Source organism: Pongo abelii, chromosome 21 (genome assembly GCF_028885655.2).
Source record: "Pongo abelii isolate AG06213 chromosome 21, NHGRI_mPonAbe1-v2.0_pri, whole genome shotgun sequence".
NCBI lineage: Eukaryota > Metazoa > Chordata > Mammalia > Primates > Hominidae > Pongo > Pongo abelii.
Genome location: NC_072006.2, coordinates 49,425,569 through 49,497,657, shown reverse-complemented (window position 1 = coordinate 49,497,657; position 72,089 = coordinate 49,425,569). Strand labels below are relative to the sequence as shown.

The following is a 72,089-nucleotide window of genomic DNA, read 5'->3' as shown; positions in this document are numbered from 1 at the left end:
GATCCTAAACCTTTGGCACCAGGGACTGATTTCGTGGAAGACAATTTTTTCCATGGATAGGGGCGGGGAGGGAGGGGGTGGTGGGGTGGGGCAGTGGGGGCCATAGGGAGCATGCAACCTAGATCCCTCGCATGCACAGTTCACAATAAGGTTCCTGCTCCTATGAGAATCTAATGCCACCCCTGATCTGACAGGAGGCAGAGCTCAGGTGGTAATGCTCACTCACCCTCTGCTCACCTCCTGCTATGTGGGCTGAGTGAGGGGGCAGATGGGGACCCCTCTCTTACAAGAAAAGCTAAAGAAAGTTCTAAGATGAAAGAAAGAGCACTCATGTGTAGCAACAAAAAAAATTAAAAGTATAGAACTCGTTAGTAGAAGTAATTACGTAAATTCAGAATGCTCTAATACTATAATGGTGGTATGCAAATCATATCTTTAGTATGAAGGTTAAGAATAAAAATTATTAAAAAAAATGACTCCAATAATTCAGGATGGGATATGCAGTATAAAGAAATTTAGGTCAGTGATGTCACCAAGATGGCTGACTAGAGAAGACAGGCACTCATTCTCCCCACAAGAAAGGACCAAAGCAATGAATAAACTAATCAAACTCGACTAGTCCAAGGAAGAGTATTCGAATATAGCAGGGGAGTGGAGATGCACCTGTGGGGATTGGAAGTCTAGGAGGGCAGCATGGATGCATCCAGCATCTGCCGCCCTGTCTTCCACACCTGGATCCGATCTATCTGGAGTTAGGAGGACATCCTATTGTGGGGAAAAGGTAAGCAAAAGACCGCAGTAGTCTCCACTACCACCACAAACACCTAAAATCCTTACTACGGAGAATCCTGCAGTACTCACACACAAGCCCTGAGCCGTTTGAAACGCTGCTATGAATTCATGCAGGTGCATTGCTTTGAACTGAAAGCACAAGGGGTGCACTCCTCACAGTCCACCTACCCACTGTCAGCCAAGATGCTGCAGCAGGGTGCCATCTTGAGACCAGTGCCACCTGTGGAGTGCGCCCTCCTGTGGAGCCCAGTAGCCACTGCACTTCTCCCTCAATGGGGCTTGGTCTTCATTCCACCAGGTCCACACCAGTGGCTGAATGCCATAATCCCAGCAGCATCAAGTGTGGATACAGGACTGGCTGTGACTCTGGTCCTGCAGAACAAACAACCCCCGTTGCCCTCACTTCTGCCTGGAGGAATGGCGTGACAGTCCCTCACAGGGTAAACCTGCCCTTGAACCAGTCAAACTGCTGCACACCCTCCTCTGAGTGAAGGTGGTGCTCAGGCCTCTGAGAAGTTGACACATTCCAAGGCCTGAGAAGCAGGCACACATCCATGTCTAGGGATTAGAAACATTTCCATGGTGCCCCACCCACTCAGACAAGCCCCTGGCCTACCCAGTGGCCCTGCACCCACAATCAGGGCCTGAGATACAGACCTGTGGGCTGCCCCTGGCAGACATGCCCTAGGCTGCATGAGCAGCTGTGCAGCCATGCCCTGGGACTGAGAAACAACACCACAGGCTTCCCCACCAGGGGAAGCCTCCAGGCTGGCTGAGCAGCCATTAATTCACATCCTGGGGCTGAGAAACAGAAAGCCCCAGCAGACATGCACTCAGTCCAGCCAAGCAGCCTTGTACCTGTAATCCAGGCTTGAGAAGCAGCCCTGTGGTCAACCCCTGGCAGACATGCCCCCAGGAGGGTCAAGCAGCTGTGTACCCTGCATCCTAGACCTAAGAAGCACCCCTGTGGGGCCACCTCCAGCAGACAGACCCCCAAGTCCAGCTGGGCAGCCTTGTGCTTGCATTCCAGGACAGAGGAGCAGTCTTTCAGGTTGCCCCCAGCCAACATACACCCGGGTCAGCCAAGCAGCTGTGTGACCACATCCTGGGCCTGAAAAACAGCCTCATAGGCTAGCCCTGGCAGGAACACTCCCAGGCTGGCCACGCAGCTGTGTACCAAACAAAAATTCTAGAGTTGAAGAATTCAATGAATAAAATAAAAAAATACAACTATGAACTTTAACAACACAGTAGAAATAATTTTTACACTAGAGGACAGGATACTTGAAATAATATCAGCAGACAAAAAGAGAAAAAAGACTAAAAATAAATGAAGAAAGCCTGCAGGATTCTGGGGACACCATTTGTTCAAAATTAAGTGCACAAGTATTCACATTGTGGGCATTCCAGAAGAAAAGAGAATGGAAAATGTATAAATAACATGTTAAGAATAGCTGAAAACTTCCCAAGTATTGGCAGTGAGATGGACATACAGGTCCAGGATGCTCAAAACACCCCATTTAGGTTCAACCCAAACAGGTCCTTTCTGAGGCACGCTATTGTCAAATTGTCAAAAGTCAAAGACAAAGAAAGAATTCTTAAAACAACAAGAGAAAAGCATCATGTCACATATAATGAAATCCCCATCAGACTAACAGAGGATTTCTTAGCAGAAACCTTATAGTCCAGAAGAGAATGGAAAAATATATTCAAATTACTGAAAGAAAAAAAAAAACTAGTGGACAAGAATACCCAGCAAAATTATCTTTCAGAAATGAAAGAGAAATAAAATCCTTCATAGAGAAGCAATAACTAAGGGGATTCATCACCACTAGACTGGCTTTACAAAATGTTTTCAAGAGAGTCATGTCTGGACGTGAAAAGACAACTGCCACCATCATGAAAGTTTAAGAAACTCTAAAACTCACTGGCAGAGCCAATACACAAAGGAGAAAGAGAAAAGAATCAAGAATTGTCACCACAGAAAACAACCCAGCCCAAAACATACAATAAGAGAGGAAGTAAGGAACAAAAGATATATAAAACAATCAGAAAACAATCAATAAAATAACAGGTTTAAGCCCTCACCTTTCAACAACAGTCCCGAATATAAATGGATTAAATTCACCATTTAAAATATGGAGGCTGGCTGAATGGGTAAAACGCCTAAACTCAACTGTGTCCTGCCCACGAGAACTCACATCACCTGTAAAGACATATATGGGGTTGAATTGAAGGTATGGAAAACATATTCCATGCAAACAGAAACCAAAACAAGCAGGAGTAGCTATACTAATATCAGACAAAATAGACTTCAAGTGAAAATCTGGAAAAAGGGACAAATAAGAACATTATATAATAGTAAAGGGACTAATTCAGGAAGAGAACATAATAATTATAAATATATATGCACCCAACACTGGAGCATCCAGATATATAAGGTGAACATTATTAGATCTGAAGGGAGAGATAGACTCTAACGCAATAATGTGTGAGGACTTTAACACCCTACTCTCAGTATTGGAAAGATAATCAAGATGGAAAATTAACCCAGAAGCATCAAGTTTAAACTGTACTATAGATCAAATGAACTTAACAGACATTTGCAAAACATTTCACCCAGCAGCTATGGAATACACTTTTGTTGTATCTGCACATGAAACATTCTCCAGGATTGACCAAGTGCTAAAATACAAAAGAAGTCTCAAAAAATTTTAAAAAATCAAAATCATATCAAGTATCTTATATGACCACAAGGAAATAAAACTAGACATCAATAACAACAGGGACATTCAAAACTATACAAAATATATGGAAATTAAACAACATGCTCCTGAATGACCAGTGGATGAAAAAAGAAATTAAGAATAAAATTAAAAATTCCTCAAAACAATCAAAAGTAGAAATACAACAAAACGAAACTTAGGGAGCATGGCAAAAATAGTATTAAGAGGCAAGTTTATAGCAATAAGCCCCTATACAAAAAAACTGGAAAGATATCAAGTAAATAACCTAACAATGCATCTCAAAAAACTAGAAAAGCAAGAACAAGCCAAACCCAAATTAGTAGAAGTGTTACATGATCTTTGGGCTGTTCATTTTCTTCCCAGAAACCTCTGTGGCTGGTGGCACCTTTGCCTGAGTTCCTGTTCTGCATCCAGAAAGAATAAGGTATGCAGACAAGTGAAGGGTGAAGACGATGAAGAAGAGCTTTATTTAGTGTTAGAAGAGCTCAGAGGAGACCCGTAGTGGGTAGTTACTCTCTGTAGGCAGATCATCCCTTGAGTGTTCAGCTCTCAGCAGAGAGGAGGCCCTGGAGAGTGTGGATCCTCTCTGCAGGCAGGGTGTTCGGATGTCTCTGCTGGTCTTTGAAGCTCTCGCAGAGAGGGTAGCTTCTCTCTTCGAAGCTCTTGCAGAGAGGGTAGCTCCTCTCTGATGTGAAAGATAGACAGATGATGAGGAAAAAGGACATGTTTTTTTTCTTCCCTAATAGATGTTACTAACAAATGAACATTGTAGTTAGATTCTATTAGAAACCTCATAGAATAAGATACCCATTTGATTTAAATGACAACATTTATCATATACCTAAATTTTTATCTCTTGAAACTATGCAATGATGATAAAAATATTAGATGTCAATTTAAAACATGCTTGGGAAAAAGTAGTTTTTCAAAATTGTTAAGATACTTGTCAGAGATAAATAAAATTTTGGAAAATCACTTTCCCAGACCTCTGCAACCTTTGTGGGAGTTAAGGAAGAATGAAGCACAGAGTTATAAATTTGGAAAATTCATGGCTAATTACACTTCATTGTTAGGTAGACCTAGGGCTCAACCCCCAAGCAAAGACTCAAGGGAGATAGGCTGAACCACAAGGATTTTGTTCTCCTAATTTAGGGTGGCTCAATTTTTAGGAATGAAGGTACCTAGAACTAAAGTACATCTTGTTCAGTTTCCAACCCTAAGTTCCAAATCCAATCGCAGATCATATTACTTCAACACATGGAAAGGCCACCAGCAGTAGTACCAGAAAAACTGAAGCAAAAGTGGCTTGCTCTTCCATTACAGGATTAATCGGCATGCCATTCATAGGATGCAAACACAGAGAATTTAACTCCAAAATGCACCTGGAATCTGACCAACAGAGAATCTGAGTGTCAGGAGATATTGAAAGAGACAAATGTATCAGAAAAACACAAGTGCAGGAATTGATGAAACTAAATGTGAAACAGTAACTCTGTCCATTTTACAGTTTTAAGGGATTATGCAACATGGCTGAGTAGAGAGACAGCAAGAGATCAATCCAGCAGACTTACTGATTTTCATGGAGTTTTAAATATACAACGCTTTATTTCTTTGTCTTGTTATCATAGTAAGAAGCATTTAACTCTTGCTAAAAGGAAGTCCTGGGCCTGAGCGATCATGGACAACATGGAGACCAGTTATCCCAGTCTGAGCCTGTAGCACTTGTGTCTCATCAGTCCTGGTTAAGAAGGACTTTCCACCTTGGGAGAGAACAGGAAACCAGAGATGTAGGAAGATGCAAAATGTACAGGGCACATGGTTTTGTGTCCCGGGGGCACTGAGGCATGATTCCTGTTAGGTATTCTTCTCACAAGAACACTGGCAGGTGCTGCCAAAGAGTCAGGCACTGGGGATCAGGGACTCTAGGCAAGCCATCCTAAGGAACTGTGAAATTATAAACTTACCTGACGATGTAAATGTAAAGAGGAAAATGTTTCATGATTGTAAACTGTAAGTAAAAGGATTTGAAAATAAATAATAAAATCCAGTAACTATTGAGTACCTTAGAGATAATCTTGTTGAAATGTTGACATTATAGAGAGTTATAGAGAAGAGAAGAGAATAGTGATGCCCATTATGTGAAGTGGAAGGTGCATATCTGAGCAAAGAGGTCTGTTGAGCCCCCCCTTCACTTTAGAGAGGCAAATCCATGGACCGACCCAATTTAAAAGCCCTGCTCACAACGGTTGCTAAACGCATGGTCAGTTCTCAGCTCTCTCTAAGACAAATGCTTCTGAGGGAAGGAGTTAGGGGCAGCAAGGAGAACAGCAGATCTGGGGCTCCTCACCTCAATCCAAAGTCCACCAGGGCTCCATACACTGATGCTGACAGTTGTAGTAGCAACACTTCTTGACCCCCTTGCAACTCTTATCGCGCCAGCACATAGGTAACAGAGTGAAAGGGCAGTCAAGATCAAACTCTGGGCAATATCCCGGTTTCCGTGCAGCTGGAAAAAACACCATAGGTCAGGAGGCTGAGGCAGGAGAATCGCTTAAATCCAGGAGGCGGAGGATGCAGTGAGCCGAGATTGCGCCACTGTACTCCAGCCTGGGTGACAGAACGAGACTCCAAAAAAAAAAAAAAAAAAAAAAAAAAAAAAAAAAAAAAAAAAAAGCCGTAGGATGAGTGGGCACCAATGTGTGATTTCCAGGCCAGGTCACCCCGTGGACTCCTCAGAGGAAACGTTCCCAACCCCAGCCACACCCAGGGTCGCCAGGCCCTACCTGCACTCCTCAAGACTCCAGGCTGAGTCATGCAGAGGCAAAGGAGGATGATCACAGAGAGTAGAGAGAAGCTGCTCAGCTTCATAATGCAAGAAAACGGTGTGGGGGCACCTGGAGGCTGGACCTGTCTACGTCAGCTTTGGCGGGGCCCCATCAACAGACCGCGTTTTGACTCCCGGGGCTGGAGGTCAGAGGTGCCTCCGCTTAACCCGGAAGCACCATCTGTTTCCTTTCACCTCCAGGAAGAGACACCGTGAAACAACTGGGGTGTAACTTCTGAGAGCCCTCATGGACTGCCTCCTTTCAGGGTGTTACAGAACTCTTCATCATTTTTACTTTATCCAGCAGATTTTTAGGCAATAGGACGCCATTTTCTGGATCCTCTTATGTATTCTCCAAAGAACACTGGCATGTGCTATCCAGGAATCAAGGACTGGGATCAGGGATTCTAGGCAAGCCATCCTAAGGAACTGTGAAATTATATAAACACTCACAATGTAAATATGAAGAGGAAAGTGTTTCATTATTATAAGCTGTAGAAAACAGGAATAAAATAATAAAAACCCGGTAACTGTTGAGGATCTTGTGAATCTTGCTGAAATATCCTCTTTACAGAGAGGAGAAGGGTGAAGTCCATTGTGTGAAATGGAAGGTGCATAATCTAAGCAAGGAGGTCTTGCTTCATTGTCCAGAGGCAGATCTATGGGCCGACCCAGTTTAAAACCTCTGATCACAACGATTTTCTAGGGGAACAGGCAGTTCTCAACTCCTTCTAAGACAATGCTTCTGCAGGAAGGTTTCACGGGCAGCAGATCTGGGGCTCCTCACCTCAACCCAAAGTCCAGCAGGGCTCCATACACTGATGCTGACGTTTGTAGTAGCAACACCATTTGACCCCTTTGCAACTTTTATCCTGCCAGCACATGGGTAACAGGATGAAAGGGCAGGCAACAGAAAACTCTGGGCAACATCCAGGTTTCTGTGCAGCTGGAGAAAAATGCCACAGGGTGAGTCGGGGACACCAAGTGACTTCCAGGCATGAGGGCCAGGTCGTCGCATGGACTCCTCAGAGGAAATGCTCCCCAACTCCAGCCACACTACGCGTCGCCACGCCCTACCCGCCACTTTTGAGTACTCCAGGCTGGGCCATGTGGAGGAGGAAAAGGGGGACGGTCACAGTGAGTAGAGAGAGGCTGCTTAGCTTCATAATGCAAAAAAAGGGCTTGGACGCACCTGGAGGCTGGACCTGTCTATGTCAGCTCTAGCGGGGCCCCACCAGCAGGTGGTGCTGTGGCTCCGGGGGCTGGAGATCAGAGGTGCCTCAACTTGACCCGGAAGCACCAGCTGTTTTCTTTCACTTCCAGGAAGCAACCACGTGAAACAACTTCTGGGGTGTAATTTTTCAGAGCCCCCATGGATTTTCCTTTTTTCAGGGTGTTGCAGAACTGTCCTGGCTCTTCCTCGTTCTTACTTTATACTGTGGAATTTTTAGGTAATAGGAGGGCATTGTTTTTCCCAGGGACTGCATCAGGACTGACCAATTTCCCTCTTCCCACTGTGTATCCAGAACATTTGAAACCGACTCCTCACAGCCATGTTCAGATAAGGGTGCATTTGAAGTGTTTACTTTTACTACATTAACATTGAAACACACACAGACAGAAAGTAAAAGCCAGATATTGCTCTATTAGCAAGATAATTTCTAGATTTATGAAAAATCTAGTTCCTTGTGCACCATAGGCTTTAAGTTTAATTCGTGAAAAAATTTTCTCATTTAATTCATGTCTTAATGTCTTCATGACTGTGTAAAAACTTCACTAGTTGATAAAGTCAAAAGGCCAACTTATGGGCTTACAGGATTTAAGATCATTGGTGTCCATTCATTATCTGACTAGTGAGCAAACGAAACGGGGAATTTAGTGGCTGCACACGATGCATAACACAGACTTTACAAAATTAGTCCAGGAACGTTACTAAGCAAGTATTCAGCAATAAAAACCACACAAACAAATGCTAAAGATAGATTCTGATTTCCAAAGCTGCCAAATTATATTATGTAGAAAGTACAATTTTATTTAAAAATTATGAGATGTTTAAAGAAACATGAAATACTGCCCGTACACAGAAAAGAGGGGAAACAATAAATAGAAATGATCCTTTAGTAATCCCAGACAATGGCCTAGTGGACAAAGATATCAGTTATTATACTCAAAGAACTAAAGGAAATCATGGGCAAAAAGATGAACAGAAAGTATAAAAATCAGTTTCACATCATAAAAAAAATTCATGATGAATGATGAGGTCGTAAAGTAAAATCGCTGATATAGAAAGTCACAAGAGGGTCTTACCAGCAGATAGGAATAGACAGAAGAGAGGGACAACTAATATAATTATAGGTCAATTGAGATTATACACTCTGAGGAATGATAAAGAAAGAGACCTGTGTAATACAATCTAATGGAAAAACATGTGCCTAATGGAAATCCCAGAAGACAGGAGAGAGAAAGAAAGAGGCAGACGGATATTTGAAGATATAATGGCTAAAAACATTTGATTTTGCTTTAAAACACAAATCTCCTGTATAAAAATCTCAATGAACACTAAGAAAAGACTCTAAGAGATCCACATCTAGACAATTTATAATGGAAATATCAATGACAAAGACAAAAATAAATTCTTTTTTCTTTGAAACAGAGTCTCACCCTGTCGCTCAGGCTGGAGTGCAATGGCACAATCTTGGCTCACTGCAACCTCCGCCTCCTGGGTTCAAGCGATTCTCCTGTCCCAGCTTCTTGAGTAGCTGGGATTACAGGTGCACACCACCACGCCCAGCTAATTTTTTGTATCTTTAATAGAGACGGGGTTTCACCATGTTGGCCAGGCTGGTCTCAAACTCCTGACCTCATGATCTGCCCACCTCAGCCTCCCAAAGTGCTGGGATTATAGGCATGAGCCACCGCACTTGGCCGAGAAATTCTTGAAAGCAGCAAGAGATAAATAACTCAAAATGACTAATAAATAAGCTTAACAGCTGATTTATCATTAGAACCATGCAAGCCAGAAGATAGTGAGAGAACATATTAAAAGTGGTGAAAGAAATATCGGTCTACCAAGAATTCTATATCTTGGCAAATCTATCCTTCACAAGTTAGGGAAAAATTAAGATACTCCCAGATATATGAATACTTCATGTTTTTCACCATTAGATTTCCCATACATGAAATACTGACATGATGGCATATGTAGAATACTTTTAAGAATCCACATAACTCCAAAATATTATTAGAGCTAATAAACAACTCATCAAGGTGCAGGACAAAATATCAACCTATACCTCTCAATTGCATCATGAAAAAATCCATTTACAATAGCATCGAAAAGAATGAAATACACGGGAATTTATTTAAGAAAATAATGGCAAGACATGTACATTTGTTGAAAACAACAAATCATGATGAAAGAAATTAAACAAGACATAAAAATAGAGAGCCATTCCATGTTTGTGGATTGAAGACTCAATATTCTTAGGCAGGCAATTTTCCATATTTTATCTAAAAACTAAATGGAATTCTTATAAAATTACAGATGACTTTTTGTAGAAATTGACATGTTAATCCTAAAGTTCATGTGTAAATGCATAGGACTCGGAATAGCTACCACAATCTTGAAAAAGAGTGCAAATTTAGAAGACTCATACTTCCATATTTCAACACTTACTGCAAAGCTACAGTGTCAAGACAGTGTGGTACTAGCATAAGCATAGACACATATATTAAAGGAATAGAATTAAGAGTCCAAAAATCAACCATTATATTGTCAATTCACTTATCTTCAACAAGGGTAGAAAAACTATTCAGTAGAAAAAGTCATCTTTTCAGCAAATCACACTGGGAAAACTGGATATCCACATGCAAAATAATATAGCTAGAACCTTATAGCACACCAGAATCAAAAATTCCACTTCCATAATTATACCCAAGAGAACTGAAAATGTATTCACGCAAATATTTGCACATGAATGCCCATAGCAGCATTATTAATAATTAATAAAAATGAGCATCTGCGAAAAAGGAATCTGGATCTGCACCTTGAGTGGAATGCAAATATTAATCAAGTTGGACCATAAACCTTAGTATAGATGCTAAACCTATGCAGCTTCTAGGGAAGGGCATCACAGACAGAACATTTTTGCAGCCTTGGAGAAGGCAAAAGTTCTTAGATACAATAATATTCATATTAAAAGGATAATGAATATGTTTGATTTCATCACACTTTAAAACTTTAGTTCTTCCAAATACATCATCATTAAGAAACAAAACAAAACAAAACAAGCCACACACTGGGAGAAAATTCTACTCCTAGTTATTTACCACAGATATTTAAAAATATATATTACTGTGCCTTGTACAAGAACTTATGTGATATCCTAATTCACAATGACCCTAACTGGGAACACCAAATGTTTATCAGCAGATAAGTAGAAGAACAAATGTGGAGACTCAAACAATGGAATACTATTCAGCAATAAAATGAATGAACTGCTGATACATACAAAACAGAATGAATCTCAAAAACACTGAATAACAGCCATACACAAAAGGTAATGTTATTACATAAATTCATTATATAAGGATTAAAAACAGGCGAGTTATGAGTTTCTAGAAGTCAGTATATTATTTGCCCCTGAAGAACTGGGACTGAATTTGAAATGAGCATGAGGCAAGATGAATGTTCCGTATGTTCATCTAGGCGTTGTGCAATCATATATATGTGTTTGTCAAATCTCATTCAAGCAAATACATAAGATCTGTGCTTTTCTTTATATGTATTTTAACTCCCTTTCAAAGAAGGCATAATAAAAAATTATTTTATTATTATTACTTCCAAATTTGTTGTCCTGGCACTTTTTTTTTGAGCACTGGGGTTGAGATCATCTCACTCAATATCTCTAAGCACGTCTATGAGATGGTTATTATTATCCCCACATTAAGGTGAAGGAACTCTGCATCAGAGACCCCCACTTTCCAAGACTATGCAAGCGGTGGGATCCACATTTCAAGCTAATTGTACCACAGCACACAGCATTTATGACTCTGGCTGTCTTGGTTATTTGCATGTTAATTTAGGTTTCCTTCCCTGCACAATCAGCAACATGTCAGGGAAACTGTTGAATGTATGTCTCTCCACATATAGAGAAGAGAGTCTGTTCAGCAGACCGTAGCAGGTAATTCTAGCTTCCCTGATGCTAAGGCCCCTAAGCCCATCACAGCCGCTCCTCTTTAACCGCTGGGCTGCTAAAATAAGGCAGGTGGCTGATCACAGGGCCTCTGTGTTCTTGGGAGGGATGCAGTGAAGAGAGACAGGATTCTCATAACACTATGACCAAGTCTCTTATCACACACCTACAAGCAATATGAGACCTCATAGAGAAGATTCTTTCTTTCTTTCCCTTTCTTTCTTTCTTTTTCTTTCTTTCTTTCTTTTTCTTTCTTTCTTTCTTTCTTTCTTTCTTTCTTTCTTTCTTTCTTTCTTTCTTTCTTTCTTTCTTCTTTCTCTCTCTTTTCTTTCTTTCTTTCTTTCTTTCTTTCTTTCTTTCTTTCTTTCTTTTCTTCTTTCCCTTCCTTTCTTTTCCTTCCTTCCTTTTTCCTTCATTCCTTTTTCCTTCCTTCCATCTCTTTCTTTCTTTTCTTTTCTCTTTCTTTCTTTCCTTTCTTTCTCTCAGTTTGTCTTCTCTCTTTCTCTCTTCTCCCTCTGCCTCCCTCCCTCTCTCTTTCTTTCTTTTTAAGGAAGCTCTACAATATTTAGTCAGCATGTACAATGAAGTTAACTGTGTCAAAGTTTTTCATGGGCAGATATGGGACTTAAGCTTGCAGGAAAGAAAAGATTTAATTAAAGATATACTAGTTCTTAAAACAGAGCTCGAATGAAATCCAGATCTCTTATTCCTAGACTAGTGATTTTTCTTATTCCTCTATGTTGGCTTCTTCTCCTGGATGTTTGGCTTTCCCTGGAAGCATCCTTAGAATAGAGGGTGAAAGGGCATAAAAGGAGTAGAATTTCTATTATTAACACACCACCTGCCCCAAGACTCTGGCCTGGTCGTCTGGTCTTTCCATCCACAGGTAACATTTTTAAATCCACTCACTCTTGCTGAAGTGGTGGAGACTTGACATATCACTCTTCGGTGTAATTGCATCTAAATGTATGCTGTAGGGGTAGGACAATTCTTAAGCTAAGTGAAGAGATGTGCTGCTGTGGACTTGGGGAATACTCATGGCACTAGTAGATCAGGGACTTTCCTAGGGCTTGTTGCAATACATTTTCTCTGTTCTTTCTGGGGGACTGTTAGATCCTGGGGTCCTATTACTACAGAGGTCACGAGAGACTTTAGGGTTGGCATCAGGAGGTAGATGTGTGCCTGGCAGAGTAATAGCATTTTGTTTTTAGTGTTGGATTTCTATCAATACATCTAGAAATGTGGCTTTGATTACTATTCTCCCTAATGCTTCAAACATATCCCATTCTTTTCTTCCAAAACCATTTTTATCAGAAATGCCCTCAGCCCCTTGAGCCACTAGGAATTCAGAGATCACTGGAGCCAAAAGCAGATAAAGCAGAAAATGATCCCTTTATTGGAAGTTTGAAAGGGCTCCAGGTTTAGAAAGCCTAATGCAAGGAAGCATGGGAAGGTGGTGTCATCCATAGACCAAGGATCTGGGACCACATGGGAGGCTGCATCTCAGAAACATCAAAGACTTCACTGAGGTCAGGTGACACCTAGGGAGAAAAAAGACAACCAGATACGTGAGGATAGTGGAGAGTGGGGATGAGGATGGGAGAGCTGGGACCACTGTCCCCTTTAGCGCCAACTGCACCAGCCCCCTGATCATTAGGACACCAGGTCACTAGTTATCAGCTGGGACCATTGTTTCTGCTGCTTACCCTCTCTTCAGGTACAGTGTTACTTATTGTTAAGGGGCAGGGAAGAACCATTTCCCCAATCCAGGTTAAAATTTTCCTCTCCTGACATTGCAAGTGTCCAATTAGCACCTGAGATATCTCAGCATCTCCTGCACCTCCCTTTCCACTTCCTTTTTCACAACCTGAACAGGAATCCTTCTTTCTACTCATATCTTTCCTATATTCAGAGAGAGTGGACTGCTAGTCTTCGGGCTTGTGGTCTCTGAAGGAGCATAGATGAACTCTAACAGGGATGCAAGAACATTCATGTACGTGCAGAAAGAAAATATTAACTGCTGTAATATTTCATACTATATGAGAAAGAATTTGAGGTTTACTAATCTAAAGTATAGGAATTGACAAGAGTATACCATAAACTCATAAATATGCATATATAGTCAGTGCATGTTCAAAAAAATCTCTAGCAGGTAGGCATGTATAAAAATATTATTGAAGAATACTCAATTAAGACTAGGAATTCTAGGACCCAGTGATAGTTCAAGCATCCTTCCCTGCCACTACCAGGTCCTCTACTCACCAGGAAATGGTGTTCATCTTCCCACCACTTGTAATATAGCACTTCTATTGATGTGAACAATGGTTATCAGTCCTACCATGTTCCTGGAGAGTCCCCAACTTTGGGACAGGCACCTCTCCTATTTGGTAAGAAAAGCAAACTTACCTTGCTATTGGTCCAGCTTTTCAAGTGGTTGCTAAGCAATAGGGCTATGTAGATATTGGATTTCTGTCTTCATTATATTGTTGTGTCAAATGATCATCACGGGCAACTTCGTGCTCTGTAATTACAATATTACGTGCCTCACTGGATTCCTGTTGGTATCTGCCTTTTTGTTCATGACTGAGTAGGTCTTGTTCTCTATCTGCAGATTGACCAGACTTTCCTTTTGCATTTTGGCCAGACCATTGATCTTGATTAGGATTTGGTGTCTGGATTTGAGACTTGCCTTCTACTAGCTTTTCAGTTTGGAAAGAAATACTGCTTTGGGATACATCTTTCTGCGCGTTCTTTCCTCCATAGTTGAGTCGTCTTTCTTCTGTACTTGAAGATTGGTATGACATTTTATTTTCCTTATGGCCATGCTCTTGATCTTGACTAGGAATTGTTACCTGGTCTTGAGACTTGCCATGTATTTTCTCTTCAGTTTGGATAGAAATGCTGCCTTTGGATACACCTTTCTGTATGTTCTTTTCTCCACTGTTGAGACGTCTTTCTTCTGTACTTGAAGATTGGTATGATATTTTATTTTCCTTATGGCCATACTCTTGAGCTTGACTAGGAATTCTTACCTGGTTTTGAGACTTGCCATGTATTTGCTCTTCAGTTTGGATCGAAATACTGCCTTTGGATACACTTTTCTGGATGCCCTTTTCTCCACAGTTGAGATGTCTTTCTTCTGTACTTGAAGATTGGTATGACATTTTATTTTCCTTATGGCCATGCTCTTGATCTTGACTATGAATTGTTACCTGGTTTTGAGACTTGCCATGTATTTTCTCTTCAGTTTGGATAGAAATTCTGCCTTTGGATATGTCTTTCTGTACACTCTTTTCTCCATGGTTAAGTTGTCTTTCTTCTGTATGTGAAGACTGGTATGATATTTCATGTGCTTTCCGGCCATGCTCTTGATCTTGATTGAGATTTTTTGTCTGGTGTTGATTTTTGTCATATACTAGGAGCTCACCTTGGGTAGTAAAAATGTCTTTGGGTCCATGTTGGAGTCTGTCTTGATATGCAGGACGGAGTGAAGTTTGTAGTTTACTTGAATGTTTCTCTCTCACTTCAACCACATTTTGGTAATGCCCTTTATTTTGATGAGAATTTTGAGTCTCACGTTGTTTGTTAGCTACTAGCTCTTCAGTTTGGAGAACATAACTGCTTTGGGATCTGCCTTGTGTTCTACCTTTTTGTGCACCAGAGGCTGAAGCTTGTTCTTTACTTAGTCCATGAACCCATAGCCTTTTTTCTGTGTTTGAATATTGACTGGATATTCCCTTTCCAGATGGGCTATTCCCCTGATCTTGAGAAGGATTTTGTGTCCCACGATGAGCTTTGCCTCCTTTATGATGTATAACTATCATATGAAAATGACCTTTTGATTTATCATGGTCTCTGCCTTCTTGTTTATAATTGAGCAGTTCTTGACTTCCACCTAGGTGTTGTTTTGATTTTCTCGTCTTATGTAGGGCATTCAAATCATATTGTTGACTTTTTCGGGTCTGGTCGTGATCATTGATGTCTACATGATATGTGTGTTGAATAGAAAAACTGCCTTTGGATTTAGTATGTTGTTGGTCTTTTTGTCCAAAATAGTGCTGGCCCTTTTGTCCATGTGGAAATTGGGAAGATCCACTTGGTAATTGGCCTTTTGATCCACCTGGTAATTGATAATAGAAATGTATGCATTCATTATCTCCAAAGCTCTCTTGCAACTCTTACCTCCCACCTTTTCCCAACGAATTTCTGATATTTCCAAAAGCCTACAGCGTTGGGTGGAGAAAAATCAATTCTCATCAAGGAGAAGAATCTGTGCCTGAACAGGTTACTGTTTGCACCCTGAATATCCTTAGAGGCCGTTCTTTCTGAGCAGATTTCCCCAAGGCTTACCCTCTCCACTCACCTTTTTGTCCCATCACAGCTGCTTGCTTCTCCAAGATAAGGAGCAGGGAAAGGACAAAGAGGATGATGGACTTCATCTTGCTTGAAAAATCTTGTCTGAGAGCTGAGCGGATCTCTTCATTTATATGTTCCTTGAGTGGGTGTGCCATGGGTGGAGCTGAAATGTGAAAAGGCACTGCCCTTTCATAGCTTATTAGTAAATGCCAACTTCCTCGCCCCTGCTCAGTGGGGAATAATGTCAAAGTCCCCAGGGACTTAGCATGGGGACATAATGTTAAAGGCAATTTTTTTTACTTCCAGAATCCCCAGCAAAATTTTATCGGTCTTTGTATATCATCATGTCAGATCGCTTGCATTATACAGAAGAAATTCAGTCCAGAGTAGGAAGGAGACTAGCTTCAGGTTACAAAAGTAATTGGTGGCTGACAATGCCTTCATACTCTAAATGCGAGTTTCCTTTCTGATGCAGTAACTTAAATACTACATTTTAGGTATAACTCTGTACTTCGTCTTGTTTTAAAGTAATCCTGAGACACATTCTGTTTTACTCGAGAAGGAGCAGTCATAGAAATAGAATGATACAGAAGAGAAAGAAACTTTATGGAAGCCGAAGAAAAAAAGTTTCAGCAAATAAATGAGGCATACCAATGTCAAATGTATCTGTGAAGTTCATCACAATAAAGACTAACGTGTCAAAAACTTTCTAATGTTACTCACTGCTAGTAATGTTAACGAGAGATGAATACACTTGTGTTGGGTTGTCAGTTGAAAGATGGAGTCCAGCTGGAACCATCTCAAGAAGTCTGATTTCATGGTGGAATGAGAGGTGAGGCTGTATCTGGAGGGTGAGGTAAGCTCCAGAGATTTTTTGAAAGGATGAGAAAAATTTAACATGTTTTTATGATGATAAGAACAACTGTTGGAAAAAGAAGTAAAAATGTTGGTTTCCAAATTGGATTATTTGATGATATTTATCTAAATGGCAAAATATATTTTTTTAAATAAAAGCATTTCATACTTCTGTAATAAACTGCTGAACCCTCCAACAGGCTGTGAGAAATATTTGCCACTTTCAATTCATTAAATAATGTATTGAGAGTGGACCTAAAGCTAAAATTTTTACCTTGGGTGGAAGCATAGGGTTTTTTTGCTTTTGTTTTGTTGTGTTGTGTTGTTTTGTTTTTTGGCAATTGTGAAAACTTCTTGAAAAATCCAAGGAAGGTTTTTGTTTGTTTGTTTGTTTTGTTTGTTTGTTTTTTGAGACACAGTCTCACTCTGTTGCCCAGGCTGGAGTGCAGTGGCACCATCTCGGCTCACTGCAAGCTCAGCCTCCCGGGTTCACGCCGTTCTCCTGCCTCAGCCTCCCAAGTAGCTGGGACTACAGGCACCCGCCACCACGCCTGGCTAATTTTTTGTATTTTTAGTAGAGACAGGGTTTCACCGTGTTAGCCAGGATGGTCTCAATCTCCTGACCTCGTGATCCACCCGCCTCGGCCTCCCAAAGTGCTGGGATTACAGGCATGAGCCACCGCGCCCGGCCAGTTTCTTTACTTTGACTGAAAAAGTCCTTGTTATGAGCAGACAACAGGAGAAGCAGCAACATTTGAACAGTGATCCTGCATGCATTCAGAACACTGTGGAGGTAGTTCTGGAGAAAGGACGGCTGGAAAACTTATTTTCAATTATTCTCTCTTAAAATCCTAACCTTCCTGTAAGCAATGCTATATGGAAGGGGAGAGGGGAAAGGCCAACCATAGGAAAAAATGCTACTTGCCATCAAACTTGAAGCATGTGAGCTGTGTGGTTTCTCTATGAGCCATTCTGAGATCTTACCAGTTTTATCTGTTTGCCCTAAGGGCAGTAAGTATTTCCTTATGGCAGGGACCCCAAAAGAAAAGAGTAAAGTTTTCCTGAACACAAATTTATTGCTGTACCTGCTAATCACTATAATCTTCCTTACACTTCCCTTAAGGAAATACCAGGAACTGTTCTGTTCCAAGATTACCGGAACAAACAAGAGTCTGAAATATTATCTTACTTATGGATCAAGAACAAAACTTTCAACTAATCTAGTGTCCAAAAGATACAGATAAAACAAAGGTGCACAAGATTTGCAAAAACAAAGCAGGAAAATGCAAACTAGGCACAACATGTGATTATGATACTCATATCATGATTGGATTTAATGAAATTTGAAAAAAAAGCATTTCAAAATTAAAAATAAATCTATTGATAAAGATGAAAGCAGAAATCAGTAATTTGGAAAGCATAAACGTGGTATAGTGCTGCATACATCTCAGATGTTCTATCATGATTGGGAAAATATCAAATGATAAAAAATAAACAAGGAAAAAATAGTAGAATATTTTAAAGTTCACAAAGTAGGAGACAGGCCACTGAGCTTGACACAGCTTATATACCCCTGTGGCAGCACAGTGGCTATGTGTCCACACTGAGTACCTGAGAAATAGCCCTGTAACAACCTCTCCCTCCACAGACACATCCATGGCCTGCTCAGTGGCCCTATACTCCCAATAAGAGCTTGAGAAACAGACTCACAAGCTCCCCTGCTGGGCTTGACACCATGCTGGCCCAGCTGCTGAGAGCCCATTTCCCAAACCTGAGAAACAGCCCATGGGCCACCCCTGGTGGGCATACCCAAGCCAGCCAAGCAGCTATGTGGTCATGTCCCAGGTCTGAGAAACAGCCCCACAGACTGCCTCTGGTGGTCACACCTGAAGGACAACCAAGAAGCTCCATGCCTGCACCCTAGGCCTACAGAACATCTTCTTGGGCCACCCCTTATAGAAATGCTCAAAGCCTAGCCACGCAGCCATGCAGCTGCGTCAAGTGCCTGAGAAACAGCCCTCTTTCCTCTTTCATCCGCTTCCTCTCGTAGGCCATCCAAGCAGCCTTACACCCACATCTTGGAAAAAGCCCAGTAGACTGACCCTGGCAGACATGTCTTCAGACCAGCTGTACTTCCATGTCCTGAGACCAAGAAACAGCTTCACAGGCCACCTGTAGCCTGTAGTCACACACACTGACTAAACAAACATGTGCCCATGCTTCCAGCCAGGATAAGAGCACCCTGGCCCCAATGCCATTGAGTCATACCTTAAATGAATTACCTACCACGTGGATGCACACACCCCTGACCTGAGAATTAGCACTGGAACCACAGCACTGGCAAAGCCATGCCACTGTAGCAGCACACTCTCTCAACTAGGGTGCTGAGAAAGTCTCAAGTGCCACAAGTGTGGATTATAGGTGAAGAAACTCTATGGAAACAATACTGCTACATACACCTACAACAAAAACCAACAAACGCAAATGAACTAATACCTAAAGACCCATTCATAAAAATAAGTTTTTGCTTATGAAATCTACTCCATAAAATTGGAAGAGGCAACTTTTCCATCAGATGCATAAAATAATAGCAGAAAACTTCTTGCATCTTGGGAGAGAGAGAGAAATCCAGGTCCAGGAAGCTGTAAGAACCCTAAATATATTCAACCTAAACAGATTCTCTCCAAGGCACATTTTAATTGCATTGCTAAAAGTCAAAGACAAAGAAAGATTTTTAAAAGCAGCAAGAGAAAAATGTCAAGTCATATATAAGGTAACCCCCATTTGACTAACAGAGAATTTCTCAGCAGAAACCTTACAGGCCATGTTCTCATCAATGAGAACATGCCTTACATGGCATAATATATTCAAATTACTAAAAGAGAAAACTGTCAGCCAAGAACATTACACTCAGCAGAGCTATCCTTCAGAAATCAAGGAGAAATAAAATCTTTCAGAGAGAACAAAAATTAAGGGAGGAAGGTGGCAGAACAAGATGGTGGAGTAGAAGGCTCCAATGATCACCCCTGTCCCCAGCAAGGTCACCAATTTAACAAGTATCTGCAGAGAAAGAGCACCTTCATAAGAACCAAAAAATCAGGTGAGCACTCACAGTAACTGATTTTAACTTTATATCACTGAAAGAGGCGCTGAAGGGGTAGGAAAACACTTGTATCACTGATGCTACCCCTCCTTCATCTCCCGGTTGCAGGTATGGGACACAGAGCATTTCTGTGCACAGGGTGAGAGAAAGCACAGCAATTATGAGTTAAAAAGTGGCGGGAATGAAGTTAAAGTATAGAGTCTTTATTAGTTTTCTTTCTCTTGCTTGTTTATGGAAGCAGTGTTAAGTTGTTGTCAGTTTAAATAATGGGTTATAAGATAGTATTTGTGAAGTGTGAGTCTTCCAACTGTGTTCCTCTTAGTCAAGATTGTATGGCTATCTGGGATCCCTTGAAATTCCAGATGAACGTTAGAACCCATTTTTCCATTTCTACAAGAAAGCCATAAAATTTTTGATAAGAATTGCATTGATTTGGGCCGGGCACGGTGGCTGTAATCCCAGCACTTTGGGAAGCTGAGACGGGTGGATTGCCTGAGCTCAGAAGTTTGAGACCAGCTTGGGCAACACGGTGAAACCCTGTTTGAAGTAAAATACAAAAACTTAGCTGGGTATGGCAGCGTGCGCCTGTAATCCCAGCTATTCAGGAGGCTGAGACAGGAGAATCGCTTGAACCTGGGAGGCAGAGGTTGCAGTGAGCTGAGATCGTGCCACTGCACTCCAGCCTGGGCGACAGAGCAAGACTCCATCTCAAAAAAAAAAAAAAAAAAAAAGAGAGAGAGAGAATTGCAGTGATTTCATTATCACTTTGGGTAGTGTGCCATCTTAACAATATTAAGTCCTCCATTTCACAAATAAAGGATCTACATCCATTTATTTAGGTTTTTACTTTCTTGGGGAAATGTTTGGTAGCCTTTAGTGTATAAGACTTACATGTCATGGGTAATTTATATTTCTAAGCATTTTGTTTATTATGACATTCTAAATAGAATTGTTTACTGAATTTTAATTTTGAATTTTTCATCTTCAACGTATAGAAATACAACCAATTGTTATCTTTTAATCATGTATTCAGCAACATTGGTGATTTCATTTATTAGGTCCCATGGTTTCTTAGTTGATGCTTTGGAATTTTTTGCATATGTATTGTCTGCTAATGAAGGTAGTTTTCCCTGTTCCTTTATTTTTTTAATTTTATTTTTCTATAAGTTATTGGGGTATGGTGGTATTGGTTACATGAGTAAGTTCTTTAGTGGAGATTTGTGAGAAACTGGTGCACCCATCACCTGAGCAGTGTATACACTGCACCATATTTGTGGTCTTTTATCTTTTATCCCCCGCCCCCCTCCCACTCTTCCCCCCAAGTCCCCAAAGTCCACTGTATCATTCTTATTCCTTTGCATCCTCATAGGTTAGCTCCCACATATCAATGAGAACATATGATGTTTAATTTTCCATTCCTGAGTTACTTCACTTGGAATAATCATCTCTAATCTCATCCAGGTCATTGCAAATGCTGTTAATTCATTCCTTTTTATGGCTGAGTAGTATTCCATCATATATACATATATGGACAACACGGTGAGAGAGAGATGTATATACATATATATAAAACAGGTTCTCTCCAAGGCACATTTTAATAGCATTGCTGAAGGTCAAAGACAAAGAAAGATTATATATATATAAAACACTGATATATATATATATAAAACTCTGATTATATATATATATATATATATATATATATATATAATCAGAGTTTCTTTATCTACTCATTGATTGATAGGCATTTGGATTGGTTCCAGGATTTTGCTATTGTGAATTGTGCTGCTATTAACATGCATGTGCAAGTATCTTTTTTGAATAATGACTTCTTTTCCTCCGGCTAGTTACCCAGTAGTGGGATTGCTGGATCAAATGGTAGTTCTACTTTTAGTTCTTTAAGGAATCTCCACACTGTCTTCCATAGCAGCTGTACTAGTTTACATTCCCACCAGCAGTGTAGAAGTGTTCCCTGATCGCCGCATCTGCACCAACATCTACGGTTTTTCGATTCTTTGATTATGGCCATTCTTATAGAAGTAAGGTGGTATTGCATTGTGGTTTTGATTTGCATTTCCCTGATCATTAGTGATGTTGAGCATTTTTTCATATGTTTGTTGGCCATTTGTATATCTTCTTTTTTCTTTTTTTTTTTTTTTGAGACAGAGTCTCACTCTTTCACCCAGGCTGGAGTGCAGTGCGATCTCGGCTTACTGCAAGCTCCGCCTCCCGGTTCACGCCGTTCTCCTGCCTCAGCCCCCACCTGCCCCCGAGCAGCTGGGACTACAGCCTCCCACCACCGCGCCCAGCTAATTTTTTGTATTTTTAGTAGAGACGGGGTTTCACCGTGTTAGGATGGTCTCGATCTCCTGACCTCGTGATCTGCCCGCCTCGGCCTCCCAAAGTGCTGGGATTATAGGCGTGAGCCACCGCACCCGGCCTGTATATCTTCTTTTAAGGATTGTCTGTTCAGGTCCTTAGCCCACTTTTTGATGGGATTGATCATTTTTTCTTACTGATTTGTTTGAGTTCGTTGTAAATTCTGGATATTAGTCCTTTGTCAGATGTATAAAATGTGAAGATTTTCTCCCACTCTGTGGGTTGTCCATTTACTCTACTGACTGTTCCTTTTGCCATGCAAAAGCCCTTTAGTTTAATTAGGTCCCAGCTATTTATCTTTGTTTTAATTGTAATTGCTTTTTACCTTTTGGTCATGAAATCCTTGCCTAAGCCAATGTCTAGAAGGATTTTTCCAATGTTATCTTCTAGAATTGTTATAGTTTCAGGTATTAGGTTTAAGTCTTTAATCTATCTTGAGCTGATTTTTGTATAAAGTGTGAGATGAGGATCCAGTTTCATTCTCCTACATATGGCTAGCCAATTATCCCAGCACCATTTGTTGAAAAGGGAATCCTTTTCCCCACTTTATGTTTTTGTTTGCTTTGCCAAAGATCAGTTGGCTATAAGTATTTGGGTTTATTTCTGGGTTCTCTATTCTGTTCCATTGGTCTATGTGCCTATTTTTATACCAGTGCCACGCTATTTTGGTGACTATGGCCTTATAGTATAGTTTGAAATCAGGTAGTGTGATGCCTCCAGATTTGTTCTTTTTGCTTAGTCTTGCTTTGACTATGTGGGCTCTTTTTTGGTTCCATATGAATTTTAGAATTGCTTTTCCTAAATCTGTGAAGAATGATGGTGGTATTTTGATGGAGATTGCCTTGAATTTGTAGATTGCTTTTGGCAGTACGGTCATTTTCACAATATTGATTCTACTCATCCATGAGCATGGGATGCGTTTTGCATTTGTTTGTGTTGTCTATGATTTTTTTTAAGCAGTGCTTCATAGTTTTCCTTGTAGAGGTCTTTCAACTCCTTTGTTAGGAGTATTCCTAAGTATTTTATTTTATTTTATTTTTGCAGCTATTGTAAAAGGCGTCGAGTTCTTGATTTGATTTGCTGCTTGGTCACTGTTGGTGTACAGAAGAGCTACTAATTTGAGTACATTAATCTTGTATCTGGAAACTTTGCTGAATTCCTTTATCAGTTCTAGGAGCTTTCAGGAGGAGTTCTTAGGGTTTTGAAGGTAAAAAGTCATATCATCAGCAAACAGGAATGGTTTAACTTCCTCTTTACCAGTTTGGATGCCATTTATCTCTTTCTCTTGTTGGATTGCACTGGCTAAGACTTCCAGTACTATGTTAAAGAGGAGTGGTAAGAGTGGGCATCTTTGTCTTGTTCCCATTCTCAGGGGGAATGCCTTCAACTTTTCCGCATTCAGTATTATGTTGGCTGTGGGTTTGTCATAGATGGCTTTTATTACATTAATGTATGTCCCTTGTATGCCGATTTTTCTCAGGGTTTTGATCATAAAGCGATGCTGGATTTTGTCAAATGCTTTTTCTGCATCTGTTGAGATCATCATGTGATTTTTGTTTTTAATCCGTTTATGTGGTGAATCACATTTATTGACTTGCTTATGTTAAACCATCCCTGCATCCCTGGTATGAAACTCACTTGATCATGGTGGATTATCTTTTTGATATGTTGTTGGATTCGGTTAGCTAGTATTTTGCTAAGGGTTTTAGCATCTATGTTCATCAAGGATATTGGTCTGTAGTTTTCTTTTTTGGTTGTGTCCTTTCCTGGTTTTGGTATTAGGCTGATGCTGGCTTCATAGAATGAATTAGGGTGGGTTCCTTCTTTCTCTATCTTGTGGAATAGTGTCAAAAGGATTGGTACCAATTCTTCTTTGAATGTCTGGTAGAATTCTGCTGTGAATCTGCCTGGTCCTGGACTTTTTTTGTTGGTAATTTTTAAATTACCATTTTAATCTGGCTGCTTGTTATTGGTCTGTTCAAGGTATCTAACTCTTCCTGATTTAAGCTAGGAGGGTTGTATTTTTTCCAGGAATTTATCCATCTCTTCTAGGTTTTCTAGTTTATGTGCATAAAGGTGTTCATAATAGCCTTGAATGATCTTCTGTATTTCAGTGGTGTCAGTTGTAATATCTCCTGTTTCATTTCTCAGTGAGGTTATTTGGATTTTCTCTTCTTTTCTTGGTTAATCTTGCTAATGATCTATCAATCTTATTTATCTTTTCAAAGAACCAGCTTTTTGTTTCATTTATCTTTGTTACTGTTTTTTTGTTTGTTTCAATTTTGTTTAGTTCTGCTCTGATCTTGGTTATTTCCTTTCTTCTGCTGGGTTTAGGTTTGACTTGTTCTTGTCTCTCCAGTTTCTTGAGGCATGACCTTAGATTGTCTGTTTGTGCTCTTTCAGACTTTTTGATGTAGGCATTTAGGGCTATGAACTTTCCTCCTAGCACCGCCTTTGCTGTATCCCAGAGGTTTTGATAGGTTCTATCGTTATTGTCATTCAGGTCAAATAATTTTTAAATTTCCATCTTAATTTTGTTTTTGACCCATCCCTGTTTTTTGTTTGTTTGTTTGTTTGTTGTTTGTTTTTTTAATTTAGATGCCTTTCATTTCTTTTTCTTGCTTGCTTTCTGTGGCTAGAACTCCAAGTACAATGTGAATAGAAATGGCAATAGCTGCATCCCTGTATTGTTTCTGATCTTAAGGAAAAGCTTTCAGCTTTTCAGCATTGAGTATAATATTGGTTGTGGGTTTTACTTTTTAGATAAATACCCTGTGTCATATTTTAAAAGATTATTGTACTCAGTCTTTTTTTTAGGTTAAAAGAGACATCAGAAGCAATTGAGGGACTAGGAAGTGAGTCCTTTGGGGATAAGGAGGCATTGCACTGGATACTTTTTTAAAATGTTTTTTTGCAGTGTCATCTGTCTCATTAACAGTGTTTTTTTTCTTAAAAGTCTCTGCTTGAATATTTAAACTGACATGATTTCTTATTTTCTTATAAATGCATTGTACCAATAAACCCATAATATATTTTCACTATGTCATCTATAGGCACTTTTTCTGCAGGGTCAACAATGTCATTTTTATTGTTTTGAGCCTGCATTCTAAGTGTGACCCATCACATGCAGTCGGGATGGTATTTCCTACTTGTGACTCCACGTTGACCCTCAAAAATTTTAGGATTTTGGGGTATTTTGGATTCTGAATTTTTTGGATTAGGGATTTTCAACCTGTACTCACAAATATTGCCAAAATCAGCCTTTCTCAATCAAGTAAATCCCATTTACTATAGCTAAAAAAAAAAAAAAATACATAGAAAAATATTCTCCCTGGCAGTGAAAGATTTCTGTAAGGAAAACTACAAAACACTCATGAATGAAACTATAGATGACCCAATGAAATGGAAAAGCATCCTATGCTCAAGGATTGGAAGAATTAATATTGTTAAAATGCCAATACTGCCCCAAGCAATCTCCAGATCCATTGCAACATCTATCAAATGTCATTCCTCACAGAATCAGAAGAAAACAATCCTAAAATGTGTATGGAACCAAAAAAGAGTCTAAATTGTCAAAGCAATCCTGAGCAAAAACAACAAAGCTGGAGACATCACCTTACCTGACCTCAAATTATACTATGAGGGTATAGTAACCAAAATAGCATGGTCCTGGTATACAAAGAGACACATAGATCAGTAGAACAGAATAGAGAATCCAGAAATAAAGTCATATATCTACAGCCAACTGATCTTTGACAAAGTCAATAAAAACGTACACTTGGGGAAGGACATCCTTTTCATTAAATGGTGCTAGGAAAACTAAATTGCCATATGTAGAAGAATGAAACCAGATTCCTGTCTCTATCCATATACAAACGTCAACTCAAGATGGATTACAGATGTAAATGTAAGACCTGAAACTATAAAAATCCTAGAAGAAAACTTAGGTAAAAGCTTCTCGACATTGGTCTAGGCTAAGAGTTCACACCTCATAAGCACAAGAAACAAAACCAAAAACAGATAAATGGGACTTAAACTAAAAATCTTCTTTACAGCAAAAGAAACAATCAATAAGTAAACAGACAACCTGAAGGGCAGGAGAAAATATTTGCAAACTCTACCTCCAACAGGGGACTGATATCAGAATTTATAGTGTATGCAAAAAACTCACCACCAACAAAAATCAAATATTTCCTTAAAAACTGCGCAAAGGACATGAATATACATTTTTCAAAAGAAGACATACAAGTGACCAACAAGCATGTGAAAAAATGCTCAACATCGCTAATCATCAGAAAAATGCAAATTAAAACTGCAAGAAGATATCATCTTACACTAGTCAGAATGGCTATTATTAAAAAGTAAAAAAAAACAAGATATTGTGAGGATGCAGAGAAGAAAGAATGCTTATACATTGTTGGTGGGAATGTACATTAGTATAAGCTCAATGGAAAACAATTTGGTGGTTTCTTGAAGAACTAAAAATAGTACTACCATTTGATTCAGCAGTCTCAATACTGGGTATTTACCCAAAGTAAAAGAAATTATTGTATCAAATAGATACCTGCACTTGTATGTTTATTGCAGCAGTATTCACAATAGCAAAGAGATGGAATTAACCTAAGTGTCCATCAGTGGAAGACTGGATAAAGAAAATATTTATATATATATATATAAGGATATATATATAAGGATATATATAAGGATATATATATATGGATATATATATAAGGATATATATATATGGATATACATATAAGGATATATATATATGGATATACATATAAGGATATATATATATGGATATACATATAAGGATATATATATATGGATATACATATAAGGATATATATATGGATATACATATAAGGATATATATATATGGATATACATATAAGGATATATATATATGGATATACATATAAGGATATATATATGGATATACATATAAGGATATATATATATGGATATATATATAAGGATATATATATGGATATATATATAAGGATATATACGTGGATATATATAAAAGGATATATACATGGATATATATATGAGGATATATATACATGGATATATATATGAGGATATATATATATGGATCTATATGTGGGGATATATATATATGGATCTATATGTGGGGATATATATATATGGATCTATATGTGAGGATATATATATATATGGATCTATATGTGAGGATATATATATATGGATCTATATGTGAGGATATATATATGGATCTATATGTGAGGGTATATATATATGGATCTATATGTGAGGATATATATATGGATCTATATGTGAGGGTATATATATATGGATCTATATGTGAGGGTATATATATATGGATCTATATGTGAGGGTATATATATATGGATCTATATGTGAGGGTATATATATATGGATCTATATGTGAGGGTATATATATATGGATCTATATGTGAGGGTATATATATATGGATCTATATGTGAGGGTATATATATATGGATCTATATGTGAGGGTATATATATATGGATCTATATGTGAGGGTATATATATATGGATCTATATATGAGGGTATATATATATGGATCTATATGTGAGGGTATATATATATGGATCTATATGTGAGGGTATATATATATGGATCTATATATGAGGGTATATGTATATGGATCTATATATGAGGGTATATGTATATGGATCTATATATGAGGGTATATGTATATGGATCTATATATGAGGGTATATGTATATGGATCTATATATGAGGGTATATATATATGGATCTATATATGAGGGTATATGTATATGGATCTATATATGAGGGTATATATATATGGATCTATATATGAGGGTATATATATATGGATCTATATATGAGGGTATATATATATGGATCTATATATGAGGGTATATATATATGGATCTATATATGAGGGTATATATATGGATCTATATATGAGGGTATATATATATGGATCTATATATGAGGATGTACACATATGGATCTATATATAAGGATGTATATATATGGATCTATATATAAGGATGTATATATAAGGATCTATGTATAAGGATGTATATATAAGGATCTATATATATGGATATATATATAAGGATCTATATATGGATCTATATATAAGGATCTATATATAAGGATCTATATATACGGATCTATATATAAGGATCTATATATACGGATCTATATATACGGATCTATATATATGGATCTATATATGTAGATCTATATATGGATCTATATATGTGGATCTATATATGGATCTATATATATATGGATATATACGGATCTATATACGGATATAGATATACGGGGATATGTATACGGATATAGATATATGGGGATATGTATACGGATGTAGATATACGGGGATATGTATACGGATCTATATATACGGGGATTGTATACGGATATATATATAAGGGGATATGTATACGGATATATATATATACGGATACGTGTATATGGATGTGTATATACGGATATGTGTATACGGATGTGTATATACGGATATGTATATATTTATGTGTATATATGGATATATATGGAATATATATGTGGAATATATATGGAATACATATATGTGGAATATATATATGGAATACATACATGTGGAATATATATATGGAATACATACATGTGGAATATATATATGGAATACATACATGTGGAATATATATATGGAATACATATATGTGGAATAGATATATGGAATACATATATGTGGAATAGATATATGGAATATATATGTGGAATATATATGTGGAATATATATATGTGGAATATATATATGGAATATATATATATGGAATACTATTCAGCCCTAAGTAAGAATGAAGTCATGTCTTTTACAGCAACATGGATGGAACTGGAGGCCACTATCTTAAGTAAACCCCTCAGAAACAGAAAGTCAAATACCACATATTCTCACTTATAAGTGAGAGCTAAGTAATATGGATACAGAGTGTGGACTAATAGACACTGGAGACTCAATCATGGGAGGGTGGGAGGAAGGAGAGGAATGAGAAATTACTTACTGGGTTCATTGTACATTATTTGGATGGTGGTTAAACTAAAAGCCCATACTTCACCACTATGCAATGTATCAGTGCCACAAAACTGCACTTGTACCCCTTAAATTTATACAAGTTTAAAAGGAATTCAACCCAAGGCTTACAACAATTCAAGGAGTGTTTTATTAAGAATAACAAGTGAAGCTCACAAAAAGAGACAGCTTTGTGACAGTATAACTTGTTCTTTTCCCATCTTTTTGCCCAGCTGTGTGGTATCCTGGAAAGCTGGTAGTCTTGCACTGCAATTGTTGTGAAAACCAGCAGCTTAGCAGTCACTGAAGGACAGAAGGATTTCGTCTTTCTGCCTTCAAAATCTTCATCCCTAGAAAATTATCACAAATTTATTTGTGTGCCAACTCTTAAAAAGCTTTTCTTCTTAAAGCATATATTTATCTCATCTAACTCAGAGTGTGGTCTGTGTGGACAGTGCTATCCCCGAGGCAATTATTTTATGTGTATAAATTTAATTGGTACAAGTACAGTTTTGTTACATTGATATATTATGTAGTGGTGAAGTCTGGGGTTTTAGTGAAACCATCACTTAAATAATGTACATTGTACTTATTAAGTAATTCTTCATCCTTCTGTCATCCACCCTCTCACCCTTCCAAGTCACCAGTATCTATTACAGCACACTCTATGTCCATGTATAGACATTATTTAGTTACCACTTATAAGTGAGAACACGCAGTTTTTGACTTTCTGTTTCTGAGTTCTTTCACTGAAAATAATGGCTTCCAGTTATATCCATGTTGCTGTAAAGGACATGATTTCATTCGGGGGAAATTTTTTGACCTCACAGCTACTTCAGACAGCAAGACCAATTAGAGCTAAAAAGAGCATGACCAAAAAACAAAAAATGAAAAAAATGAGGTGTCCAGGGTATCTTGAAACTCTTTGTGTCACTTTTGGGAATTTTAAAGTCTATACCCATGTGTAGCATTGTATGTTTGCCCCAGTGCTGTGAATATGCTCAGGAAAGGCCTAAGAATGCCCTAATAGTTACCTCTGGCTGAATTCCAGGCTCTGTGTGAGTAGGAAGTGAAGTCCAATGTAGAGTTCTAAACTGCTTGCTGCAACAATGAATATATACCTCAACATATACACACACAGCCCCTTGGAAAAGTCCAAGTGAATTACATAATTTAAGACCATTGCTGTCCACTCATTACCTGACTAGAAAGCTAACAAAACAGAGACTTTAGTGGCTGCACATGACACATAACATAGACTTCACAAAATTAGTCCAAGAAGGTTACCAAGCGAGTAATCAGCAATGAAAACCACACAAACAAATGGTGAAGAGATAATCTGTTTCCAAAGCTGCAAATTATACTATGTAAAAAATCCAGTTTTATTTAAAAAATTATGAGACATGCAAAGCAACAGGAAATATTGCCCATACACAGAAAAGAGGGGAAATAATAAATAGAAATGTTCCTTTAAGGCCGGGCTTGGTGGCTCCAGCACTTTGGGAGGCCGAGGCAGGCGGATCATGAAGTCAGGAGATTGAGACCATCCTGGCTAACATGGTGAACCGTGTCTCTACTAAAAATACAAACAATTAGCCAGCGTGGTGGCGGGCACCTGTAGTCCCAGCTAGCTGGGAGGCTGAGGCAGGAAAATGGCATGAACCCGGTAGGCAGAGCTTGCAGTGAGCCGAGATGGTGCCACTGCACTCCAGCCTGGGCAACAGTGCAAGACTCCATCTCAAAAAAAAAAAAAAAAAAAAAAAAAGAAAGAAATGTTCCTTTAGGAGTCCCAGACAATAGCCTAGTGGACAAAGACATCAGCTAGTATACTCCAAGAACTAAAGGAAATCATGGAGAAAATGACTAAAGAAAAGTATGAAAATCATGTCTCACAATATTGAAATAATTCAAGATAAGTGATGAAGTTGTGAAGTACAATCGCTGAAATAGAAATTCACCAGAGGGGCTCACCAGCAGGTAGGAATGAACAGAAGAAAAACCCAACATAATTATAGGTCAATCGAGATTATACACTCTGAGAAACAGTAAAAAAAAAAAAAAAAAAAGAATGAAAAAAATGAATAGAGCTTCAAAGACCTATGGAGCATAATCTAGTGTAAAAACATATGCATAATGGGAATTTCAGAAGAGAGAATGAGGCAGAGGATATTTGAAGATATAATGGCTAAAAACATTTTGATTTTGCCTAACAATATTAATCTCCACATCTAAGAAGCTCAATGAATACCAAGTAAGAAAAAAATCTAAGAGATCCACACCTAGACAATTTATAATCAAAATATCAATGACAAAGATGACTAATCAATAAACTTAGCAGATTATTTCTCATGAAAACCATTCAAGCCAGAAGATAGTGAGAGAACATATTAAAAGTGGTGAAAGAAATATTTGTCCAGCAAGAATTCTATATCATGACAAATCTATCTTTAAAGTCAGGGAAAAATTAAAATACTCCCAGATATAGAAATACTTCAAGTTCGTCACCATTAGACTTGCCATACATGAAATACTTATTGACATGATGGTATATATAGAAAACTCTTAAGAATACATACCACCCCAAAATATTATTAGAGCTAATAAATGAATTCAGGAAGGTGGAAGACAAAATATCAATGTGTTATGCATATGAAATTGCATATGCATTATGAAAAAACCCATTTACAATGGCCTCAGTAGAATGAAATACATAGTAGTTCACTGAAGCAAAAAAAATGGCAACACCTGTACACTGAAAAACAAAAAATCATTGTTCAAAGACATTAAAAAAAAGACAGAGCCATTCCATGTTTGTGAATTGAAGACTTGATATTACTAGGCTGCCTGTTTTCCATATTTGATCTATAAATTCAATAGAATTCTTATAAAATTCCAGATGACTTTTTGTGGAAATTGACATGTTAATCCTAAAATTCATGTGTAAATACAAGACACCCAGAATAGCCACCACAATCTTGAAAAAGGGTGAAAATTTGGAGGACTCACACCTCCCTATTTCAACACCTACTACAAATCTACAGTATCAGGGCAGTGTGGTAGTAGCATAAGGATAGACACATACATCTAAGGAATAGAACTGAGAGTCCAAAAATAAACCATTACATTGTAAGCTCACTTATCTTCAACAAGGGTAGTAAAACCATTCAGTGGGGAAAGTCTCACCTTTTCAGCATCTCATCCTAGGAAAACTGGATATCCACGTGCAAAAGAACACAGTTGGAACCTTATATAACACCACATAAAAAAATGGACTCAAAATTTAAGAAGACATACATATATCAGCTAAAATTATAAAACACTTTGAAACAAAATGTAGGCATATATCTTTGTGATCTGGTAATCAACAACAGTTTCTTAGATATGCCACTAAACACACAAGTAAGAAAAAAAGTAGATACAATGATAGATGAAAGTTAAAAGCTTGTGAGTCAGAAGACACTAACATGAAAATGAAAGGACAGCCCACAAAATGGGAGAACACATTTGCAAATTCTATATCTGATAAGGGCCTAGTATTCAAAACATAAAAAGAATTACTAATGGCAACAATAAAAAGATAAAATTTATGAATAAAAATCGGGTGATGGACATTAAGAGACATTTTTCCAAAAGAAAACAAATGGCCAATAAGAAATGAAATGATGGCTGGGTGCGGCGGCTCACACCTGTAATCCCAGCACTTTGGGAGGCCAAGGCGGGTGGATCACTTGAGGTCAGGCATTCAAGACCAGCCTGGCCAACATGGTGAAATCCCATCTCTACAAAAATACAAAAAAATTAGCCGGGCATGATGGTGGGTGCCAGTAATCTCAGCTACTCTGGAGGCTGAGGCAGGAGAATCGCTTGAACCCGGGAGGCGGAGGTTGCAGTGAGCCAAGATTGTGCTATTGCACTCCAGCCAGAATGACAGAGCAAGACTCCGTCTCAAAAAAAAGAAAAGAAATGAAATGATGTGTGATATCTTTAGTCCTCAGGAAAAATACAAATCAAAACCACAACATGATACCACTTCACACCTTTTACAATAACTATAATCTTAAAAAACACACAATAGCAAGTGTTGATGAGGATGTGGAGAAACAGCAACATTCATACATTGCTGGTGGGACTATAAAATGGTAGAGTCATTGTAAAAACAGTGTGTCAGTTTCTTCAAGAGTTAAACAGTGTTGCCTTGTGACCCGAAAAATTCCACTTCCATGATTATACCAAAGAGAACTGAAAATGTATTCACACAAAAATTTGCACATGAATGTCCATAGCAGCATTACTAATAATTAGTAAAAACAAGAGCATCTTGGAAGAAAGGAACCTTGATCTGTACCTTGCATGGAATGCACATATTAATCAATTTGAACCATAAACCTTAATATAGATGCTAAACTTATGCTGCTTCTAGGGAAAGATACCACAAACAGAACATTTTTGCATCCTTGGAGAAGGCAAAAGTTCTTAGACACAATAATATTCAATTTAAAAGGGAAAATAGATATATTTGATTCTGTCACACTTTAAAACTTCTCTTCTGAATACACCATCATTACGAAAATGAAAAAAAACAAAAACAAAAACAAAAACCCAAGCCACACACTGGGAGAAAATTTTACTCCTGGGTATTTACCATGGATAATTAAAAATATATGTTATTGTGCCTTGTGCAGGGATTTATGTGATATCTTAATTCACAATCTCTCAATTGGGAACACCAAATGTTCATCTATCAGCAGATAAATGGAAGAACAAATATGGAGACTCAAACAATGTAATATTATTCAACAATAAAAGGAATGAACTACTGATACATACAAAAACAATGAATCTCAAACATTGAATAACAGTCAGACACAAAAGGTAATGTTATTATATGATTTCATTATGTAGCAAGTTATTAGTTTCTATGTCAGTATAACATTTGCCCCTGAACGGCTTGAAGTGAATTTGAAAGGGGCATAAGGCAAGATTAATGTTCTATATGCTCATCTAGGTGTTGTGCAACCACATGTATGTGTTTGTCAATCTCATTCAAACAGATATATAAGATCTGTGCATTTCTTTGTATGAATTTTACCTCTATTTCAAAGAACAGATAATAAAAGATTGTTTTATTATTATTATTTCCAAATTTGTTGTCATTCTGGCACTCTTCCCTGAGCACTTGGGCTGTGATCATCTCACTCAATACATCTAAGCGTCTTTATGAGATGGTTATTATATCCCCTCATTAAGAGGCAGGAGGTCAGTATCAGAGATCCTGTGGCCCAAGACTATGCAAGTGGTGGGAACCAAAGTTCATGCTAATTGTACCACAGCACACAGCATTTATGACTCTGGCTCTTTTGCTTGTTTGCATGTCAATTTATGTTTCCTTCTCCCATGCAATCAGCAACATGTCAGGGAAACTGTTTAATGTATTTCTGTCCATACATAAAGGAGAGAATCTGTTCAGCAGACTGTAGCAGGTAATTCTAGCTTCTCCGATGCTAAGGCCCCTAAGCCCATCATAACCTCTCCTTTCCAACTGCTGGGCTGGGAAAATAAAGCAAGTGGCTGAGCACAAGGTCTCTGTTCTCTTGGGAAGGTAGCAGTGAAGAGAGACAGAGTTCTCATGTCACTATGACAAAGTCTCTAATCACACACCTACAGGCAACATGAAGACATTAAGACCTGATGGAGATTTCTTTTCTTTCTTTCTTTTTCTTTCTTTCTTTCTTTCTTTCTTTCTTTCTTTCTTTCTTTCTTTCTTTCTTTCTTTCTTTCTTTCTTTCTTTCTTTCTTTCTTTCTTTCTTTCTTTTTCTTTCTTTCTTTCTTTCTTTCTTTCCTTTCTTTCCTTCCCTCCTTCCTTCCTTCCTTCTTTCTTTGCTTCTTTCTTTCTTTCTTCCTTCCTTCCCTCCCTCCCTCCCTTCTTTCTTTTTCTTTCTTTCTTTTTTCCTTCCTTCCTTCCTTCCCTCCCTCCCTTCTTTTTTTCTTTCTTTCTTTTCTTCTCTCTCCTTCCTTCGTTTCTTCCTTCCTTCCCTCCCTCCCTTCCTCACTTTCTTTCTTCCTTCCTTTCTTTCTTTCTTTGCTTGCTTCTTTCTTTCTTCTTTCTTTCTTTCTTTTTCTTTCTTTCTTCTTTCTCCTTCCTTCCTTCTCTCCTTTGTTCCTTCCTTCCCTCCCTCCCTTCCTCCCTTTCTTTCTTTCTTTTTCTTTCTTTGCTTGCTTCTTTCTTTGCTTGCTTCTTTCTTTCCTTCTTTCTTTCTTTCTTTTCTTCTTTCTTTCTTTCTTTCTTCTCTCTCCCCTTCCTTCCCTCCCTCCCTTCCTCCCTTCCCTCCCACCCTCTCTCCCTCTCTCCCTTTCTCTCTTTCTCCCTTTCTCCCTTCCTTCCTTCCTTTCTCCCTTCCTTCCTTCCTTTCTTTCTTTTTCTTTCTTTCCTTCTGTCTTTCTTTTTCTTTCTTTCTTCTTTCTATTTTTTCCATCAGGAAACAGTACTTTTATTGTACCTATGAGAAAAGAAAACAACAATAAATGCTTTGCCAGAGTCATACAGCCAAAGAAGTAGAACTAAAAGGAGAATTTATGGTAAGCAATTGCTAATTCTCTACAATTTCTTCTTCACCAAGCTATTGTAGCACAGGGGCCATTCAGCTGTGTATGCGTGGCTGCATATGTGTGAGAAGTGGAGATGGGTACCTGTGGGCCCACAGCACAACCACATACATATTTATCGGCTGATCTATACTAATCCTTAGCAATGACATACTTGGTAGATTTTATGACTTCATAATACACATATAACCGGCTGCCTGGCTGTGGTGATGGACAAACATAGCTACACCTACTCTTTTGGCTCTTTTGATGAAGCTGACCCACTGACGTTCAAGCTGTTGGCTAGCTTAGGGAATGATTTGCTTCTCCTGGAAAACTTCATGACTCTTAATAAACTTATGGCTCCTTGGTTGTTGGTATGTGGGGCCGAGGCTAACCCAACTCTGCGCCTATATGATCCATGGTTTTGAGGGTGGACAACAGTGCCAATCTCTACTCCGAGTAGGCCTGTGTCGTTCTGAAGCATTCATGTCCATCCGACCTATTCTGGCCCTACCAAATTTACTGCAGCATTAGACACCATCTTTGAGGTCTTATTGACCTCCTTTCTTTCTTTTTCCTTCCTTCCTTCCTTCCTTCCTTCCCTCCCGCTTTCCTTCCCTTCCCTTCCCTTCCCTTCCCTTCCCTTCCCTTCCCTTCCCTTCCCTTCCCTTCCCTTCTCTTCCCTTCCTTTCCCTTCCCTTCCCTTCCCTTCCCTTTCCTTTCCTTTCTGTCTCTCTCTCTCTTCTTTCTTTCTTTTTCTTTCTTTCTTTCTTTCTTCTTTCTTTCTTTCTTCTCTTTCTCTCTCTCTTTCTTTCTTTCTTCTTTCTTTCTTTTGAATATCTACAATATTGAGTCAGTATGTACTATGAAGATTGCTGTGTCAAACTTTTCAATGTTGCAGATGTGGGACTTAAGCTTGCAAGGAAGAACATATTTAGGTAAAGATATACAGGTTATTATGAAAGAATTGGAACTAGAATCCAAATCTCTTATTCTTAGGCTTGTGATTTTCTCACTCCCCTGTGTTGGCCTCTTCTTCTGAAGGTTTAGCTTTCTCTGGAAACTTTTTTAAAATAGAGGGGGGAAAGGCAGTATAGGCAGCAGAATTTCCATTATGAAGACACCACCTGCCTCAAGATTCCTTTGACTGGTCCTCTGGTCTTTCCATCCACAGGTGACATTTTAACCCATTTGCTGTTACTGAAGTTGTGCAGATTTAACATATCACCTTTGGTGTAATTGCATCTCAATGGATACTGTAGGAGTAAGACATTCTTAAGCTCATTGAAGGGATGCGCTACTGTGGAATTGATCACCAGCAGATCAGGGACTTTCCCAGGGCCTGTTGCAATACATTTTCTCTTGTCTTTCTGGGATATTTTTAGTTCCTGGGGTCTTATTAGTACCAGGGTCATGAAAGCCTTTAGTGTTGGCCTCAGGTGGTAGACATGTGACTGGTAGACTAACAGCACCCTATTTTTAGTGTTTGTTTCTATCAATACATCTTGAAATGTGGCTTTGATTACTATTCTCCCTAGTGCTTCAAAAATATCCCTTTATTTTCTTTCAAAACCACTTATATTAGAAATGCCCTCAACCCCTTGAGCCACTAGGAATCCAGAGAAAACAGGAGTCAAAAGCAGATGAAGCAGAAAATGATCTCTTTATTGGAAGTTTGAAGGGGCTTCAGGTTAAGAAAGCCTAATTCAGGAAAGCATGGGCAGGTGGTATCATCCATGGACCAAGGATCTGAAACTACATGGGAGTCTGCATCTCAGAAACATCACAGAATTCACTGAGGTCAAGTGACACCTAGAGAGAAAGAAGAGAATCAGTGATGTGGGTATAGTAAAAAGTGAAGGGTGAGGATGGTAGCTGGGCCTCCTGTCCCCTTCAGCTCCAACTGTACCAGCCCTCTACTACTAGGATACCAGGCCACTAGCTGCCAGCTGGGGCCACTGTTTCTACTGCTTGCCCTCTCTTCAAGTGCAGTGTTACTTATTGCAAAGAGGCAGGGAAGCACCATTACCCCTCTCAGGGCTTCAGTTTTCTTCTCCTGATGTTGTAAACATCCAACTGGCCCATGAGATCCCTCACCATCTCTTGTGTCTCCCTTTCCATCTTCTCTTTCACAACATGAACAGGGATCTTTCTACATATCTCTTTCCTGTATTTTGAGAGGGAGGACTGATAGTCTTTGGGCTTGTGGTCTCTGAAGGAGCATAGATGAACCCTAACAGGGATGCAAGAACATTCACTTGTGTGCAGAAAGAAAACATTAACTGCTGTAATCGTTTATACTATATAGGAAAGAAATTGAGGTTTACTAACCTAAAGTATAAGAAGTGACAAGAGTATACCATAAACTTATAAATACGCATATGTAGTCAGTACATGTTCAAAAAAACCTTTAGCAGGTAGGCATATACAAAAAAATATTATTGAAGAATATTCAATTAAGGATAGGAATTCCAGGACCTCATGATAGGCCAAACATCCTTCTGTGCCACTACCAGACCCTCTCCTCACCAGAGAATGGAGAGGCTCATCTTCCTACCACTTGTTATACAGCACTTCTATTGGTGCAAACAATGGTTATCAATCCCACAAAAGTCCTGGAGAGTCCCCAACAATTCTAAACATTGGGAGAGGTATCTCCCCTATTTGCTAAAAAAAATTACCTTGATATTGGTTCATCCTTTCACATGGTTACTGAATGGTAGGTTTATGTAGATAATGGGTTTCGGTCATTGTTAAGACGTTGTGCCGAATGATGATCACTGTCATCTTCCTGCTCTATAATTACAATATCCAATCCCCCATGAGATCCATGTTGGTGTCTGCTTTTTTGTTTATGACTGAGTAGGTCTTGTTCTCTATTTGTATATTGGCCAGACTCTCCTTTTGCATTTTCAGCATGCCATGGCTCTTGCTTAGGATTTGGTGCCTGGATTTGAGACTTGCCTGCTACTAGCTTTTCAGTTTGCCTGTAAATACTGCTTTGGGATACATCTTTCTGCACACCATTTTCTCCATAGTGAAGTTGTCTTTCTTCTGTACTTGAAGATTGGTATGATATTTTATTTGCCCTTTGGCTATGCTCTTGCTCTTGAATGGGAAATGTTATCTGTTTTTGAGACTTGCCATGTGCTTTCTCTTCAGTTTGGCTATAAATACTGCTTTGGGATACATCTTTCCGCCCACCATTTTCTCCATAGTGAAGTCGTCTTTCTTCTGTACTTGAAGATTGGTATGATATTTTATTTGCCCTTTGGCTAGGCTCTTGCTCTTGACTTGGAATTGTTACCTGTTTTTGAGACTTGCCATGTGCTTTCTCTTCAGTTTGGCTATAAATACTCCTTTGGGATACACCTTTCTGCACACCATTTTCTCCATAGTGGAGTCGTCTTTCTTCTGTACTTGAAGATTGGTATGATATTTTATTTGCCTTTTGGCTAGGCTCTTGCTCTTGACTGGGAATTGTTACCTGTTTTTGAGACTTGCCATGTGCTTTCTCTTCAGTTTGGCTATAAATACTCCTTTGGGATACACCTTTCTGCACACCATTTTCTCCATAGTGGAGTCGTCTTTCTTCTGTACTTGAAGATTGGTATGATATTTTATTTGCCTTTTGGCTAGGCTCTTGCTCTTGACTTGGAATTGTTACCTGTTTTTGAGACTTGCCATGTGCTTTCTCTTCAGTTTGGCTATAAATACTCCTTTGGGATACACCTTTCTGCACACCATTTTCTCCATAGTGGAGTCGTCTTTCTTCCGTACTTGAAGACTGGTATGATATTTTATTTGCCTTTTGGCTATGCTCTTGCTCTTGACTGGGAATTGTTATCTGTTTTTGAGACTTGCCATGTGCTTTCTCTTCAGTTTGGCTATAAATACTGCTTTGGGATACATCTTTCTGCACACGATTTTCTCCATAGTGGAGTCGTCTTTCCTCTGTACTTGAAGATTGGTATGATATTTTATTTGCCTTTTGGCTATGCTCTTGCTCTTGACTGGGAATTGTTACCTGTTTTTGAGACTTGTCATGTGCTTTCTCTTCAGTTTGGCTATAAATACTGCTTTGGGATACATCTTTCTGCACACCATTTCCTCCATAGTGGAGTCGTCTTTCCTCTGTACTTGAAGATTGGTATGATATTTCATTTGCCTTTTGGCTATGCTCTTGCTCTTGACTGGGAATTGTTATCTGTTTTTGAGACTTGCCATGTGCTTTCTCTTCAGTTTGGCTATAAATACTGCTTTGGGATACATCTTTCTGCACACCATTTCCTCCATAGTGGAGTCGTCTTTCCTCTGTACTTGAAGATTGGTATGATATTTCATTTGCCTTTTGGCTATGCTCTTGCTCTTGACTGGGAATTGTTATCTGTTTTTGAGACTTGCCATGTGCTTTCTCTTCAGTTTGGCTATAAATACTGCTTTGGGATACATCTTTCTGCACACCATTTTCTCCATAGTGGAGTTGTCTTTCTTTTGTACTTGAAGACTGGTATGATATTTTATTTGCCTTTCGGCGATGCTCTTGATCTTGATTGAGATTTTTTGTCTGGTGTTGATTCTTGTTATATACTAGGAGCTCATCTTGCGTAGAAAAAATGTCTTTGGACCCATGTTGGAGGTTGCCTTGGTGTGCAGGACAGAGTGAGGTTTGTACTTTGCTTGAATGTTCCTCTCTCACTTCAACCACATTTTGGTAATGCCCTTTGTTTTGATGAGAATTTTTAGTCTCACGTTGTTGTTTGTTAGCTACTAGCTCTTCAGTTTGGAGAACATAACTGCGTTGGGATCCACCTTGTGTTCTACCTTTTTGTGCACCAGAGACGGAAGTTTGTTCTTTACTTAGTCCATGAACCCATAGCCTTTCTTCTGTGTTTGAATATTGACTGGATATTCCCTTTCCAGATGGGCTATTCCCCTGATCTTGAGAAGGATTTTGTGCCCCACGATGAGCTTTGCCTCCTTTATGGTGTATAACTACCCTTTGAAAATGACCTTTTGATTTAGCATGGTCTCTGCCTTCTTGTTTATTATAGAGCAGTTGTTGACTTCCACCTAGATGTCGTTCTGATTTTGTCGTCTTATGTAAGGCATTCAAATCATATTGCTGACTTTTTCGGGTCCGGTCATGATCATTGGCATCTACATGATATGTGTATTGACTAGAAAAACTGCCTTTGGATTCAGTTTGTTGCTTGCCTTTTTGTCCAGAATAGTGCTGGCCCTTTTGTCCATGTGGAAATTGGGAAGATTCACTTGGTAATCGGCCTTTTGATCCACCTGGTAATTGATAATAAGAATGTATGCATTCATTATCGCCAAAGCTCCCTTAAAACTATTACCCCCCACTGTTCCCCCAACAAATTATTGATATTTCTAGAAAAGCTGAAGCTTTGGGTGGAGAAAAAAAATTCTCTTCAACAAGAAGAATCTGTGCCTAAACAGGTTACTGTTTGCACCCCAAATAATCTTAGATTATTAGCTGTTGGAGCAGCTTTCCCCAAGGCTTACCCTCTCCACTCACCTTTTTGTCCCATCACAGCTGCTTGCCTCGCCAAGATGAGGAGCAGGGAAAGTACGAAGATGATGTCGGGCTTCATCTTGCTTGAAAAACCTTGTCTGAGAACTGAGCGGACCTTGTCATTTATATCTTCCTTGAGTGAGTGTGCCATGGGTGGAGCTTAAATTACAAAAGGCACTGCCTTTTCTTAGCTTATCAGTAAATGTCAACTTCCTCACCCCTGCTGAGTGTGGGACAAAGTCAATGTCCCCAGCAACATAATGTCAAAGGCATTTTCTTTCTTCTGGAAGCCCCAGCAAATTTTTATCAGTCCTTGTAGATCATCATGCCGCTCACTTTCATTTTACGGAATTATAGACAAAAGTAGGAAAGAGACTAGCTTCAGGCTACAAAAGCAATTGGTTTCTAGAATGCCTTTATATTCTAAATGTGAGTTTCCCTTCATGATGTAATAATTTAAATACTCTATTTTAGACAGAACTCCATACTTCCTTTTGTTTTAAAAATGATCTTGAGACATGTTCTATTTTACCTAAGAATGAGCAATCATAGAAGTCCAATGACATAGAAGATAATGAAACATTATGGAATCCAAAGAAAGAAATTTTACACAAGTAAATGGGGCACACCAATGTCAAATATGTCTGTCAAGTTCAACACGATAAAGACTGACATGTATGCACAGTTTTTCTTAGTTGTTGCTAGCAACTTTAATGAGAGATGAATACAATTGTGTTGGGTTGTCAGTTGAAGGATGGAGACAGGCTGCAACCTTCTCAGGAAGTCTGAATTCATGGTGGAGTGAGAGCTGAGGCTGTATCTGGAAGGTGAGGTAAGTTCCAGATGTGTTTTCAAAGGATGGGAGAATTTTAATATGCTTTCATGGTGATAGGAACAGCTGTTGGAAAAAAAGTAAAAATGCTGGTTTCTAGATTGGGTTCTTCTCATGAAATCTACCTAAACAGCAGAATTTTCTTTCTAATTAAAAGAAGTTTCTACTTCAGTAGTAAACAGCTGAATCCCCAAACAGGCTGTGAGAAATATTTGCCACCATCAATGAATTGAATAATGTATTGTGAGTGGACATGAAGCTAAAATTCCCACCTTTGGTAGAAGCATAGATTTTTTCCAATTGTGATGATATCCTGAAAAGTCTAAAGAAACTTTCTTTACTTTGAGTCATAAAGACTTTGTTATGAGCAGACCACAGGAGAAGAAGAAAGCATCCCAACAGTGTCCCTGTCTACATTCAGAACACCTTGGAGGGTAGTGCTGGGGAAAGGATAGCTTGAAAACTTATTTTCAATTATTCTGTCTTAGAATCTTAACCTTCCTGTAGGCAATGCTCTATGGAAGGGGAAAAGAGAAAGGCCAACCACAAAAAAAAGTGCTATGCTATCAAACATAAATCATGTGAGCTGCATGGTTTCTCTATGAGCCACTCTGAGATCTTACCAAATTTATCTGTTTGCCTCAAAGGCAGTAAGTAGTTCCTTATTGCAGAAACCCCAACAGAGTAGGGTGATATTGTTCTGAACTAAAATTGATTACTGTGTCTGCTAACCACTGTAATCTTCCTCACACTTCCCTGAAGAAAATACCAGAAACTGTTCTGTTCCAAACTTACTGATATAAAATAGAGTCTGAAATATTAATCTTACTTATGGATCAAGAACAAAACTTTCATCTCATCTAGTGTCCAAAAGATGCAGATAAAACAAAGGGGCACAATATTTGCAAAAACAAACCAGGAAAATGCAATCCAAGCACAACATGTGATTACTATACTCATGTTAGAATTGAATTCAATGAAATGTGGAAAAAACCATTTCCAAATGATAAAGGAATGTATTGATAAAGTTGAAATCAGAAATCAGTGATTTGGAAAGCATAAAAATGGTATGGTGATGCATACATCTTAGATATGGAATTATGATGGGGGAAAAGATTAAGTGATCAAATGATTTGTCCTGTTGGACAAATAAAAAAATGCAAAAATATTAAAGTGCACTAAATTGGCATAAAAATCTGAAAGTTTTATACTCATAGGAAAAGAAGAAAACAGGAGGACTTAAATGTATTTTGCTCAATTCTATGGGAAATCACTTTACAACTTAGAAAAGATTCAAATATAGTTATTTTTGGGGAATGGGCAGAAAAACCTGGTAGAGTAGGACTCCCCAGAGATTATACCCTCCAAAACGTCAAATTTAATAATTATCCACATATGATAATACTTTCTCAAAGGCTAAACAGGCCAGATGAGATATTACAGAACCTGATTATAGCATAATAATTAAAAATACACATTGAAGAAGGTATGAAAGACAATTTTGTTTCCTGTATCACCCCTAACCCAATCACAGGCAGCACAGTGCAGAGAGAGCTACTTTCTTTTGGGGGAAGGGAATGAAGTAAGTCTTGGACGTTTTCATAGAACCAAATACTAGTCTATAATAGTAAAATTCAGCACTGGGAGGACACCCATGGTGACCCTGGGTGAATACCTGTGGCCTAAGCAGCAAGACCTGCCCCAGCAGCAGAGAGGAACACATAGTTCCTGTGAGATAGACTTGCGTTCTTACCTGTACCACTGGCAGCCAACTACAGCAGCCTTGGATTATGAATAACCGACATACGTAGGCAGGTATCAGTGAGGAGGAGTTGGGAATGCAGTCCATCATTGTGCCAGCCTCTGCAGCCATGGGTTACAGCCTGGTGCAGAACTGGCCATGGTGGTCCTGGGTTTATGACATCTCCTTGTGCTGCAATGACTGAAACAGTCACAGGCTTGCAAACCCAGAACAGATGATCTGCCTAGAATTTCCGGACAGAGTTGAGGGACATTCTCAGACAAAGCCAAACTGGAGTAAATACCTACCTTAAATTCAATATCTGCATTCAAGTACCTACCTGCAATTCAATAAGTACCTACTTCTTCAATGTGCAGACATCAATGCACAATCACAAGGATCAAGAACAATCGGGGAAAACTGATGACACCAAATTAACAAAATAAGGTACCAAATGAACAAAATAAGATACCATTGATTGGCCCCAAAGTCATGGAGATGTATGACCTGCCTGAAAAAGAATTTAAAATGGCTGTTCTAAGGAAGCTCAAAGAACTTTAATAAAATACAGATAAATAATTAAATGAAATGATGAAAACAATAAGTGACCAGAAAGAGAGATGTAACAAAGGGTAAAAATGATAACAAAATATCTAATGTTAATATAGGAGCTGAAGAATGCAATGAATAACATGAAAAGTGTGAAAAGTGCAATAGAGTGCATTAACACCAGAAATGATCAAGCAGAAGGAATAATCTGTGAGCTTGAATACAGGTTATTTGACAATATATACTCAGAAAAGGAAAAAAGAAAAAAGAATAGAATGAAGGAAACTTATGAGATGTATGGAATAGCATTAAGTGAGCAAAGGGACAATTTACTGGCATTCAAGAGAAGTTAGAGAAAGATAAATGGAAAAGTAAAGAAAGCTTATTAAATAAGTAATAACAGAAAACTTTCCAAATCTGAGGAGTTCATATATGTATATATATGTATATATGTATATATATGTATATATGTATATATATGTATATATGTATATATGTATATATGTATATATGTATATATGTGTATATATATATACACATACACACATACATATATACATATATACACCCATATATATACATGTACATATATACATATATTATATATATATGTATGTGTGTATATATATAGGTAGTCAAAGTGCAGGATGGTCAACAGTCACCAATCACATTCAATTCAAAAAAGACTAGACATATAATCATCAAACTGTGAAAGATCAAAGACAAACGATCCTGAAGCAGCAAAAGAAAAGAAGCAAATAAAATGCGAAACAGTTCCAATACCCTTCACATCAGACCTTTTTTTTCTTTTTCAACTGTTATTTTACATTCAGGGGCCAAGTGTGCAAGTTAGTTACCTGGGTATATTGCATGATGCTGAAGCTTGGGGTATGAATTTTCCTGTCATTCTGATACTGAGTGTAATACCCAACATTTAGTTTTTCAACCCTTGTCCCTTTCCCTCCCTCCTTCTCTCCTCTAGTAGTCTTCAGTGTGTATTATTTCCATCTTTATGTTCATGAGTATCTGACATTTAGCTCCCCTCTATAACTGAGAACATGTGATATATAGTTTTCTCTTCCTGCATTAATCTACTTAGGATAATGGCCTCCCACTGCATCCATGTTGCTACAAACACATGATTTTATTTATTTTTTATGACTGTGTAGTATTCCATGGTGTATATAACCATATTTTGTTTACCCAATCCACCACTGATGGGCGCCTAAGTCGATTCCACGTTTTTGCTAGTATGAATGGTGCTGCAATCAAATCATATTTCTCAAAGGGAACATTAAAGATGAGAGGAGAGTGGAATAATATTATCAAAATAATAATAAAAAAGAAAACCATCCAAGCATACTATACTCAGCAAAGCTGTTCTTCAGAAATGACAGAGAAATGAAAACTTTCCCAGACATGCAAAGGTGAGGAAGCATGTCACCATCAGACCTATTTTACAAGAAATGCTAAAGGAGTTATTCAAGGTGAAAGAAAAGGATGCTAATGAGTAATACAAAATAATCTAAAAGTGTAGAACTCACTAATAAAAGTAATTACACAGTCAAAATTCAGAATACTGTGATAGTATAATGGTGATGTATAAATCACTTCTATCTTTAGTATGAAGGCTAAAAGATAAAACTGTTGAAATTAATAATAACTAAAATAAATTGTTAATGTATATGGCATATAAAAGCTGTTAATTGTGACAAGAAAATATCAAAATGTGGGGAGGGAAGTGGTGGTAAGGTGTAGTTTTATGTTTTGTAATCAAACAAATTATTTTCAGGTTAAAATCACTTGTGATAGCTACAGGATATTTTTTAAAGGCCTCATGTTAGCCACAAAGACAATATTTTTAATAGATGCCCTAAAAATAAAAAATAAGTATCAAAATATACTACTAGAGAAACTAACTTAATCATAGTGGAAGGCAATAAGAGAGAAAGAGAAAAAGAAAGAAAGAAAGAAAGAATCACCAAAGCAACTAGAAAACAATGAAAAAGTGGCAGTAGTAAGTCCTACCTATGAATAATTATCTTGAAGGTAAATAAATTCACTAATCAAATGCCTAGAGTGGATGAATGGGAAAAAAATAAGATCCATCAATAGGCTTCCTAAAAGAGGCAACCATACTGGTAATTACACGCATAGACTGAACGATAATGGATGGAAAAAACATTCCACACAAGTGGAAACCAAAACAGAGCAGGAGTAACAATACTTATACCAGATCAAATAGACTTTAAGTCAAAAATGTAAAAAGACATAAAGAAGATCATTATATAATGCTAAAGAGGTCAATTCAGCAAGATAATACAGAAATTGTAAGTTACATATGCACCCCAAATCCAAGCACCTAAAGATATAAAGCAAATATTCTGAAGAGAGATCAACTGCATACAATAATAGTAGGTGTTTTAGGCCATTTAGCCTAAATGGCCTAAATAAAACAATACATGAGACTAGATAATGTATACAGAAAAGAGGTTTGTTTGGCTCAAAGTTCTGCAGGCTAAGATGCCTGGTGCCAGCATCTGCTCAGTTTCTGGTGATGCCGCAGAAAGTATTTAATCGTGATAGAAGGGAATGGGAGCCAGTGTATCACATAGCGAGAGAGGGAGCAAGAAAGATGCCAGGGTCTTTTAAACAAGCAGTCCTCATGTGAACTAAGAGAGTGAGAACTCACTCATTACTGCAGGGATAGCACCAGGCCATTCATGAGGGATCTAGCCCTATAACCCAAACACCTCACACTAGGCTGCACTTCCAACACTGATGGTCACATTTTAACATGAGATTTGGAGGGGACAGATATCCAAACTATATCAGTAGAGGATTTCAAAACCCTGTAATAGCAATGGACAGATCACCCAGACAGAAAATCTACAAAGACATATGAGATATAAGCTGCACTCTAGACTAAATAGACTTTAAGGGCATGTACAGAAAAGTTTATTAAACAACTCCAGAACACATGTTCTTCTCAACTTCACATGAAATATTCTCCAAGATAGATTATTACATGTTAGGCCACAAAACAAGTCTTAACATATTTATGAAGACTGAAACCATATCAAGTATCTTTTCTGACCACATTACTATCAAACTAGAAATTAATAAAAGAAGGAACTTCGGAAAATACACAAATACATGGAAATTAAACTACATGCTCCTGAACAACCAACTGGTCAAAGAAGAAATTAAAAAAGAAATAAAAATTTCTTCGAGACAAGCTAAAGTAGAAACACAATGTATCAAAGGCAATGAGATATAGTAAAAATAGTTCTAAGACAGAAAGTTACAGCAATAAATGCCTACACAAAAAAAGAAAAAAAATCTCAAATAAACAACCTAATGTGGCACCACAAGTAATAAGAAAAACAAAAGAGAAAACCAATCGTAATAATACTAGAAGGAAAGAAATCATATGGATATAGTACAAATAATAAAAATGTAGACTAGAAACAATACAAAAAATCAATAAAACAAAGAGTTGGTTTTTGGAAATGACAAACAAAATCGCCAAACATTTAGCTAGACTAAGTAAAACAAAAAAAAGAAGACTCAATTAAATAAAACCAGAGATGAAAAAGGAGACATTACAACTGATACCACAGAAATGCAAAGATCGTTAGAGACTCATGAACAACTATATACTAACAATTAGATAATCTAGAAGAAACTGATAAATTCCTAGACCCGTATAAGCTGTCAAGATTTAACTATGAAGAAATAGAAAATCTGGCAGTCAGCAAGATGGCTAACTAGAAACCCATGGTACTCATCCCCACCAGAAGAAAGGGTCAAGGTAACAAACAGCTAAGATTTGGTTGGAGTGTCAAATCACCACTGAGAAAGAACTCCACAGTCTGCCTTGGTGGACATGCCCCAAGGCCTAACAAGAAGCCCCATGCTTGGACCCTGGGCCAACAAAACCACTTCTTGTGCCACCCCTCACAGAAATGCCCAAAGACTAGCCAAGCAGCCATGCAGCTGTGTCAAAGGGCAAAGAGGCAGCCCTGTTCCCTCCCCCAGCAGACATGCCACTAGGCTACCCAAGCAGCCTTGTACCCATGTCTTGGGCCTGAGAAACAGCCCAGTGGGCTGCTCCTGACAGACATGACCTCAGGCTATCTGAGCAGCTGTGCATCCATGCCCTGAGACTGAGAAACAGCTACACATGCCACTCCTGGCAGGCATGCCCCAGGCTGGCCCAGCAAACATATACCCATGTTCTCTGTTGATATCATGGCACCCTGGTTCCAATGCCAGTGAGCCAGACCACAACTGGCTGATCCACCAAGTGCATGCACACAACCCTGACCTGAGAAATAACCCTGCAAGCTCACCCCTAAAAAAGTCATGCCACTATAGCAGCAAACTTTTTTAGAGTAGGGCACTGAGAATTCTCAAATGCTTCTCTGGATCTAGCTGCCCAGTGAAGTTGCCACACTCCAGGCCAGTACTGGGGAATGTCTGTAAGAGATCTGGTGATGTGGCCTGTCCTCAAGTCTCCCAGCAGTGGGTAGCCGCACCAGTCATGGGGGTAGCAGGGGAGTGATGCAGACTCTGTGAGATTCCTTGGTTATTGATAGCCTTAGTGTGTTGGTTTTCTTGAACACTGGTTATAGTAGTACTGAACTGGTCACTTGGACAGAATCAGGACCTCCTGGTTAGTCAGAGGGGTACAGGCAGTGGTGATAGCTGAGATTGCTCCGCCATTTTCTCCTTCCTAGGTGCAGTGTTATTCTACCGAGAGATGCTGTAATGGACTGTGTTGGCTGGCCTCCAGCCCAGAGGTGGTGCTTGCAAAAGAGCACCAGCTGTGGTAGTAGCAGTGGGATTTTTGCTTGCTTTAGGTTGCCCTCTGGTTTCTCAGGCAATAGGTGGGGCCATAGAGCTTCCAAGAGTTTCTGTTTTTTGTGTTAAGCTACCAGGGCAGGTGGCAGAACAAAGTCAGGTGGGGGCTGGGTCAGGCAGGTTTGCACTCTGAGTCTTCACATTCAGGGAAAGCCGCAGCCCCTGTGGGTGCTGGAGGACAGGAACAGTTCTCAGGCCACTGGGTTGATGTTCCAGAGGGGACTGTTGCAGAATGGCTGTAATTTCAAAGTCAAAAAACAACAGATGCTGTAGGCTGTGGAGAAAAGGGAATGCTTATATCTTCTTTCCCCTTTGGTTGGTTGGTATGTAAATTAATTCAGCCCCACTGTGGAGAGCAGTTTGGAGATTTCTCAAAGAACTTAAAACAGAGCCACCATTTGACCCAGCAATTCCACTACTGGGTATATCCCAAAAGGAAAATAAATCACTCTACAAAAAGGACACCTGCACTCATGTTCATTGCTTTGCTATGCACAATAGCAAAGATATGGAATCAACCTAGGTGCCCATAAATGGTGGATTAGATAAAGAAAATATGACATGTATATACTGTAGAATACTACACAGCCATAAAAAGAATGAAATCCTATCCTTTGCAGGAACATGGATGCAGCTGGAGGTCATTATCCTAAGCAAATTAATGCAGGAACAGAAAACCAAATACCACATGTTATAACTTATAAGTGGGAGCTAAACATTGAACACACACTGACACAAACATGGGAACAACAGACACTGCAGACTACTAGGAGGAGAGAGGGAAGTGGGCGTGGGTTGAGAAACTATCTATTGGTTACTACGCTCACTACCTGGGTGATGGGATCTATACCCCAAACCTTAGCATCACACAATATGCCCATGTAACAAACCTGAACATGTACCCCCGTATCTAAAATAAAATTTGAAAAAAATTTAAAACTATATAAAAATGTTTAAATTGTGAGGCAAAACCAGCCATAGATAAAGAAAAAGTAATGAACAGAAAATGGAAAACATTAATAAACATATATCAGATAAAGGGTGAATTTCATAGCATATTGAAAAAATTTCTTCACGGTAATAAAGAAGAGCACATCATCTAATAAACAGTGTAAGATATGAGCTCCACCAGGTATTTAGAGAAATTATAATACAAACAGTTAATGCATGCATGAAAACAATTATAGCTTCATTCATAGTTCAAGAACTGCAAGTTAAATAAAGTATAATTTGTCTTTTCACTTATGAGGCTGATTACCCAGTAATGATTCTGGGCAAGTTCCTTCTATCTCTGGCCTCAGTTCTAGACATTGTAAGACGAGAAAATGGGACTAAGTAGTCTCTTGAAGTCCTTGCTGTGGCGAGGACTAGCAGATTAAGCAAAGCCCTCCGCCTGGTGAAGAGGGAATTTGCAAGAGCACAACACAAAGCACATGAGGTTGGGATCACTGTGCATGGGGACACCAAAGGGATGCAGAAAACCTCATGATAATGGTTGATTTGATATTCTGTAATGAGTGTTTATTCATCTTCATTACGTTTTATAATGGTTTCACAAATGGAAGTTTCTTTAATCTTCGTGGTCCTCTCATATCTATGGTTTATTTGTTTGTTGGTTGGTTTGTCAAACAAATAGTTTGTATTTGATTACAAATTATCTCCCAATCCTATGGGGTTTATTCATTTATTTATTCATCCGAGTATGTGAAATTTTCACGTGGCTCCCCAGTCAGATCTGTGCATAAAGGTATATTCAGAGAAGAATCAGATATCCATCTCCATTCTCTCTTTCCTTTCTACCAATTCCTGACCACACAGGTGACCACTCTCATTGGTCTCTGGGTTTTTCCTTTCTTTTTTCTTTTTTTCCTGCAATGAGTAGGTAAACGGATATTTTCTTATTTTGCATGCATTGTTACAAGACACTTTAAATTTATCATTCCACAATGTATTTATAATTAACATACATCAGTTCATGGACATCTTCCATGTTCCTTTGAATAGCTACATAGTACTTCATTTTATAGTTGTACTATCATTTATACAACCCCTCTTTTCTGTGTGGATATTTTGGTTGTTTCCAACATTTTGCAGTCATAAATAATGCTGAAATTAATATGTTTACTGTAATTCCACACTTTGACTTATATTGTTCTGTTGGTCTGGAATTTCTATTATAACTCTACCCCTCTCACCCAGCGTCAGGCCAAACTGATGGAACAATTATTTTTTTTTTCGAGCTATGAGATATTATTATTATTATTATACTTTAAGTTTTAGGGTACATGTGCACAATGTACAGGTTAGTTACATATGTATACATGTGCCATGCTGGTGTGCTGCACCCATTAACTCATCATTTAGCATTAGGTATATCTCCTAATGCTATCCCTCCCCCATCCCCCCACCCCACAACAGTCCTCAGAGTGTGATGTTCCCCTTCCTGTGTCCATGTGTTCTCATTGGAACAATGAATTTATGAACAAGACCCTTGCATCTTCCTGTCTTAGTCTACATCCCATGGAAAGAAAAATGACTTGAAATCAGGACTGATTTTTTTCATTTTCAGCTTTACTCCTCAATCCTAAGCAATATTCCCCTTTGTTAGATGACGGCAGCTTTCTATACGCCAGCAGGTATTTCGACTCCAAATTCAATGGAAGATTATGACTCAGGACATTTATTACAAGCTGGAAAGAATTTAGGGCCTGGCTTGGCCTGACTCCTGGACACTCTGTGATCCTAGGGACAGACACACTAGAACTGGCTGGCTAGAACTGAGTCTGCAAGGCCCTGGAGAGTGGCTCCAGTGTACCTGAGGTCATCTGTGACGTTCACTGCTCTATCCCTGGGGTGCATCTGGAGCCTGGAGAGATGCTATCTGGGCTCCTTGGTTCAGTAAAGCTCTGTGTTGCCAGAGGACTCCAGGTATTTGTTGGAGGGTGGTATCAGTTGAGTTGTGCCTAAAATAATACTTTCTGGCTTCTCTACTCACAAATCTCACAGAATACTGCAGCTGCTTTCTCTGGGTAATTTAAAACACTTTTTGTGGTCCCAGAACCCTTCATCTTTCTTTCCCTTCTTCATCTGTCCTCAACAAAGAATCCATAGTTGCCTGAATGAGGCATACGTGTTTGTATAATCAAGGAATATCATAGTCATGAATGCACAGAGGGCCCACTAAACTCAAAGCCCTTCGTATTTTTTTTTGTTTATTATTTTATTTTTTTTTCTAGCAGGTATTCTGAGCATCAGAAGCAGACAGTGATTGTCCAAGATCCTACAGAAAGTTGGTAGCACAGATGGGGCTACATAGAATATAATCTGCAAGAAGAAAATACAAAGTGTTCCTTGCTCCAGGACTTGATGTAATGAGTGTGGGTGTTGTAGACATTTCTTGGCTTCTAAGCATAAGAATGTCATTCCTATTTTGGGGGAATTAACCACATGAGCCCTGAAATCCAGAGGCTCTGCCACTTTTTATAACAGAATAGGAAAGTCTGGACACTTGTTTTCCCTGCCTCCACTGAGAGACAACCTTATGTGAGTACATGCCGTGTTCAGATCATCAGATGCACAAACTCTGGACTGCGCTTGGTAGCTAGTGATAGTAGGAGGTGAAGATTCATTTCTGGGGCAGTTACAGCAATGGCAGCTGTATTTGACTTCTCAGAAGAGAAGTGGAAATAATGGCCCATGCATTGAAGAGCATCTGGCTTTGGCATATTGGCTGAGAGACATGTAACCTCCATCTACTCTGAGGTAGCACCAATGAGCTCCACAAAGGGCAATATCTGACTAATTTTGACTGTGATTCTGCATTCAATGACTTCTTTGTTTTTGCCTTCTCTTTTAACTTGAATTTCTAGGTTTCCTAGTGGTTTTGTGAACCAGTCAGATACTTGTATTTTCACAGAGCCAAATAGACTTCTTTGAAATTAAGAAGAAAATAATTGGGCAAGTCTTGCTAGGGAATGGTGTGAAGAGTTCCTTGGATTACTCCAAACCAACAACCACAGCTGGTGAAAGTTATTTTTATTTTATTTCTTTTAGATTTTATTTTTATTGTACATATTTAAGGTATACAACATGATGTTTTGATACACATATACATAGTTAAATGATTACTGCCGTCAAGCCAACTGCCATATCCATTGTGTGATGTAGTTACCTTTCTGTTATTGTGAGAGAAGCACATAAATACTTGATGATAGTTTCCAGTAGATGATACTAAGAGTTGAGTGACCTGGTGGCTTCTCCTCTGGAATAGCAGTGTAAGGAGATCCATGGAAATACCCTCAAACCAAACAATCATACTTGATAAAAGTGATTTTTTAAAGCAGCCACTTGAAGTCTCTGGGAATTGTCTTAAGTGCATACATTTATTTTTAAAACTCTACTAAACCTTGAAAGAACACAGAGTGTCTACAGCATTTGAGTCATAACCCACTCTATACTTTCTATATCCTAGCTCAATATGAGGGAAGCTTCACTCAGGGCACATCTAGCCAAGAAATGGGAGAGTCTCTTTCCTCTCACTTCCCTTTAAAGGGTTATGATATCTCACCAGAGGCAAAAGGTTGCCAGCATCTCTCAAACCCATTCCAAGGTTGTATTGCAGAGATTCCAGGTGAGTGTGATGAAGTGGTACAGAGCTCCATTCTTCCATCCAACACTACTTGTAGTGGAGAGGTTCTACCCCAGGCATCGTAGGTCAAGAACGCTGAGACCCCCATAGCCCTCGGCACAGCTCATTTGCCAGGGAGAGTTTTCATGCCAGTGAATGCCTGCCAACAACATCAGAGGATGTTCTGGCTCATGGTCAGAACCCAGTTGGTAAAACAGGGCTGTCACTCTGAGAAAAGTGAACCACTCTTTCCAAAACAGCTCCTTAGAAGGAACTCAGTGATTTTCCAAAAGTGAGAGGCAGGCTATAAGAATAGAGAGCTCCAAAGTCCTCCCTAAGGAACTGACAGTATTAGGAACAGAGTATAAGGAATATCCAGCCTAACTGCGCTCTTAAAAACTATGGAGGCTGGGCGTGGTGGCTCACGCCTGTAATCCCAGCACTTTGGGAGGCCAAGGCGGGCGGATCACGAGGTCAAGAGATCAAGACCATCCTGGCTAACATGGTGAAACCCTGTCACTACTAAAAATACAAAAATTACCTGGGCATGGTGGCACGCAACTGTAGTCCCAGCTACTCAGAAGGCTGACGCAGAAGAATCACTTGAACCCAGCAGGCAGATGTTGCAGTGAGCCAAGATCATGCCACTGCACTCCAGCCTGGCGACAGAGCGAGATTCTGTCTAAAAAAAAAAAAAAAGAAAAAAAAGAAAGAAAAAATTGAGATTTTAGTGGGGTTTTAGTGGTAAACAATTAAGAGTAAGTTGGAAGCCCATGAGATAAAAATCTAATGATTAATGAAATTGAACATGCCAACTGATAAAGTAAGCGTTTGAGGTTTTCCAGGAAAATATTGATGATAAATTGTCATGGGAGAGTTACCCATGATACATTTTAATTCCACCAAAATTATCACAAAAATATGTCAACATAATTAGAACATACAGTAATGGTGAGAAAATGCACACATCTCAATGGAATAAAAGATAAACTCAATGCCTTTGAGAATTTTACAACTGATAAGGGCAGAATTCCACATCACTTAAGAAATGTTAGTAATTCAGAGAATGATGTTTAGACTGATTACTGGCAATTCAAGGAGTAAATACTGGATTTCCACTCCACTCATTATCTCAAAGTACATTTTAGGTGGTCGAGGATTTAAACATAAAGATCAAACTATAAAAGTATTCAAAGTAAACATGAGACAAGTTTTGTAGAATATTTACACGTGAGTGATTTTCTGAAGTAAATTAATATCATTAACTACAAGCGAATAAAAAGTTTTACAGTGAAAATCAGGCACACAGTAAAAAAACAGAAATTTTTAAAATGTACAAACACATATGGTGGGAATAGAGATATTCTATAATATATTGAAAGAATTTTTAAAACACAATAAGGAAAATAGATCTTTTCATAGAAAAATAAACATAGACCATGAACATATGGTTTATTAAAAAGTAATGCAAGTAGCTAGTACATAGTTGAAAATAAATAAAACTACCCCCATAATTAAATAAAACCACACCAAGTTAAAACAAACACACGAGTCTTTTGTTGTCATTCCTATGAGATGGTCTTCCAAATTTGGGGCAAATTTCATTTGCCAGCAGTCTGTGTCTCAATTATTGTAAAAGGAGTAGCTCGGTCTCTTAGGACTCTTCCTGCTGTGAGAAAGATTCTAAGAATCTTACTAAAGTTTCTTCCAAGTGAGCTGTGAATGTGCAGTAGAATAGCAGAAAGCTCGTGCAGTGGGCACACCACAAGTGAGAACACCAAGGTGATGCGGAAGACCTGGATGGTGGCAGAATTAGCATATTGTGGACGGTTACTTTATAGTTGAGTTGCTGACTTCTTTGGGGTCTCCTCAAATCTATATTTTTCTTTGATTCCACACTTTGGCTTGGATCATTCTATTTTCCTGGAATTCCTATTGTCACTGTGCTTTTTGGCAAATTAGCCCCTCAACTAGTCTTTTTTGAAAGGCTAATGAATCCTCCTGCTTTTTCAACATTCTACCAAAGGGAATGACATCATATTAGAACAGATAGTTCCCAGCCCCAGCTCTGCCCCTGATTTCTAGATTAAACTTTGATGGATCCCTGGATTCCAGTTTTCCCATCCACAAGATGGGGGGTTTTGTCTGGATATTTCAAAGGGACTTTCCAACTTCAAATTCAAGAAAAGTTGGAATCTGTTACAAGCTGAGAAGCACCTGGTACTTGTGCATGATGCTTATCACTCTGGGCTCCAAAAGACAGACACACATGGCTGGCTAGAACAGAGTGTCCCCATCCCAGGAGGTACTGGACAAGGAAGGCCTAAGAAGGTTGTTCAAAAATTATCATTAGTGATCCCCTCTTTCAACCCCCATGGAGCACACAGAACCTGCAAATATGTTATCAGTGTTTCCAGTCTCAGCAAAAACTGTTTTGTTAGAGAACATTATGCCTCTAGGAGGAACATGGTAGCAGTGGAGCTGTCCCAGAATAACCATATCTTTTCTGACTGCAATGCAAATTCTGAGCAGTGATTTACCATTTTAGAGTCTTTGTGTAATTTCAGTAATATCATGCAGCCCCTGAACTTCTCATCTTTCTCATAATTCTTGATCTCCCCTCATGATTACAGAATTGTAAATGCCTCTTCAAGGAAGTAAGTGGATTAGAGAATCCAGGCAAGAGGCGGTGAAGTCCGTACTATTGCCAATCTCCATTTCCTTTTTACAGTTGATTAAAACTGTAGGTCATAAGCTGGGGCTAGAACACAGAGTGAAGGAAAGGAGGGGCATAGTAGGTGCTCCAGTGCTCACAGTGGGATGAGAATGGTCGTGTGGGCAACTTTCCTGTCTTAGCCTCTAAGCCTACAAACACCATTCCCAGCAGAAGCTGCAAAGTCCACATGCCTGTTTCTCTGACTTCTTGGCAGCCTCCACATGTGCATATGCACCGGTTCACACAGTCAGAGGTACACACTGCAATGGACTGAGAACTGGTGATAGAAAAAAGCAGACATGGAGGTTGTAGGAAGTGAGAGTTTACTCCGGCAGCAGTGGCATAAATGGCTACAGCATCTATTTCCAGGGAGGAGAGTGGAAGTGGTGTCCAATTTGGCAATGTTGGTGGCCAGACATGGTGTTGCCATGCATGGAGGCAGCAGTGGTGTGCTCTGTTGTGATTGGAGAGAAAAAGACTGTGGTACCAGTATTGTTGAGGAATGAGGGTGCCCATAAAAACACTAAACAGTAGGCTGGGAGAATAAGGTATCATCTAGTGCGGAGAAGCTGAAGATGCAGCCTGTGATTAAAATATAGGCAGAAAAATGGTTCAGGCCCGTTAAAGGTGACCTTGTGAAATAAATTACTGCCATTGAAGAAACTGATTAAAAAAAAGAAATCTGGCCTTCTGCCCAATAAGAAAAGGCACATTCTTAGGAATATTTCCATGGTGATTAGGGAGTGTCCCTTCTATTTCCAGAGGCGAACATTTGTGCTGTTCACTTTATACCTGCCAACGTGTAAGTTTCAAGGGGAGTTTGGAACCCTAGGAAGATCCACAGTATGGGAGATGTGTCCATGCTTTGGACTGTCTACTATGTGGAACTCCCTTGTTATGTTGTGGGATCTCCCTATTTAAGGCCATCTTTGAGACTTGCTGAGTGACAGAGCTGGGTTCCTACTGCAAAAGCAGAACAAAACAGGGGGCACTTTCCTTCATCCCTGAGGCCTAGGGCTGCACTAACATGCTCAGCAAATGTAATGCTCCCATATGTAACCTTGGATCTCCATTGAGTGACTCAAAGAAGCAAGGATGAAGGGGCATTCTTTCCCAGAACAAAGTAGTTTTGTTGTCCACAGCAATACCCAATTCCAGAGTCATGGGTGGCAGTGATGAGTGTCCAGGACTGCAGCAGCTGTGTACACATCACACAATTGTTGAGAAGTGGTTCTGGCTGTTGTTACTCTACCTAGACACTCATATCTTACAATGGTCCTGATCCTGAATCTTCAGGCTTCTCAGAAATCTGTGAGCTGTGTTTTGCAAGTTGGGTTATCCAGCAAGCTCAGGGTTCTCAGGGGCTGAGACAGAGTTAAGGATGCAAGTTGCCTTGTGAGGTCACACCTGTGAAAGTAAAGGTGAGAAAGCAGGATTAGGCAAAGGATGCCATTGCCAAGCTGTCCTGACAACATCTCTGTCAGCCCAACAGGAAGCTCTGGAGCAAGAGCAAGAATTTTTTGTAAGAGAAGTTCAACACTGGGCATGAAGGGTAGAATCTCATACTACAGCCTTACTTTGCCTTTGGCTGGAGGGCCCTGGTTCTGTGTGATCTCAGCTCAAACACTGAGGTTGTGCCTGAGGTCAAGCAGTGGCTGGCAGCAATTAGCTAACCACACTCCACACAGCTGGGCAACAAGGTGCTCCTTGAAGGGGGATCCAAGCAGTACCTCTGTCAGCCACAGTGCACCCCTGGCACTGCTGGGATCCGGGCTCCACACACTTTGGGAAGCTTCTCCCAGGCTCTGGTGGGCTCTCCCTCTGAGATAAGCCATAAGAAGGTGGAAGGGAAGGGGGTACACAACAGCTGTGGCCTCTGCAGTTGTTGTGTGGGTGGCAATTAGTTCTCATCATCACCCTCCTGTATTCTCATTTTAAAGTCTCCCACCTTCAGCTACGATCACTGCTGATGTCAGTGGCTTACCTGGTGGTAGGACTCACATTCTCATTCCTGTGCGTAACTATGCCCCACTCAGGACAGGGTATCCTGCTAAAAATTTAGAATAAATCTCTTCTTTTGACTAAGCAGACATGCTACTTAGAGAGTCTGCCCTTTAATTATCATGATGTTTGTTTGGAGCCCTGCTTAGTAAAGCTTAAACATTATTCACCATGATCCTTGAAATTCACAGCCCCTGCTGTATGTTAGGGAAGATACAGAATAGGAGCCCTTACCCAATGCCTAGACAGATGACAACCAGTGGCCTTGTCCCTTGCCCAGCCTCCTCATCCTCAGGACCCTGGGGGTCAGGACAGCAGCCAGGAGGTGAGAAAGGAAACTGGTCTACAAAGGAGTCTCAGAGCTTTCTTTTTTCCCTCTTTCAGTGGTGATTCCCTCCATTATACCTGATTTTATTTAGCTGTGCTTCACTCCTTTCCATCTTGACTATAGTAGCAAATGATTCGCCTATTTTGTAATTTTTTCAAAAACAATATTTAAATCTATTAATTAGAGCTACTGTTTGTCTCTTCTTGACCTCAAAAATTTGCTCTTATCTTTATTATTGCTTTTTTTTGGCCTTATTCTCTCTTTTTCTTTTTTTGTTGAAAATTTGATTTATTTACACTTACTATTTCATTTTTGTTGATACAAGTATTTAAGGCCTGGGTGTGTCCTCTGTATCATTGTTTACTTTTTTGTCCACTTGGTTTGTCTTGTACCAATATAGTGTGTTCAGTTATCCTACTGTTACTGTGTTTTTATCTATATCTCCTTGGTGTATCCCATATTTTCTTCTTTATAAAGTGTTTTCTGTGCTATATAGTGCTTACATACTTATAACTAATATCTTTACTGAGAATTGTGGCTTTTAATGTTCAAAAGTGTCCTTCTTACTGTTTCAGCAACAAAACAAGTTATAACCAATGTATGTAATAAATATCTATGAATCCACGCTGATATAAAAAAACAATTGAGTAAGTAAATAAATGAGGGATAATAAACAATTATCTGACATCAGATATTTATAGATTATATTCTATCTATAATTGTTATAGAATAATAATTATAATTATCTATCATTCTTATAGAATAATTCCAAACAATTTATTTAGATACTTCCCCTTTAAGGAATATCTTACATATGCTTGTGCAGTGACTTCCTTTCAAAGAGTACAGTATGGAAGGATAGGGGGAAAAGTTGACTTTTCAATATAGAAACTTGACAAACACTGCCTCAGCCTGGCCATCTAGGTCAACATCATCAATAGTAAATCATGTTGAAGTCAGTACCCTGGATATTACATGATAAGAAGGGCACTTTACCTCTGATGTTTTCCTCCAAAAAACCACAACCCCAGTATGAGAAAAACATCAGACAAATCTCAGTTGAGGGACATTCTGTAAAATACTTAAGCAGTACTCCTCAAAACTGTCAAGGTCTTCAAAAACAAGGAAAATGTGTGCAACTGTCACAACCAAGAGGAGCCTAAGAAGACATGACCACTAATTATAATCCAAATTGTCCTGGATGGGCTCCTGAAACAAAAAGAACCCTGGTAACAGCAAAGGCAATATGAACAAAGTCTGGACTTTAGTTAATAATGTGTCAATTCTGGTTCATTCCTTGTGACAAATGCACCCTAGTAAAGTGTTAACAGAAGCAAGGACTGCACACCAGCACACAGAAAGTCTCGCAAATGCTCTGAGCCTCCAGGACTCTTTCTCTGTATTTTCACATGTGGACATCCTCCTTCTGGGAATGAGTTTATTTCAATCATAGGCTCTCCTATTCTTTACACACATATTTCTGGACCCCACTGTTTCCTTTGAAAAGGGCAGAGGCAAAAGTTCAAGAGAGCTCTGCATTGAAAATCAGATGTTCTTTCTGAATAATTTGAAGTTTTTACTGTTCTCTGACTTCAGATTTTGTTGAAGAAGTGATGTTTCTGAGGTTTTCTCATTCTTCTGTGTAATGATATGGCTTTGTAAGAATACCCTGGGAGATTTACATTCGTAAGGACACCATAACTCTAGCTACCCTCAAAGTCTGGCGAATTTTTATTTTTCTGGTAAAATACTCAACTGGAGAATATTTTTGTAAGAATACTTAAAAATTTTGACTTCATAGAAATTGAAAAACTTTGTAAGGTTAAAATATATATTCTAGCTAAAACAATGGTTAACAACCAACCAGAAAAAAATTTTTAAATGTATGAGAGCAAGGGGTGGGTTTTCTTTGTATAAGAATCACTCTTACAAATCAGTTGTATTATGGACACCTAGTAGAGAAAAGAGCAAAGGGTATGAAAAGACAGTAAACAGGGAAAAATAATGTTAACACATGAATCAATATGAAAAGTGTACCACCTTGTTTATCATTAAACACAAATTAAAAATTATCATATTATCATTTCATTTCCTTTATCACAAATTTAGGCAAATTATTTCCCATCTCTAGACATGCTCAGCAGACACAATGCTCCCACCTGGAATTTTAGATCTCCCTGGAGTGACTTGAAGCAGCAACTGTGCTCAGATACCCCTCTCCAGCATAAGGCAATGTTCTGGTCAGCAACGAACAGCATATGTGATGGTGCTCTCATAAAATTATAATGGAGCTGAAAAATTCCTATCACTTAGTAATGTCATAGCTGTGGTAATGTCGCAGTACAATGCACTACTCACATGTTTGAGGTGATGCTGGAGTAAACAAGCGTACTCCACTGCCAGTCATATAAACGTACAGCATGCAATCATGCACAGTACATAATACTTAATAATGATAGTAAATGACTATGTTACTATAATTAGTATACTATACTTTTTATCATTATTTTAGAGTGTCCATCCTCTACTTATTACAAAATAATTCAAAACAGTCCCAGGCAGTTTCTTCAGTCTATAATCCAGAAGAAGGCATTGTTATAACCAGAGGTGACAACTGTATGTGTGTTATTGCTCCCGAAGACCTTCCATCATGGCAAGATGGAAGGAAGACAGTGATATTGATGATCCTGACCCCTGACCCTGTGCAGGCCTAGGCTATTATGTGTTTGTATATTAGTTTTTGTTGTTTTTGTTTTTGTTTTTGAGACGGAGTCTCCCTCTGTCGCCCAGGCTGGAGTGCAGTGGCGCGATCTCGGCTCACTGCAAGCTCCGCCTCCCAGGCTCACGCCATTCCCCTGCCTCAGCCTCCCGAATAGCTGGGACTACAGGCGCCTGCCACCACGTCCGGCTAACTTTTTCTGTTTTTAGTAGAGACGGGGTTTCACCATGTTAGCCAGGATGATCTCAATCTCCTGACCTCGTGATCCGCCTGCCTTGGCCATCCAAAGTGCGGAGATTACAGGCGTGAGCCACCGCGTCTGGCCAACAAAAAGTTTTAAAAGGAAAAAAAATAATTTAAATGGAAAAAAGCCTATAGAATAAGGATATTTTTAAAAATAGTTTTGGGTAGCTGTACAATGTGTTTGTGTTTTAAGCTAAGTTTTACTACCAAAGAGTGAAAAAATTAAAAATAAAAAAGTGTATAAAGATTTTACAGTAAGTTAAGATTAATCTATTATTGCAGAAAGAAAACTTTTAAGTAAATTTAGTGTAGTCTAAGCATATAATGTTTATGTTTACAGTACTGGACAGCAATATCCTAGCTCTTGACATTCACTTACCATTCACTTAATGATTCACAAGACCAATCAACTTGCAGACCTTCAAGCTCCATTCACGATAAGTCCTCTATACAGGTATGCTATTTTTAAATATTTTATACCATATTTTTACTGTACCTTTTCTACATTTAGATATGTTTAGATACACAAGTACTTACCATTGAGTTGCAATTGACTACACCATTCAGTACAATAACATACTGTACAGGTTTGTAGCTTAGGAACAATAGGCTATACCATATTGCCTAGCTGTGTAGTAAGCTATACCATCTAGGTTCCTGTAAGTCCACTCTATGATGCTCTTGCAAGGTGCAAGATACAAGAACATCATAGAGTGGACCACCAAGACTCCAGTTATCCTAAAAGTCTGGTGAGGGTTTTGGTTTTTTCTTTGTTTTTTTTTTTTGTAAAATAGTGATTTGAGGAATTCCTAAGAATGATAAAAATTTGACTTCATAAAAATTGATAATATTTGGAAGGGAAAATATGATATAAACAAAGGAAAAGAATGCTATCCTGCATTGCATAACTAAGCCACAAAATCACCTAACAACCCATTTCTGAGACCATATCACTTGTCACTAAGTGACCCGTGACTGTAGTTAACAACTCACCAGAAAAATATTTGTTAATGTATTAAAGAAAATAGTGAATCTTATTTAAATAATAAGCACTCCTACAAATAGATTGAAATAATCTGGACAATCCAATAAGAAAGGAAGCAAAGGGTATTAAAAAGCAGTCACTGGGGAAAGGTTAACATCTGAATCAATATGAAAGCTATACCATCTCACTGAAAACTAAACACAAGTTCAGAATTCATCATGTTTCCTTTGCATTTTTTTTTTCTTTTTGAGATGGAGTCTTGCTCTGTCGCCCAGGCTGGAATGCAGTGGCGCGATCTCAGCTCACTGCAACCTCCGCCTCCCTGGTTCAAGCAATTCTCCTGCCTCAACCTCTTGAGTAGTTGGTATTACAGGTGCCTGCCACCATGCCTGGCTAATTTTTATATTTTTAGTAGAGACAGGGTTTCACCATGTTGGCCAGGATGGTCTCAAACTCCCGACCTCAAGTAATCCACCCACCTTGGCCTCCCAAAGTGCTGGGATTACAGGCATGAGCCACCACGCCTGGCCTTCCATGGCTTTTTTTTTTTTTTTTTTGGTATCACAATGGGTTTGCTAAAAACTAGGCAAATTCTTTCCTATCTCTGGAATTCAGTTCTAACAAACGTAAAAATGAACAAGGTAGAAAGATTGTCTCTAAAACTCCTACAGCCCTTTCCACAATGAAAGAGGCTAAAAGATACTATAAAGCTATTTTATTGAAACGTGTGAGATAAGAATAAAAAATACAGAAAGTTAAGATAATTAAAATGAGAGAATAAGGGGGTGCTGAAAATTCCACTGAGAATAGCTGACTTGTCACAGAGTTGTAGAAAATCATCTCAGCCAGATTGCTTCCATCTGCAGTGTCTTCTCTTTGTTTTTGCTTTCACACATTACCTTATGCTGTTCCATCACTCTAGGCTGTCAGGCTCAATCCAATGTACCACCTTTCATGGCCCAGATCAAGTGGATCCATCAAAGTGATCTTATTAGGAAGTTAGCGCTACATCTTAGTTCTAGGCCCAGCAAGGCTACGGAGCACTCTGTGATTGAAAGACCTTCATTCTCCTCTCTGGGACTCAGTTTTCTCCTCCTTAATGTGAGAAGGTGGTTCGTGATAATGTCAAGGGGTAATTCCTGTTGTAAATTGGATGGAAGGCTGTGTAATCAGGGGACATGCTAAGAGCTGATAAACACTGGGTGCCTGTTTTTACCTCCTAGGGTTGACACCTGCTTACCCTTGAGATGGCTGACCCACATGACTGGTTGGAGGAGACTCTCTCTGTCTCAGTTCTAGACAGGGCATGAGAAGTGGCTTGAGTTTTCCTGAAGCTGACCAGTGGCTGCTCTATCGTTCCATCTTGGGAATGACCGTAAAGCCTCAGGGACGAGCAGAGGGCTGCTGGCCTCAGACAAGAAGCCAGAGCCCTGCTGGGTTTTGGATTAGTGGATCCAGATGGTGGAAACAAAGGGAGGAGAGCAGAGAATATATGTCTCCTCTTGTAATTGAAAACTTGATGTCTGCTATGCTCATGAAGCCACTGTGAGTCACTCAAATGGCATTTTAGAGGACTTAAATGTGCCAGGTGGACCCCAAATCCAGTCATTTTTCCCCTTCTTCTGACTTCCTCCCAAAAGTTACCCACATGGTCAAATTTCTCCTTAGAAAGCTCTCAGTCAGGGGTGTCCAATCTTTTTTTTTTTTTTTTTGAGCTGGAGTCTTGCTCTGTCGCCCAGGCAGGAGTGCAGTGGTGGATTCTTGGCTCACTGCAAACTCTGCCTCCCGTGTTCATGCCATTCTCCTGCCTCAGCCTCCCAAGTAGCTGGGACTACAGGTGCCTGCCACCACGCCCGGCTAATTTTTTGTATTTTTAGTAGAGAGAGGGTTTCACCGTGTTAGCCAGGGTGGTCTCGATATCCTGACCTCATGATCGGCCCGCCTCGGCCTCCCAAAGTGCTGGGATTACAGGCGTGAGCCACTGCACCTGGCCTGGGATGTCCAATCTTTTGGCCTCCCTGGCCCACATTGGAAGAATTATCTTTGTCCACACATAAAATACACTAACACTAACGATAGCTGATGAGCTAAAAAAAATCACAAAGTAACTCATTTACGAATTTGTGTTGGGCCATATTCAAAGCCATCCTGGGCCACATGCAGCCTGCAGGCCACAGGTTGGACAAGCTTGCTCTAGGTAGTTTGGAGGCTCTGTTAGAGGGGCTCAAAAACTCCACATGCTTAGGCCTTCTCTTTTCCAGATGGTGTTACTGAGGTTAGTGAGAACAGGGAACTCATCCAGGTCTGGTAGGAGTAAGACTTAGGTCTGGGAGGTGGCACAGTACTACCTGTTCCTGAATTCCAGAAGGGAATTGGAGGACAGAGGGTACCTGGAAGGGACTTGAAGCTGGGTAAGTTAACGTGGGTAGAAAGACTCCCTTCTCTGCCCAGTTACACAGCCTCCTAGGTGGGCAGGACCAAGCTTAGATGTGGCAAAAAAAAAAAAAAAAAGATTCTTGGTCCAAAGTCGCATCTCCCAAATTGGGCCCTCATCATGCTGTGAATTCCTTATTTCTATTAATTAATAATTTCCTCTGAAATTCTAAACAATTGGAAAACAATGAAAGACTCCAAGTATTAGGAGACAAATACTGAGTTTCTATAATTCAATTGGAATTATAGAAATTACATTTGAAACAATTTGATCAAGTCAGCTATTTTCAGACAATTGTACAACGAACCCATGTCTGGGAATCAGAGAACCAGTTCTTTTCTGGGTTTGACTTACTGAGTGAAATTAGGAAATGCATTTCTCCCTTCAAGAGGTCTGTGCAATCGTGATAAAGTAAGGAGGGAAATGACATCTCCCCACAGTCATTTTGTTGTCCCTTATGCCATTCAAGATTTGTTAATCAGGTGTCAATATCTCTAGGGAGGCCAGGCAGGGGCAGCAAAGTGAAACATGTTGGGGCCTCATACCTCTCTTTGAGGTCTTGGGTCTCCAAGTCCTTGTCTGGTTCCAGCACTCCTTGGACAAGCTGTCTTCCCTAGTAACAGCATCTCTCATTGCTTGAGAAGTTGGAAGAACTGGTACCCCATATCTGCCTTTGAAATCTGGTTTGTGTCTAGAGGACACACCCAATGCATGGATCACATCCAGAATTATTGCAGAGGGAAGCAATGAAATGGAAGCAAGAAAAATATCTTCTTTTCAACTCACCCAAAACATTACTCACGCTTTCTTTTTTCTTGATCTCCTTCAAGTGCATTAATAATTTTTCTCCAACTTCTTTCAGAGAGTAGTTTCCAGGATAATTTTTTGGGGTAGTTGAAGACAATAGAAGGCAGAAGAGGAAGAATAAGTAACTTCCACAATCTCCTCCCCAAGAGGTATAAAATAACACCACCACCAAGAAATTTCTAAACAAAACCACATCCTCAACATAACTTGAAAACAAAGAATGCCAAAAATACAAAATACCTGTCAGTGAAAAGGGAGCAAACAACAAATCCCAGGGCTGGGACTCACACTCTCCTGCTGTTTCCAGCTCCACTGTAAAACTTAAAGCTTTGCGAAATCGACCAAAAACACTGCTGAGGAAGGAATGACATAACCAAGATGGTGAAATAGAAGGCACCTGCCCATGTCCCACCAGAATGACAAGAATTCTACACTCATCTACAGTCCAAAGTCTGTCTGTGGGAGCCTCTGGAGCTGGATTTAGGGGGGAGTTTGTGAAACTCTGGTGGAGCCCAAGACCTTGGAGGGTCATATTGAGAGTGCGGACCAACACCCACGTGGCTGATCCGCTGAGCTGTCTCCAGAGTTCAATCCCAGAAATGGCCCGTTCAGGGGTTTGGTTACATTTGGCCTTGAGCCTGCAATCAAACCCATCTGCTGTGGGGTCCAGAATGAATCACACACACTAGGGCTTTGGCAGAAAGGCCCTTCTGCTCGCTGACTGGGCAGTGAACCTGAAAGTTGCCTTGTGATTCAGCTCCAGCCCCCATCAGCTGAGGTCCCAGCTCAGAGCTGCTCACACAACAACCCAGAGGGAGACTCACATGTATCTCATAGCCTAAGATCCTAAGCCTGCCTGACAGGCTTGCCAACCTCTGTTGCACAGCAGGTCGAGATGGGATCCAGTCTCAGCTCTGACACTTCCTGCTGTAATTGAACTATCCTTTCGGTGCTGAGACTTGCAGGGAGATATGTACTTGTCTTGGCCAACAAGATGGACTCTCCAGCCTCTATCCCACAGCAGATCCCAAGGGGGGGCCATTCGCAGCTTCAGCTCCTTCTGCTGGAATCAGGAAACTATTACGTCTCCACAGGAACTTGCTGGAAGATGTGCACTCCTTCTAAGCCAATGAGACCGGGCTCTCCAGCCACTGCCCCACAGCAGATCCTGAAGGGCCCAGTATCAGCTCCACCCTCTCCTACTGCATTCAGAGGACTATTCCAAATGGCAGGGTCTTCCTGGCAGATGTGTCCCTGACTGACTGAACATGAAAGGAATTGCAGTCTCTGTTCCACAGCAAATCCTGGATGGAAGAAACCACTGGTCTTTGTGAGATCTTGAGTTGCTCAGCTACCTTGCTAGGCATGGACTGTCATCCTGGCCTGCTTCCTGAGGGAAAAGAAAGTGTCTTTTTGGAAACTTTCAATTATTCTCTCTCAGGGGCTTAATCTTTGCCTGAATTCAGACAAGAGTTAGTTCTTTTGTTTTTGTAAATAGTGAACCTACCGTCTGAATCTTGTTTCTTAAAAAATCCAAGTTTTCTTCATTGTTTTGGAACTTGACATTGATCTTTACCTGAATTAGATATAATGAGGCCTGATTCTGGGTTTTCTTTTGTTTTCTATTGATTTCTCAACCTGACTATTCTTCTAACAAAAACAACATACTGATTATTGTTACTTTGCAAAACTTTTTTTTAAGTCTAGGAGGTTCTGGTGCCCTAGGGTTAATCTTCATTGGTAAACATCTATGCCTATTCACAAGAATTTATGCTTCCCCATAAACTTAAGTATGGTTTCAAGTTCCCTTAACCTCCATAACCACACCATATTAAAAATGGATTTTGGGTATAATACACCTCAGGGATAAATTAAATAAATATTAAATATTGAGTAAACAGTGACATCTTCACCACATAGTCTTCATGTATTGTGATATGTGCATGTTCATGTATTGTGAGTATGTGTATATTCAAGCGTTTTTATATGTCTCTGAAAAGTTATATAGATTTCTTTTCTAAAGCTCTGCCTCTCTCTTAAGTTTATTTATAGCAATGATGTGATTTTGTTGATATTAATAATAGAAAATGCAGCATGTCTAACTGATTGTTGCTAGCGTATAATAAAAATATCATTTACTATCACTTACTAACCTTGTGGCTTTTAATGGTTACTTAATCTCTCTTAGCTTCAATCTTTTTACAAAATTAGAAAATAAAATATGTATAATGGCCAACTGAAAGGGACTTATGAAAAATAAGTGACAATACATGTAATCTACTAGGTATAGGAAATAGAGTAAATATTAAAAAACAGAAACCATTGTTTCCTCCAATGATGTATTTTGTATTTGTCAAGCCAGAAGTTTGGGTACTGCTGTCACCTGTACTCCAAGACACCCTAGTGTCAAAGCCCTACCGTTGTTTGGACTAGCCCCTGAACAATAGGGAAAAATCATGGCTCAGATGCTCATGAATGGGGCAAAGTGGTGCAGGGATCCACATTGTCTCACCCCAAGCCTCTGCTCCCCATGTCATCTCAGAGCAAGAACCCAATACACGAAGAGCTGTTTCAGATCCCCAAATGGCAGGATTAGACCTTCCTTTGCAGAATAATTATACCTTACCCCCTCAACTGAAATAGACCTCTGAGGCCTGGAAGGGGGACATACATTTGCCAGAGGTCACCCAATACGTGGGGAGGCAAAGCCAGTGCTCAGATCACCTGACTCTCAAGCCTGTGCTCATTCCCCTTCACCCAGGCTGCTCCCCGCCTGGGGGCTGTGGCCTTCTCGGAGAGTTTCCTTGTGCAATGGCAGTGGGACGAGTGGGTCAACAGCAGAGCCATGAGGTTGCTCATATTCCTGCCCCTTTCTCCACTACTCAAGTCTGCCCTGCCCGCAACATGTATGTCTCCAGAGAATGCTATTCACCCAAGCCTCTAACACCATAGTATGACGGACTTAGTGTATCTTGCCTCCTCATTCTCATCTTAAAACAGAAATCTGGAAGAGAATATTGCTTAACCTAAAGGAATGCTACATCATGGAGGAATCTCAGGCATAAACCAGTGAAATTCTAAAGAGCAGGAATTTCGCAGCATCTGTAACATCATCCTTTCTATGTCGTGTTGAAAAGATATAGATTCCTGGGAAACATTAATGAGAAGGAAGCGGGGAGCTGTAGGTTCAGCCATAAGGGTTGGCTGGTCACACTGGCAAGGCCGACAGTAGCCAGGTCAGGACTGATGGTGGATTGGAAAAAAAAGACCTGCTTATGGTTTATGTAACGTTTATTTATTTTTTGTGTTTTTCCTGGTCCTTGGCCAAAGGCAAGATTTCCAGATTTCCATTTCCTGGTGAAAAGGATATGGCAGCACTGGGGCTGATTATTGGATTTGTAATATGAAGCCCTAGCAAGGGCCTCCTGTTTCCTCCCCCCGCCCTGCTCTCTTTCACCATGGGACCCTTTCCCCTCTTCACTGGAGAGAAGAAGTCCCAATTCTACATCCATTTCCCCAAAGTATCCAGGAGCCCAGAAGTCATAGGAACCAGAAACAAGTGGAGCAGAAGGAACTCTTTATTGGAAAGTAGATGAGAGAGGCAGCTCCAGGCTTGGGCATCCTGAATGGGAGGAAGAATGGACAGTGTGGGAAGGGGAAGGGCAGCAGGGACCTAGGACCAGATGGGGCCTGTAGCTCTGGGGACAGCACAGGTGCAGCAAGGACAGGCTCCATCTGTGGAAGAGAAGAGAATCAGAGGTGAGAGTCAGCACATCAAAGCACTCAGAGGCAGTGAAGAAGACAGATCATCCTTCTAGGCACTCTGGTTATAGTCTCTCAGACCCCTCAGTCTCCCAGTCTTTCTGTCACCTCCCACAACCTCCCTCCCACCAACCTGGGATGGTTCCCCACTGCTCAGCCTTCTTTTGTGTCTTCAGGGGTCTCCTCTTCCTCCAGCTAGTGCTCACCTCACTGTGGAACGAAACAGGCCATCCCACAAGAGCCTTCACAGCACTTCTTGATTCCTGGGCAGTCAGTATCTTTCAAGCAGCGGTTAGGGGGATTCAACATGGCACACCGGATCAAGATATTGGGGCAGGAGCCAGGCTTAGTGGAGACTGGACCTTTGACTGGCCCTTGCCCTTTGACTCTATCTTGACCTTTAACTGAAACTTGTCCTTTAACGGGGTCTTGTCCATTGAATGGAACACGGCCTTTGACAGTGTCTTGACCTTTAACAGGAACTGTTAAAAGAAGAAACGAGCCCACGTTTATACCCAGTAAGCCCCTGCTTCAGCTGCCATGTCTTTCCTCTGGGTCTGGGTCCATTCACTGTTTACTGCAGCATCTTCAAACCATGACCTGAGTAGGGAAGGTACACCTGGGGGAGCTACACTCTTGGAAGGCTTTTCCTTTTTTGGGGGGGTCTACAGGACCAGAGTTCCCTTGAGTATTTGTTTCTTCCCCCTTCCTCCACTCCAAGTCTCTCAGGAGCAGTGGTCAGATTGGGGTGACACCCAGCAGTGAAGAGGACACATTGTCATTTCTTAGGAAGCGCATTGGAGTAGGAAAGAATCCTGAGCCACATACTAGGAGACTTGAGCCCCATCCTGGATCTGGGAATTACCTTGGCAACTGCTCACTCATTTCTACATTTTGGTTTCCTCCTTATAAAATGGGGGTCCTCAAACAACATGATTCCTGAAGCCTTGTTGTTTCTTAACCTCCTTTTAGAGTACTGATTACTCTGGTGCTTTTATGGGGCAGAAAAACAGGGGACTGTGTCCACACCCAAGGCTTAAAATCCTGGAGTTCATTATTTCATTGCACATTCTGCACAGGTATTGACATCTGAGGCCAAGGCCACATACCAACATTACTTCCACAAACAGTCCTGATATCTCAGTCACTGAGGTGGGAAGCATGTGGAGTCCACCAGCCAAAGTCCTATTTTTTCTGAATGTGATGGCAAAGAACAGAAAGCTGAAATCTGGGCTCCAGTGCTGCCTACTGCTTCAGAAGTGCTCCCTGTCCTGGCCCAGGGTGTCCCAGAGGGTCTCCCCTTAGTCCAACCCAGCCCAGCAGGTCACCTGTTCACTCACCTCCCGTGACAGCTGCCTCTACAACCAGCGTCCCAGCGATGAGGAACACCACCACGATCAAGAAGCTGCTGGCCCTCATGGTGTCAGGAAGGTGTTTGGCTAAGAGCTAAGGCTATACCAATCTTTATGCAGTCCAGCTTGGCCTGGCTCCAGGGGCGGGTCTGTGGTATTTACAAGGGACATTTCCTTAGCTGTATTGTGAAATATCCACCCCATTCTGGGAGGGACCTGGGGGCTTTCCCCAAGGATTATTCACAGGGAGAACTAATGGACATTACATGACATCATCTCTGATTGTCCCAAGAGTTTTCCTACTTTCTCACAGAGTAGAAGTGCTGGCTCACTTATTAGGTAACACTACAATGAAATTCTTCATGTTTTGAAATACAGTGAGGCCCAAGAAGAGAAAGGAATCACCAAAGGTTATTCAGCAAGTCACTGGTAGATCCAGTCTTGATTACAAAACCAAGATGTTTCCCCATTATGCTCTGGTGCTACAAACCCCACCCAGATCTACTTTATCATTTTACCACTCCCAGCATCAAACTGGACGTTTCCTTCCTTCTTCCCTGGTCCTACAAAAAACTCTGTAAGACCAATTTTCCTTGAATACATAATGACTAATTATTGCACTTTGCTGTTTCAGAGACGGCCTTTCAGATGCATCAAGAAAGTAATTGGAAGGTGGAATTCTAGGTCTGAAGAGGGATGA

The 72,089-nt window shown here is 39.6% G+C and overlaps 3 protein-coding genes and 2 long non-coding RNA genes across 7 annotated transcripts; all 5 read right to left on the bottom strand.

Moving 5' to 3' along the window:
• Nucleotides 1-5,124: 5,124 nt before the first annotated feature.
• On the bottom strand, nucleotides 5,125-6,512 carry LOC129052130 (uncharacterized). Its single transcript, XR_008516955.2, has 3 exons — nucleotides 6,323-6,512; nucleotides 5,887-6,045; nucleotides 5,125-5,299 (listed from the first exon to the last, which is right to left on the bottom strand). It is a non-coding gene; the product is annotated as an uncharacterized LOC129052130 (long non-coding RNA).
• A 6,419-nt stretch (nucleotides 6,513-12,931) lies between these two features.
• Nucleotides 12,932-16,018, bottom strand: SEMG2 (semenogelin 2). Of its 2 annotated transcripts, XM_063720396.1 has the most exons (4): nucleotides 15,922-16,018; nucleotides 14,912-15,678; nucleotides 13,965-14,551; nucleotides 12,934-13,099 (listed from the first exon to the last, which is right to left on the bottom strand). In XM_063720396.1, exons 1-3 carry the CDS (start codon nucleotides 15,995-15,997, stop codon nucleotides 14,009-14,011), a joined length of 1,386 nt encoding a protein of 461 aa, XP_063576466.1. In that variant the 5' UTR covers nucleotides 15,998-16,018; the 3' UTR covers nucleotides 12,934-13,099; nucleotides 13,965-14,008.
• A 22,595-nt stretch (nucleotides 16,019-38,613) lies between these two features.
• Nucleotides 38,614-41,506, bottom strand: LOC100440921 (semenogelin 1). Of its 2 annotated transcripts, none has more exons than XM_054542387.1 (3): nucleotides 41,431-41,506; nucleotides 39,441-41,186; nucleotides 38,614-39,080 (listed from the first exon to the last, which is right to left on the bottom strand). In XM_054542387.1, exons 1-3 carry the CDS (start codon nucleotides 41,504-41,506, stop codon nucleotides 38,614-38,616), a joined length of 2,289 nt encoding a protein of 762 aa, XP_054398362.1. The 2 variants fall into 2 exon arrangements, with proteins under 2 accessions (XP_054398362.1, XP_054398363.1); XM_054542388.1 differs by having other exon boundaries at nucleotides 39,621-41,186.
• An 11,932-nt stretch (nucleotides 41,507-53,438) lies between these two features.
• On the bottom strand, nucleotides 53,439-66,972 carry LOC129052128 (uncharacterized). The gene is made up of 2 exons (XR_008516953.2): nucleotides 66,516-66,972; nucleotides 53,439-66,323 (listed from the first exon to the last, which is right to left on the bottom strand). It is a non-coding gene; the product is annotated as an uncharacterized LOC129052128 (long non-coding RNA).
• Nucleotides 66,973-69,835: 2,863 nt separating this feature from the next.
• PI3 (peptidase inhibitor 3) lies at nucleotides 69,836-71,522 on the bottom strand. Its single transcript, NM_001168567.1, is given in 3 exon segments — nucleotides 69,836-70,010; nucleotides 70,244-70,519; nucleotides 71,378-71,522. Coding segments are annotated over 2 exon segments (354 nt in total). The 5' UTR covers nucleotides 71,457-71,522; the 3' UTR covers nucleotides 69,836-70,010; nucleotide 70,244.
• Nucleotides 71,523-72,089: the final 567 nt, after the last annotated feature.

Bases quoted from the DNA above. Each gene is read 5' to 3' on its own strand.
- LOC100440921 (XM_054542387.1), bottom strand. From the start codon at position 41,506: ATGAAGCCCGACATCATCTTCGTACTTTCCCTGCTCCTCATCTTGGCG. The intron at 41,187-41,430 runs GTGAGTGGAGAG...ATCAATTACCAG, and splicing joins AGCTGTGATGGGACAAAAAG to GTGGATCAAAAGGCCGATTA. The intron at 39,081-39,440 runs GTGTATCCCAAA...GTGGGCGGAAAG, and splicing joins AGAAAATGGTGTGCAGAAAG to ATGTATCCCAAAGCAGTATT.
- SEMG2 (XM_063720396.1), bottom strand. From the start codon at position 15,997: ATGAAGTCCATCATCCTCTTTGTCCTTTCCCTGCTCCTTATCTTGGAG. The intron at 15,679-15,921 runs GTGAGTGGAGAG...ATCAATTACCAG, and splicing joins AGCTGTGATGGGACAAAAAG to GTGGATCAAAAGGCCAATTA. The intron at 14,552-14,911 runs GCACATGAAATA...TATGGCCATAAG, and splicing joins ATCAAGAGCATGGCCGGAAA to GAAAATAAAATATCATACCA.